General features: G+C 26.0%; 1 protein-coding gene across 2 annotated transcripts; it reads left to right on the forward strand.

Moving 5' to 3' along the window:
• Positions 1-32,121: 32,121 nt before the first annotated feature.
• LOC135922758 (proton channel OtopLc-like) lies at positions 32,122-56,504 on the forward strand. 2 transcript variants are annotated; one of them, XM_065457250.1, is made up of 10 exons: positions 32,122-32,260; positions 33,839-34,074; positions 37,937-38,688; positions 40,467-40,653; positions 40,845-40,959; positions 41,330-41,558; positions 48,309-48,469; positions 51,618-51,807; positions 54,921-55,074; positions 55,549-56,499. In XM_065457250.1, exons 2-10 carry the CDS (start codon positions 33,845-33,847, stop codon positions 56,318-56,320), a joined length of 2,790 nt encoding a protein of 929 aa, XP_065313322.1. In that variant the 5' UTR covers positions 32,122-32,260; positions 33,839-33,844; the 3' UTR covers positions 56,321-56,499. The 2 variants fall into 2 exon arrangements, with proteins under 2 accessions (XP_065313322.1, XP_065313392.1); XM_065457320.1 differs by lacking the exons at positions 40,467-40,653; positions 40,845-40,959; positions 41,330-41,558 and having other exon boundaries at positions 55,549-56,504.
• Positions 56,505-72,089: the final 15,585 nt, after the last annotated feature.

Consider the following 72,089-nt stretch of genomic DNA (forward strand, 5'->3'; position numbering starts at 1 on the left):
CTAAACCTAATTAGGCTAAGCCTAAAAATCGGCTAAACCTAATTAGGCTAAGCCTAAAAATCGGCTAAGCATAAAAATTGGCTAAGCCTAAAAATCGGCTAAGCCTAAAAATTGGCTAAGCCTAAAAATGGGCTAAGCCTAAAAATTGGCTAAAATATTCAAAATTCTGCATCGATGAGCATTAATTATTATTTATTTATTTTAGTATTTAATGTAAATATTTTATTATTATCAACAAATAAACATGATAGGATTTAATATTTTTTATTTATATTATTATATTTTGAAATGAAAATAAATTTATTTATTTGATGTTTTTTTAATAAAAAAAAATAATATGCTGCTATATTGTAAAAATGTAATATTCTTTAAATATAATTTATTAGTGATTTTCACAATCTTCTTTGTAAATACATCTTTTATTGAGGAATTATATTGTAAATTTTATTAGATAAATACACAATCTTTTAGGTGAAATCTTTTATCATTTTTTTAAAATTATCTATTTATTATTAAATGAGGTGGATTTTATGAAACTTTTTTGATGTTATTTTATATGATCTTTTTAAGGATAATATTTTAATGTGACAATTGTCATAATCGTTCTTTTATAAGTTTTTTGAATTTTTTTGAAGAAAGTATGTTAAAATAAGTATTAATAACATGTGTAAATACAAATTTAGTGAAGATGTACCAATGAAAAGTGACAATTGTCAAATGGTTAATTTTAAAGTTTTTTGAATTTTTTGACGAAAATTTGTTAAAATAATTATTAATAACATGTGTAAATATAAATTTAGTGAAGATGCACCATAGAAAAGTGACAATTGTCATAATCGTTATTTTTAAAGTTTTTCGAATTTTTTTGACGAAAATATGTTAAAATAAGAATTAATAACATGTGTAAATATAAATTTAGTGAAGATGTACCAATGAAAAGTGACAATTGTCATAATAGTTAATTTTAAAGTTTTTTGAATTTTTTTGACGAAAATTTGTTAAAATAAGTATTAATAACATGTGTAAATATAAATTTAGTGAAGATGTACCAATGAAAAGTGAAAATTGTCATAATCGCTATTTTTAAAGTTTTTTAAATATAAATTTAGTGAAGATAGTGACATTTGTCATAATCGTTAATTTTAAAGTTTTTTGATTTTTTTTGAAGAAAATATGTTAAAATAAGTATTAATAACATGTGTAAATATAAATTTAGTGAAGATGTACCAATGAAAAGTGACATTTGTCATAATTGTTATTTTTAAAGTTTTTTAAAGTTTTTTGAATTTTTTTGAAGAAAATATTTTAAAATAAATATTAAAAGCCTGTTTAAATAAAAATTTAGTGAAGATGTACTATAGAAAAGTGACAATTGTCATAATCGTTATCTTTAAAGTTTTTTGAATTTTTTTGACGAAAATATGTTAAAATAAGTATTAATAACATGTGTAAATATAAATTTAGTGAAGATGTACCAATGAAAAGTGACATTTGTCATAATTGTTATTTTTAAAGTTTTTTGAATTTTTTTGAAGAAAATATGTTAAAATAAATATTAAAAACATGTTTAAATAAAAATTTAGTGAAGATGTACTATAGAAAAGTGACAATTGTCATAATCGTTATCTTTAAAGTTTTTTGAATTTTTTTGACGAAAATATGTTAAAATAAGTATTAATAACATGTGTAAATATAAATTTAATGAAGATGTACCAATGAAAAGTGACATTTGTCATAATTGTTATTTTTAAAGTTTTTTGAATTTTATTGACAAAGATATTTTAAAATAAGTATTGATAACATGTTTAAATAAAAATTTAGTGAAGATGTACTCTAGATAAGCGACAATTGTCATAATCGTTATTTTTAAAGTTTTTTGATTTTTTTGACGAAAATAGTTAACTTGCATCGATATTGATTTTAAAATAGAAAAAAAAGTTTACCCAAATTTTAAACAAGATTGTCTGATGAAAATTGGTAAAAAAAATAATAATTTCTAAATTAGGTTTAGATATTATGATAAATTTTGCATATTAATTTCTGACCCGATAAACAAATGTAATAAAATGCCAATTTGCTCCTGTTATTGGGGAAGAATCTATTATTACCATTTGTGTTTCTATGGCATATACTCAGGCAATTTTAATTTTACAATCTATATTTTTACCCATTTACATCAAAGAAATTTTAAAAATAACGATTATGACAATTGTCACTTTTCTATAGTACATCTTCACTAATATTTTATTTACACATGTTATTATTTCGTCAACAAAAATCAAAAAATTTAAAAAATAATGATTATGAAAATTGTAGCTTATCTAGAGTACATCTTCACTAAATTTATATTTACACATGTTATTAATTTAATACTTATTTTAACATATTTTCGTCAAAAAAATTCAAAAAACTTTAAAAATAACGATTATGACAATTGTCACTTTTCATTGTCTTCACTAAATTTATATTTACACATGTTATTAATACTTATTTTAACATATTTTCGTCAAAAAACTTTAAAAATAACCATTATGACAATGTCAATTTTCTATGGTACATCTTCACTAAATTTTATTTAAACATGTTATCAATACTTATTTTAACATATTTTCTTCAAAAAAATTCAAAAAACTTATAAAATAACGATTATGACAATTGTCACTTTTCTATGGTACATCTTCACTAAATTTATATTTACACATGTTATTAATACTTATTTTAACCTATTTTCTTCAAAAAAATTCAAAAAACGTATAAAATAACGATTATGATAATTGTCACTTTTCTATGGTACATCTTCACTAAATTTTTATTTAAACATGTTTTTAATACTTATTTTAACCTATTTTCTTCAAAAAAATTCAAAAAACATATAAAATAACGATTATGACAATTGTCACTTTTCTATGGTACATCTTCACTAAATTTTTATTTAAACATGTTTTTAATACTTATTTTAACATATTTTCTTCAAAAAAATTCAAAAAACGTATAAAATAACGATTATGACAATTGTCACTTTTCTATGGTACATCTTCACTAAATTTATATTTACACATGTTATTAATACTTATTTTAACAAATTTTCTTCAAAAAAATTCCAAAAACTTATAAAATAACGATTATGACAATTGTCACTTTTCTATGGTACATCTTCACTAAATTTTTATTTAAACATGTTTTTAATACTTATTTTAACATATTTTCTTCAAAAAAATTCAAAAAACGTATAAAATAACGATTATGACAATTGTCACTTTTCTATGGTACATCTTCACTAAATTTTTATTTAAACATGTTTTTAATACTTATTTTAACATATTTTCTTCAAAAAAATTCAAAAAACTTTAAAAATAACTATTATGACAATTGTCAATTTTCTATGGTACATCTTCACTAAATTTTTATTTAAACATGTTATTAATACTTATTTTAACATATTGTCGTCATAAAAAATCAAAAAACTTTAAAAATAGCGATTATGACAATTGTCACTTTTCTTTGGTACATCTTCACTAAATTTATATTTACACATGTTATTAATACTTTTTTTAACCTATTTTCTTCAAAAAAATTCAAAAAACTTATAAAATAACGATTATGACAATTGTCACATTAAAATATTATCCTTAAAAAGATCATATAAAATCATCAAAAAAGTTTCATAAAATCCACCTCATTTAATAAAAAATAGATAATTTTAAGTGATAAAAAAATTATAAAAGATTTCACCTAAAAGATTGTTTATTTATCTAATAAAATTTACAATATAATTCCTCAATAAAAGATGTATTTATAAAGAAGATTGTAAAAATCACTAATAAATTATATTAAAAAGAATATTACAATTTTACAATATAGCAGCATATTATTTTTTTTATTAAAATAACATCAAATAAATAAATTTATTTTCATTTCAAAATATAATAATATAAATAAAAAATATTAAATCATATCAAGTTTATTTGTTGATAATAATAAAATATTTACATTAAATATAAATAAAATAAATTATTTTACTAAAATAAATAAATAATAATTAATACTAAGCATCGATGCAGAATTTTGACTAATTTAATTTTAGCAGATATATATAGGCTTAGCCAATTTTTAGGCTTAACCTAATTAGGCTTAGCCGATTTTTAGTTTTAGCCGATTTTTAGGCTTACCTAATTAGGCTTAGCCGATTATTAGGCTTAGCCTAATTAGGCTTAGCCGATTTTTAGGCTTAGCCTAATTAGGCTTAGCCGATTTTTAGGCTTAGCCTAATTAGGCTTAGCCGATTTTTAGGCTTAGCCTAATTAGGCTTAGCCGATTTTTAGGCTTAGCCTTATTAGGCTTAGGCGTAGTTTTTAGCCGATTACGCAACACTTATGACAATTGTCACTTTTCTATGGTATTTCTTCGCTAAAATCCTATTGACATGTATATAATATAAATTTTCACTTATTTGCCTCAAAAAAACTTAAATCTTCACTGAAATCTCAATTTAACATGTTTACAATTTAATTTTTACCCCGACTATACAATAATGCAAGTTCGGCTCTAAAATTCAATTTTCGACTATGAGTCAATCAGGTCGGCTAAATGGTTACTTTTAGTCGCTAAAGTTTTTAGTATTAGACATAAGAAGAACTTGACTAATTAACAAAACTAATCAATTTACGCGATATTGACTACGTGATATTAAATTCGTTATAATATCTTCACGATATAATTCACAAAATAGTTTTCGCTATATTCGCGATTTGGGTTTCGCGAACATGACTTCGCTATAAAATTTTCGGGATTATTAATTCGCGATAAATGATTCGCTGTAAAGTATTTGCTTTAAAGGTTTCGCGATGGTTTTCTTTAAAAAAAAATTTTGATAGAAGTTTTGTTATAAAGTTTATTCGCGAAACGACATTTGCAATGATTCGCTGAATTGACATGGAACCACCTCTATAGGTCTCTGTAAAAAAAATAAAAATAAATTTATAAAAAAAATAATTAATGTTAATAAACCCACATTTAAAATTTTTTATATATTATTCTGTAACTCACGAAACTCGGGGAAATTTTTAATAATATTTTTTTTATATTTATTTATCTTTTAATCGCCAGGGTGTCTAGTGGGTTATGAAGTATGCTTGGAAACAGAAGCTCCCAGGTTCAATCTTGTTAAGGAACGTAAAAATTTTCAGGTTATTCTTCGATGACTGATGTGTAAAGACATATGGTAAGATGAATATCGGAGCTTAGAGATGACACCCCGGTCATACCATAGGCCTTTACACATCAGTCATCGAAGAAAAACCTGAAAATTTTTACCTTAACAGGATTGAATCTGGGACCTTTTGTTTCCAAGCATACATCATAACCCACTAGACCACCCTGGCGATTAAAAGAAAAATAAATATAAAAAAATAATATAAAAAATTTCCCCGAGTTTCGGCCGGGTACTATAATACTTATCCAATAAACAAAAATAAAGGAAACAAACGAAAATATGAATATGAAAGCTAGGGCGTTCCGTAGACCTCCATCCTGTGAAAAGTAAAATAAAGGTCAAAGCAAAGAAGACAAGGTTAGCAAGTTTGAATATTGGGACACTTAAAGGTAAGACGAAAGAATTGGCATCAATATTGAACAAGGAAAAGTTGATATAGCGTGCATACAAGAGACGAAATGGAAAGGTCAGAAGACTTTAATAATTGGAGATGGGTATAAATTGTACTATAATGGAATTCTTAGCAATAGGAACGGTGTCAGCAACATCCTCAGTCAAGATCTAACCTCCTCAGTGGTAGAAGTCAACAGGATCTCTGATAGACTTATGAAAAAACTCTGCATTGGTCAATCAATACTACACATTCTTTCAGTATATGCTCCTCAAACGTTCAAAGAAGAAGAGAAAGATGACTTTAGAGCTATCCTTGATGAAGCTATAATGAAAATCCCTAAGGATGACCTAGTCTTAATAGGTGAAGACTTGAGTGCTTATGTTGGAAAAGCAAGAGACAGCTACAAAATAGTGGTTTTGGATATGGAAAAAGAAAAGATGAAGGAGAGCATGTACTGAAATTTGCGAATGCCTTCGACTTTGCCTTAACCAACACCTACTATAGGAAAAAAACAGTCATTTAATAAAATATGAAGGTTTTACAAGGAAAATCCAGATAGATACATGCTAATCTCTCGCAGAAGACCAAAAGATGTAATAGACTGCAAAGTCATCCCAGGAGAAGATATTGCCGCGCAACACAAGCTACTAGTCATGGATTTACACATCACAAATAAATCCACTCAAAACAAGATAAAACTTGAACCATGTATCAAATGGGGTAGATTAAAATCAATGACATATGCCTTTGTAATCAATGCAAACATTGAAACAATAGATTCCTCACAAGTCAGTGAAAAAATGTGGACAGACCTTTCATCCAGATTAATAGATACCAAATCTACATTAGGCTTGACAAGGGGAAGCAACAAATCATATAAAGAACTATGGTGGTAAAATGAAGAGGTACAAACTACTATACAGTAGAAAAAGCCTATATAAAATATGGTACAAATCCAAAAATCCAGATGACAAGACAAATTACAAAAAATCCAAAAGCATAGCTACAAAGGCGGTGGCTAGGGCCAAAGCTATGACATACGATGACATGTATGAAGAACTATACTAAAGAAGGGCAAAATAAAATATACGGATTAGCCAAACAGCGAGAAAAGAATTCTAGGGATTTAAACGGAGCTCCAAAAGTAATCAAAAATAAAGATGGGAAATTGTTAATAAAGGAAAAAGAAATAATGAATAGATGGAAATAATATTTTTAGGAGCGCTCCTCAACATCTAGATGAACACTCCCCGTGTCAAAACCTTATACAACCAATAACAGAACAAGAAATAATCACATGCCTCAAGCATATGAAAAACAACAAAGCTAGGGGTCTAGATGATATTCCAATAGAAAGCCTTAAAGCACTAGGAGATGATGGAATACATTTCCTCACAAATCTATACAATAAAATATAGTGAAAAGGAGAGATTCCTCAAAAATGGAAGCAGAGCTATCTAGTTCCTATCTTCAAAAATAAAGGGGATCCACACAATTGTCAAAATTGCAGGGGCATAAAACTAATATCACACTGTCTTAAACTCCACGAAAAATTAATAGAAAAAAGGTTAAGAGACATAATCGAAATAGGAGAGACTCAGTTTGGCCTTATGCCTGGAAGACCAAAGCTGATGCAATCCACTCAATTAGGCAAATGAGCGAAAAATACAGGAAAAAGAACAAAAAGCTACACCTGGTCTTTCTCGATCTAGAAAAGCCCTTTTATATTGTAATGTATTTTTAGTAGTAATAAAATATCGAAAACTTTTGTAATGTATTTTTAGTAGTCATAGAATTCTTTCATTTTTTTATTTAATATCCAGAATAATGATCATAATTTTTTATTCAAATTCATATCAAATTATATAATAATAAAAATAAACATTTTACAAAGAATAGCAAAAACAACAATTTAATACATATCAGATAGAATCCCAAAAAAACTTATCTGGTGGGCGCTACGCACAAAAAGGTTCCTGAAAATATATAAGAATAATACAGGTATATGCGCCATACAACAATGGTCCTTAGCACAACTAGTACTTCAACAGGCTTCACAATAGCAGAGGGAGTTCATCGTCGGCTCTCAGCCCACTTCTCTTCATAACAGTAATAGGTGTATTAGCACAGTCTTTGCCACAAACAGTCCCGTGAAATAATTTGAGTATGATATTGTAATACTTGCCGAATACAAGTATGAAAGAAAGGTTAATGAATTGGATAAATATCCAAGAAAAGCATTGACTAAAATTAGATAGAGAAAACACGGAGTATATGGTGATAGGAGGAAATGAAACAGAGAGCATTGATATAAATGATTGCAGATATCGGCAATTGAAAGCTGCAAATATTTGGGATCCACTATACACAAAAAGGCACAATAGAAAAAGAGATAAAGAGTAAAATTAATTAAGGGTGGTTAAAGTGCTTTATCTGGAGTGCTATTTGACAAAAGAATCCCACACAAATTGAAGGGAATAATTTACAGTTCCATAGTACAACCAACTATTCTAAATACGGAAACATGGCCAACCAAAGAATCAGACTAGAGAAGTCTACAAATTATGGAGATGAGAATGCTGAGGATGATTGCTGGGGTAATAAGAAAAGATAAGGTGCGAAGTACAAGAATACTAGGAAGTAAAGGTAGTGACCATTAAAACTAAGATAATTGTAAGCAGACCTAGGTGGTATTGGCACACAATGAGAAGGCCTATGAACTACATAGGAAATAAGGTTGACGTTTGCAAGTGATCTGCAAACGTAAAAGTGGAAGGACAAAACTTCAATAGTGCCATAAGGTTAGAGCCAATATGTGGAAGTATAAATTATATAAAAGAGATAGTATGAATAACATAAAGTGGAGAGAGATATTGAAGGAGCTTACCAGTAGAAAAGATGAAAGCTAAAGAGAAAAAAAAAATTTCTTTTAATATTTTTTTAAAATTTATTTTTGAAAAACAAATACACAAAATATTTTTTATTGTTTGGTCGGTAAGAAGAAGTCGTATTTTAATTTTAACAATTTAGCTATAAATTGTCTAATTAAGTATTTCAATAATTTGAGCGATCAGCGAGACAATTTTAATAAAATTATAACCACTATAAATTTATATCAAAAATCAGCCAACATGATAAAATAAATGCAATAATAGCCTCTTTTTTAAATAAAGGCAATTTTCCCTGTATTTTAGAGCCTACATCCTTTTTAGTTAAAAAACGTCCTGACGGCAAAACCGTCGTACCTTTTTTCATGGGAAAGCCTTTAATGTGGGATTTTATCTGCATTGATCCCATGGCTCCATCTAATAATTCCCATGATCCCCTTAACAGAGCCGAATCTTTAAAAAATATAAAATACTCACACCTAATGTGTGATAACCACTTTGTTCCTATAGCAGCTACATCAACCTGCTCTTTTGGACAAGCGGCTTTAGATCTATTCAAAACAATATCCAAATCAATAAAAAAATCATACCTTTCTCCATTTTACAAATTCAAGCAGAAAATCGCCGTATCTATAATTAGATCTAATTATCAAATATTTAAAACATCATGGCCCGACGTTGCCATTTGATTTTTTTTAAAAATGTTTTTCTTTTTAAATATACAATTGTATCAATCTTCTTCTTTTTTTTTAACTTAAACTGACATATGACATATTTTATTTTATTCTCTATATTATAATGTTAATTTTTAAATAATAACATTTTATCATATTTGTATATGAATTTTAATAAAAAATTGAATTTTATATATGAGTATCAAATAAATTACATTAAATTATATTTAATTTTATGCGTCTTTCAATTTCAACGATTTCAAACCCAACGATGCCCATTTATAAATCTAAAAATAACTATTTCTTATTTGAAATATCAACCTTTTTCACAAAAAAAAATTTATTCGAATAAATTGATTAATTATTTAGTATTTGATTTAATAGTCCTAACTTTAGCTTCATAGCACACGCCTTGTTCTTATTGTAAAATTTAAAGAATTATGAAAATTTTCTCAAGTTTTTTTAAATTTTTAAATATACTCGCTTTTTTTTGTGAAATTAATGAATTATGATAATTTTCATAAATTTTTTTTATTCAATTTGAAGTTTTTATTGTAAGATTATTGGTAACTTTCACAAAAAATCATTCCCACCATTATCCAGACGATCTTAAATTTATTATTTTTTTAAATATTTAAATAAATAAAAAATATTTTAAAAAAATATTTAAAAAAATAATTTTAAAAAAATATTAAAAATTTCCCCGAGTTTCAGTGAGTTACCAAAAAATCATATAAAAATGATTTAATTTATATCAAATTCTATGAAAAAATAAAGAAATAAAATGGCATAAAAAATAATAAATCTAAAATTAAAAAAAAATCTTTGAGCAATCTTCCCAAAAAAAAATCCAAAAAGATTTCTAACAATTAAAAGATTTTGGTGGGACTTAAAACAACTTCATGAAAACGGAAAAAATTTAGTAATGAAGAATTATTTATCAAAATATCTTTAGCTCAAAAGAAAAAAATGATTTATATTAATTTCTATAGCTAAAAAAATAAATTATGTTAAAAAAATTTAAAAACAAAAATAAATTTTTTTTAAAATAATATACATTATATGAGGGAACTTGGCATGGTACAATAATTATAGATTATTATTTTATTATATTCTTTTAAAATATTTCAAAATTATACTTGAGCCAACTCTTAAGCCAATTTTTACTACTCCGACTCGAGGTCAGAGCCTTAAAAACTCGACAACAACACTAATGACTTCCATCGTATAAGAGGGAAATTATTTACATTATAAATAGAAGACATTACGCTACATATCAAGATAATTTCGGTGAACTAGGCTGGAAGGATTAAGCGCCCGAATCTTACTTCATATCTCAATTTAAATAAAAAAATTTCTGAATTATTGGCTTAACCAACAATTAAATTTTTTCATAGATATTAACCCTAAAATATAAAAAGATTTGAAAGGAATTTCCTTAAACATCTTTATAAATTTAAAATATTCACGTACGTATACTAAATATAATATAACTCTTATTTGCAATTTATTAAAATGACTTCCTTATGAAATTTTAGAATATACAACAAAATAGAGGGTAAGGCAGTGTTGGGAAAAAAAGAAATCTAGAATCTTTGACTCGATTACTATCATAAAACTTTAGGAATCATTATGATGTAGGATTTCCAACCCCAAACTAATGATTAAATATGAGGTGGATGCTGGCAATAGAATATAACTCCTGTTAATTTATTTACTACTTCTTTGACGGGCTTTCCTTATAATACTTATATAAAATAGTACATATTTTTTAACAAATTACAATAATTCTTATGGAATATAATTATTCCAGATCAGTTATGGTTCAAAAATTAATGTCCGTCTTTCTAGCTCGCAGTGCCTATATCATATCTCCTTCATATTTTTATAAATATTTTTTTAAGATCATATTAAATGTATAATTCTTATTACAAATCTAATAATTAAGGTGACGATTTTTTTTACGAAGATAACAATTCAATTGGAAATCAAATAGAAACTAATCCTGCTCAACCAGAACAACAAATAACTGAAATAGTCACCACAGGTATTTTTCTAAAAATAAAAAGAAAGAAAGAAAGAAAGAAAGAAAGAAAGAAAGAAAGAAAGAAAGAAAGAAAGAAAGAAAGAAAGAAAGAAAGAAAGAAAGAAAGAAAGAAAGAAAGAAAGAAAGAAAGAAAGAAAGAAAGAAAGAAAGAAAGAAAGAAAGAAAGAAAGAAAGAAGGAAAGAAGAGAAAGAAAGAAAGAAAGAAAGAAAGAAAGAAAGAAAGAAAGAAAGAAAGAAAGAAAGAAAGAAAGAAAGAAAGAAAGAAAGAAAGAAAGAAAGAAAGAAAGAAGAGAAAGAAAGAAAGAAAGAAAGAAAGAAAGAAAGAAAGAAAGAAAGAAAGAAAGAAAGAAAGAAAGAAAGAAAGAAAGAAAGAAAGAAAGAAAGAAAGAAAGAAAGAAAGAAAGAAAGAAAGAAAGAAAGAAAGAAAGAAAGAAAGAAAGAAAGAAAGAAAGAAAGAAAGAAAGAAAGAAAGAAAGAAAGAAAGAAAGAAACAAACAAACTAACAAACAAAGAACAAAAGAAATAATAAATAAATTAATAAATAAAGATAAATTAATTATTTGTGGTATACATTTTTATCCTCATAGATGAACAACCATCACAATACGATATTTATTCAAATGAAGAATTATGTAGTTCTATTGATCAAACACAAATTCAGTATGATCAAGCCCAAAATCAAACTGATCAAACACAAATTCAGAATGATCAAGGCCAAATTCAAAATGATCAAACGCAAAATCAAGATAATATAAATGGGTATTATGATGAGTTTGGGTACTGGCATTTTTATACACCAAACAATCAATGATAATTTTATGTTTCGACATCAGAATTTATATATTTAAAATAAATGCTTTTTTTTAAAATATGTATTAATATTTGATTAGAATAAATTGTAAATTATTTTTGTTATATTTTCTCTTTTCCTTCTAATTTTATTGACAAAGTTTTTCTTATTTTACAAATAATATTTCCCTTTTAAAACATCTAATAAATAAAATAAATAATGTATTATTATGTACTACTTAATGATTTGGTATTTTCAAAATTTATTATTCCCGCTTAAAGTGTGACATCATAGTTCTCAATTAGTTCATCGGCTTTTTTTTTGTTATCATTAGTATTGATTAGTTCTAGACAGATACTACATATTAATTTATTTTGGCATGATTATACAATTTTTTACGCAAATTTTTTTTTTGCTAATAACTTTATTTAAATAATTTACAATTAGCATTAAGGCTGTGACATGCTTCAGTATACTTAAATGCTTTTTAGTTTAGGCTTAAAAGGTTTTCAAATAGGACCCCCTAATATGGTCTATTTTAAAATATTTTTTACAGTATATAATATAAACATCTTTGCAATAATTTAATATATATGCACAAATCAGGCATATAACCAAGGGCAAATTTGCCTGTTCTCTTAAGGACTATAAATTTCCCCCCTACACACCACTCACCCACTATCCCAAATCTTATTTTATTATAGGGAAGAATTTGAATAAAATATGTAAAAGTTAATAACTTTTTCAAATAAAGTCTATAATTCAAAATTTAAAAAAAGGATTTTATTAAAAAAAGTAAAAATTATTTTTATACAAATCTAATATAGCCAAAGGCCTGAATTCTAATAAAATGGAAAAAAATTATCTAATAGTGTTTTCTACTCGCCCTCCTCCCCCCTCCTCAAAATCCTGATTACGCCTATGGAACAAATATATATGTGTTTATTTTTATAGTATTTCATTACCCATCCTGATATAATAAGTAGATTAACAACTATCTAATTGGATTAACTTATAATATATGCAAATTAGAACCAGTTCATCTTAATAGCTCGCTTAATCCAGAACTATTGATGTCTACCTAGCAATATGAGGTCTAGGGTTCATAGCTTGTAAAGCGAAATTTTATCATGTTTTGTTTTAAAAAATGAAGTTGATTTAAAATATTAAAATAATATAGTAATATACTTTTATTATTTTCAATGTCAAATATTTAAAACGTTTAAAGAAAAAATTATATAAACTAAATATTTAAAATAAAACGATGGAGGGGGATAAAAATTATTTTGTCAGGCATAGAGCTGAGGATGGAAAAATTTGATCTACATATTTCAAGAGATATTCTTTGTATTATATGTAATTTTTCTTTAGGATCTACATTGATTGTTTTTTACTTACCTAAAGTTTTTAAAAAGAGAATTGCATCTTTCCCGAAGTAAATTTCCGAATTGCGAATATTTGTTACTCTTGGAAGATTCGGCCAGGAGTGGATGCGTATTGTGCTTTCGACCAAAGATTGCCCTTTCGACTAAAGCGTAAGAGTGACACAGTCTGGTCTTTTATTGTCAGAATATATTCCGACCGGTTCTAAGGTGGAAGGAATGCTGGCTGATAAAACGCCTATGGAATAAGTTATTAATTGTCCGGTGACTGGGGTTTCTGCCCTTAGAAAATTTACAGTGTAAGGAGTGATGTCCTTTACTGTCAACCTGAGTGTTGCAGAGGGTGCATGTGTGATAAGACGATATTGCTGTTAAGACGAAGTCTTAATGATATTCTGAGTTTTTCAGGAGAGAGGTATGTATCTAAATGATGACTGGAGATTACTTAAAGCTATTTGTATCCATTATGATTTTTGAAAAAATGAAAATTAATAAGTTTCTCTGACTGGGGGTTATAAAGAAGAAAATAAATGGAGCATGTAATTAGTGGAAGGTCCCAAATTTTTGGATGACGCTTGTTGGGCGAAGTGTGTTGGGTAATATATTTATGCCTCATATGGTTAAAGGTGTTTGGAGATTTGGTCTGGATGATTGTATATTGGTTTACTTACTCATTGGAAGAGAGGCGCAACAATATAAAATCTAGTGATAAAAAAATTAGAGATAGAAATTCTACCACCGGTTTTGGATAAAAGGGAAGCCATGATAAGGGGAATAATTTGATGTTTAAAACTTCTAAACGGTCCTTAATTATGAAGACTGCGGTATATCTAAGTGCATGAAGGACTTTTGGTATATAAGGAAATGAATAATGAGGTAGGGGCAATAAGAGTAAGGGCTTTAAGTCTTCTTTTATTGTTATAAAATTGTTTAAGAAGGAGCTAACTTCTTCAGTTTCTTTAATGGGGGCCCCTAAGTGTATGAGTTGAGATCTGTTATTATGTATGAAAGAAAATTCACCTTAAGGATTATATGGATTTAGAGCAAAGTTTGCACTTGTTGGCATTAGTGATTGTCCTGTTATTGTTCTAATTTTTTATTATAATCGGGACCTACATTATTTCAGAAAATGAACCTGCAAAGGTGCCATCATCTTATTACCAGATATTGTCTAGTTTACATGGAGTATTTATGTTAGTCACTATTTTTGTAACCCTCAGAATATGGAAGGTCCAAAGGGATCACCTTGTTGAATACCCAGTTTTGATTGTATAATATTCAAATTTGAGGGCTGATGGGGAGGAATAGCAGTATATTGCGGATAAACTTGAATAAAAGCTTGTATGATTAGATTTTTATGGATACTTTAAAGGCTTTATCAAAATCAAGTTTCAAAATGAAGTAGTTATCTGCATTTTCGAGATGCGAGTAGAGTGAGAGGCGGTAGTACAACTATTCTTTGCCCCATTACCTAGTTGGTGGGTTGTAATAAGGCACTAAGATGGGCTTTATTTCGGTTACTTATTATTTTTGCTACTACTACTGATGACTGAACCAGCAGCAATTAGAATTTTATTTAAGAGGCTGGTCAAGTTTGCTAATATGCATTTGCTTGATGGGATGGTGGGTTTAAAGGTGTTATAAGTAGATTGGTTCATTTTCTCCTGCTGAATCTTTTTTAAATGAATTGATGGCATATAATACCTCAGATTTATTGGAGATATAATTATAAAATCACTATTACTAGCATCTTTCGAATTTGATAAAATGGACATAGACACTTTAGTTGCATTTTTTTTAAATATAACCGAATTATCATTACTATTCAAGTTACTTATTAAATGTATATCCTAATTACATTTACATGATATCCCAATTTATAAACTACAATCAATTATATAAAAATTCTATTTGAATAAAAAAGGTCACATCTTTAAGTTTAGGTTTATTATAAGTTATTACTTACAATTAAATTAATATAATTTTTTATTTATGTATTTTTTCGGTACAAATATATGTTATACTTTAAATTAGATGTTGTATTGGTTGGGAAAGAGTCGCAAAGATGCGTTAGCAACGTGACATGTCCATGCTAAATATAACTATTATATCCCATTTTTTTTGTTAAAATTTTTTCATAATAATATGCTTATTTATATTTATAATCATTCAGATCTATTAGTTTTTTCTAATTATTTATTGAAAAGATAGATTTTAATTAAAAAGTGGAACAAATTTTATAATATTTATATATAGCAAAAATGATTAGTTAATTTGAATAAATTAATATAAAATTATTTACAAAATAAATTGATATAACAAAAACGAAAAATACTTTTATTTCGAAGTTTGTATTAGACGAATTTAAGTTTCGATTTTTTCTTTATTTAAAAATTTAATTTAAATTAAAATTCTTCACTCAAAAAAATATCGTAACCATATATAGCTATTTAAATTGCAATCCTCATTAATCTTAACATTATACGATGTTGTTAAATTTCTTGACCATGTTCTATGATCTCGTTAAATTTCTTGATCGATAAATATTCTGCTAAATAAATCATCTCATTTTATATTCAAATATTTATCCAAAAAAAAGTATTTTTATATAAGTATGCGTATAATTTTTAATTATGTAATATATGTTTTGTGTGTTGATGTTAATTATTGTGAATTTTATGTTTTTAAGATATAATCTTCATACCGTAAGGGTATTGTTCTCTTTCTAACTGGCCTCAATTAGTTAGGTAAAAAAAGAATTCAGATTGTATATTTTCCAATATTTCCCCTCTTGTAAAATGTGACCGTAGGTAAAGTGTTCTGTTCACACGTGATAATTTTATCGGTAGTAAATCTTTTTTTAAGTTGATCTAAATGTCCCCTATACCATTTTTGTGTTTATATGATATAGCATATTGCTTTCTTTGTTTATGATAATGCCTTCGTCCCATTTGTTTACTCCAAATATTTTGTATCAAATTTTGTCTCTGATATCCTTAGTTTTATTTTGCGTTAAAGTCATACACAAAATAATATTGTTTTTTTATATTTTAATAAATCCCACTTGGTTCTTATGTGTGATCAAACATTAGTTTTCTTGTAGGAATACCTGTCGAGTTGTTAAGTTTATTTCTGTAATTGAATTAAAAAAATTCTAGAGCGATATCAAATATATTATTTTGTTCCATGCACCTTTTCATGTGCGTTTTGAAAGTTCTGACCATTCTTTCGACTTGCCCATTGGACCGCTGATGGTGAGCTAAAGTCAGAAAGTGATGTTTATCGTGCTCTCCACAAAATTTTTTAAACAGTTGATTAGGAAAATTTGAGCCATTGTCCGTTACTATTTGTTTTGGAATGCCAAATAAGCTCATCGTTTTTAATAATTCTTTTATTGTGATCCCCGCAGTTATTGATTTAACAAGTGTGATTATAAGAAATTTATTATATGCGTCTAATATTAGTAACAAGTTTCTGTTACTAATTCATATATGAACTTTAAAATAATAAGAAAATAAGCACAACATTTTGTATACTTAAATATTAACGCAAAAATGAATGTTAATTTAATTAAAACAATCTCATATTTTTAGTGTTGTAAACGAACGCGTTCAAAATGAATGCGTTCGTGGACGAAGTTCGCTTTTTTGAAAAAAATGATGAACGGCGTTCCTTTTATTTTTGACGAACTTTGAACGTGAACGCGTTCCTTTTTTATGACGAACGCGTTCGAATTTAACGTTCGTTCAATTTAAAAAATACTTTTTATTTTTATTCATTTGAAAAATTTAATATTTCCGAATTTTTTTAAAAAATGTATTATTTATATTTTTTAATCGGCTGTGTATTTCCTTTTCACATTTCAATTTTTTTAACACATAGTTTATTAATTGAATATTATTGTTTATATTTTAATTTAATAGATTAGCATAAGCATGGATATTATTATTTAATCCTCATAATCTGATTCTGAAAATCCAAAATCAGATGAATTATCATTACTATGGCCAAATATGATAAATGTTTTACATTAACATCCTATATTGAAGGAGCTTTAACATCCTATATTGAAGGAGCTAATCAAATGCTAACCCATTGTAAAATGTGGCCAAAAGGTATTATATTGTCAAAATCTTCAGGTTCCAATTTAAAACGACATTTGATTTAATATTAATTATTTGATTTTATATGATATAACTAAGTTAAATCATTAAATTTGAAGAAATAATGCATTTGTATTTAACCCAAACAATAACGATAGTTATTTTAAAACTAAAAAAAATTAGTGGCCTCAAATATGGTCAACCATTGTTAGACGCCGTGCTAAATGGGATTAATAAAAGATATTAAACCTCTCACTCTCAATTAATTACATATATTTTATTTTTTTAAAGATTTGAACATATATATATGGATCAATATGTTCTTTCTGCAATTATACATCCAGCATCTAAACATCATTAGACAAAACTTCCACAGAACGAACCTATTAAAATAAACTTATAGCCTTATACAAAAAAATGCTTTGAAAACCCTAGAGAACTGTTAATTTCGAGATATCCTTTTTTTTTGTCGAGAGTAGAGAATGGATTGGAGGAGGATAACTTATCTCAATTTTTTGCAAATAACAAAACAATATGTTTTTATTTAATTCTGCACGTTAAAAGAGCTGTTTATTAAGTATAATACCGCAATCCCCTCATCTGCCCCTGTAGAGCGCGTTTTTAGGCTAATGCCGTATTAACTGCCAAGTGTTCTTGTCTATCAGATAAATATTTTAAAAACAATTGTTATTAAAATTTAATAAGAAAAATTTTTTATAAATAAAAATATCTTTTTATTCGCTATATTATATTTTATTTATAATTATATTATCAAAATAATTATTTTTTAACATAGCTAAAATATATTGTATTAAAAAATATGTTTATTTATATTAAATTTAATTTTAAAAAAATTTATCATAAAATTTTGAACGGTTTTATGAACGTGAACGCGTTCCTTTTTTTTGACATGAACTTGAACGTGAACGCGTTCTATTTTTGTCAATGAACGTTGAACGCGAACGCGTTCGATTTTTGTCAATAAACGTTGAACGCGAACGCGTTCGATTTTGTTAGAAATGTTTACAGCACTACATATTTTATGAAATAAATAATTTTTATTATTATCATTTATATTTTATTTAGCAAAGAAATATAAGTATCTTTTAGTTTCATTTTTTTGATTTTTAAATGTTATGCAAGCCTTAAAATTTTGGTCAGACTTGGCACAAATGTTTAGACATCAATTAGCAAAATCTTGCGACTTCGGAAACATTTTTCTGGCTAAAATATTGCGTTAGCCGTTTTTAAAATTGCTCAATCTAGTCGTTTAATAACACTAGTTGGGTTACCAAAAAAGAGCCATAGCTATACTTGAAAATATAAATTTACATTTATAAATGTTTTAAAGATTTCTATATTAGAAGAATGTTTCTATGTTGTTAATACGATTTAAGTGAATTTGATAATTTTTAAATATTTTTTTATTTTTTGTTTCGGCTAGAGGATTCGAATTTTTGTCTGATGTCAAAGAGGAAACACAAATGAAGTCCATCAAATAAAAGATATGCGTTACTCTAAAGGAATTGTAGGCAATCCCATTTTCAAATAACTTTATAGAATAAATATTGGAATTTTATATATTATGATAATATATTGGTATTACAGATTCTGTGTAAATAATAAATATTTCATTTCACAAACATACTTGAAAAAAATTATTAAATTTATATACTGATATTTTGGGGCATAAAACAAATAAAGATTAATATTAAATTTATTTATATATATTCCGGTGCAAAAATATAAATATTGCTACACTTATATTACTGAAAATAATAACCATATATAAATAAAAATTAATTGATAAAGTTATTAAATAACGAGCATAGGGAATAAAATAACTTCAGATAAAAAAAAATTCTATCATAAGCGATAAATGAGGCAGCGGGGCTCTAGCACCCATTGTCATATTTCTATGGGGGCTGTGCATAAAAAAAATAGATGAATTAATCAAAGTTATATTACTTAGTTATTATTATGATAAAACCTCTAACGGGTCTTTTTGAGTTTATATTGAAATTATAAACTGTCCACTAATTAATTCAAATAAAAATTACAACTATATATATTGTGCAGAGACCTTCACGCGCCTTAATTTTTTGACCAAACCTGAAATAAGCTTGCAGTAAAAAATTTTTATAGGCAGGGCCTGTATCTAATAATAAATTCCCAAGCTCAAAATAAGTTTCAAAAAAAATTTCCAAGCCAGACCCAAATTCATATTTAAAATTTTAATTTTTTATATTTAAAAAAAATTATTAAATATTGTTTTGAAGTTATTTACAGTTTTGCCCTCGGCGTTATTTTTTAGTATAAAATTCTTATTTTTATAGGGGGTTAGTTATATCCCTAAATTATATAAGATAAAACTAACACATTCCACTTTTCAAAAACATTCTTTATTTTCACTTAGAGCCAATTATATTTTAATTTATAATTGCGTTTTTATTTTCCCGATAAGTGACTAAATTTTGTGCTTACGAATCTTATACTTTTAGTTTGTAAATTTTTATAATTAATTAATTACGTTTTATAAATTACTATGTTTTTGGTTATTTGAGTTTTGAAATTTTTTTATGTAATTAATTGCTTTTTATAATAGAATATTAATTTTGTGATTTATTAAAATAACTAGCTCAAGGATTAGAGGATTCTCCAGCCAAAATTACTATATCTCAAGGATTAGAGGATCCCACAGCCACTGTACACGTGAATGATACGCAACTTCAATTTAACAATATTTAAATGTATTTATGCAATTATTTTATTTACAATACTGAGATTTATTATTAATTATTAGAAGAAAAAAATGACAATATTTCTTTAAGTCAGTTTTAAATAATCTAAATTTAAATTTAATAATTTTAGGCACAAGCTCATTAAAAAAATTTTAAGATATCAAAACCCGAAAAATGATATTAACGCAGGTTGACCCACAGCTCATGAAGGTCTCTAATATTGTGTTCTGTTTAAAATAATTTAAATATAAATCAATTATAGCGTCTATTTCGATGTTCATAATTAAAGCTGCAAACTTCAGATTTAATAGTGAATTACTCTGGTTATATATTTTGAATTAAAACAAATTAGGCACTCTTGGAAATTTTTTGCTATTTTTAGTAAAAATTTATAAATAAAAAATAATACTATATTATGAATTTACAAAATTATATTATAATATAATAAGTAGATTTTTGTTTTTAAATTTTAACATGAATTTAAAGCTAAATTCTGTGCTATTTTCTTCATAAGCCAAAAATATTATATTTCGTCCGATTTTTTATCGATTCTCTAATGCTAGATAGAACTCTTTAGTGTAGAGAATTAAGCCTCACAAGAAGCCGTTGATTCTGCTGAATATAATTTATACAATTCTTTAAATTCTGGATGATATCTTTTATACATAATATTCACTATATTTCATATTTTTTAACTTCTACATCTAATAATTTTTTTGCTATTTTTCCTAATGTAACATTTTCATATTTAATTTAATAATAATTCTAATTGAGCAATTTGTCTGATATAAAATGATCAAAAGGGAGGCAATGTATTAAAATATGATAGAAGATTATAATCCTTGTCAATAATTTCATAACTATCCTTTTTAAAAAACTTCAAATGGAATCCTGATGAGCTCCTAAAAATATTCTTTCCATTTATTCATTATTCAATATTTCTTTTTCATTTATTATCAATTTCCCATCTTTATTTTTGATTACTTTCGGAGCTCCGTTTATATCCCTAGAGTTCTTTTCTCGCTGTTTGGCTAATCTGTATATTTTGTTTTGCCCTTCTTTGGTATGTAGATCTTCGTACATGACATCTTATGTCATAGATTTAGCCCTAGCCACCGCCTTTGTAGCTATTCTCTTGGATTTTTTGTAATTTGTCTTGTCATCTGGGTTTTTGGATTTGTACCATATTTTATATAGGGCTTTTTTCTCCTTTACAGTGATTTGTACCTCTTCATTCCACCACCATAGTTCTTTGTATGATTCGTTGCCTCCCCTTGTCAAGCCTAGTGTCGATTTGGCAGTGTCTATTAATCTGGATGAAAGGTCTGTCCACATTTTTTCACTGACTGGAATCTATTGTTTCAATGTTGCATTGATTGCAAAGGCATCTGTCATTTTCTTTATTTTGCCCCATTTGATGCATCGTTCCAGTTTTATCTTGTTTTGAGTGGATTTATTTGAGATATGTAAATCCGTGACTAGAAGCTGTGTTGTGCGGCGATATCTTCTTCTGGAATGACTTTGCAGTCTATTACATCTTTTAATCTTCTGCGAGAGATTAGCATGTAATCTATCTGTGTTTTCCTTGTACCACTTTGGTATGTTATTAAATGACTGTCTTTCCTTGTACCACTTTCGTATGTTATTAAATGACTGTCTTTTTTCCTATAGTAGGTGTTGGTTAAGGCAAGGTCGAAGGCTTGCGCAAATTTTAGTACGTGCTCTCCTTCATCATTTCTTTCTCCATATACAAAACCACAATGATGCCTTTTGTAGCTATCTCTTGCTTTCCCCACATGCGCATTTAAGTCACCACCAATTATGAATAGGTCATCCTTAGGAATTTCCATTACAGCTTCATCAAGGATAGCTCTAAAGTCATCTTTCTCTTCTTCCTTGCAACCCGTTTGAGGAGCATATACTGAAAGGATGTGTAGTATTGATTGACCAATGCAAAGTTTTATCTTCATTAGTCTATCAGAGATCCTGTTGACTTCTACTACTGAGGAGGTTAGATCTTGACTGAGGATGATGCCGACACCGTTCCTATTGCTAACAATTCCATTATAGTACAATTTATATCCATCTCCAATCATCAAAGTTTTCTGTCCTTTCCATTTCGTCTCTTGTATCCATGCTATATCAACTTTTCTCTTGTTCAACATTGATGCCAATTCTCTCGTCTTACCTTTAAGCGTACCAATATTCAAACTTGCTAATCTTGTCTTCTTTGCTTTCTTTACTTTACTTTTCACAGGATGGAGGTCTACACCCTGCGCAATGCTTGAAGGAAACGCCTTAGCTTTCATATTCATATTTCCATTTGTTTCCTTCATTTTGTTTATTGTACAGGTATCCCTAGCACCCGGCTGTCCAGGCCTATCCGTGACCGGGGTGTCATCTCTAAGCTCCAAAATTTATCATACCATATGTCTTTACACATCAGTCATCGAAGAAAGACTTGAATTTTATGCTCATTATCAGGATTGAACCTGCATCCTTGTTCGTACTTCTGTTTCCAAGCATACATCTAACCCATTAGGCCACCCCGGCGATAGAGGTATTTTTTAATGCGTGCAGAAAAATGTGTGAATATTTTCTAAGACACTCAAGTCTTGTTTATATTGTTTTCAAAATTTGCCAATATGAGAATTTTATATTGCCTAAGCGAATACATGTTAAGCTTTTTTTTCGCAGACAATTAAAAAAGGTCGAATACGGGTTTGACCATGCCCGGCACGGGATTTAAATTTTCTGGCCCGGTCGGGATTTTTAAAAAGTATATATTTTAATTTTTATATGACGATTTAAAATATACGGCCTAACCCAGCCCGCGTATTACTTTTTAAAAATTTATGCCTGGCCCGGAGATAAATTAAATAAAAAAAAATTTTTGGTAGATAAAATTTTCTTCCATCCATCATTTTTTAAGATTTAAAAAATATAGGAAAATAACTTAAAATTTTTGTGAGATAAAATATTAATAGGAAAAATTCAAATTAATTTTATCTTTTTGCTAATATTTAGAACCGAATATAAAGTATTTAAAATAATATATTTTGCAATTTCCCTCCCCAGCTGGTTACACGTCTGCTCTTTAACATGTGGTCACCCATCCCCCATTTAGGGATATATTTAATATCGCATATAATAAAAATTATCTGCTAAATTAAATAAGATATACCTGACACACTCAGCTAAACTTTACTTTTGATCTAAAGCGTTATGTCATTGAGTCTCCCCCTTAATGAAATAGAGTAATAGAACGCTAACGAAGAGAACTATAATATTTTTAAAATACAAACAAGAAAAGAGCGGGGAAAAAAATTATTTTATTTTTAATCGGAGAAATAGGGAATAAATAAATTATGAAATTTATAGCTAAATGAAAAAATAGGTACGCTAGTATTTCGTTTAAAATGAATTTATAAAGTTTTACACATTAAAATTGATATCGTGACTAACGGTGAACCAGTGGCGTAGCTACCGGAGTAGATTATACGTACAAAAGACTTAAAAGTTACTTTATATCAAATAAATACCATGAATATTTATATTTTTCTATTTTTGATGTTCGTGGAAGGATAATAGATTACTATTGAAATTATTCTGGAAAGTATTATTATAAAATCATTGAGATAATCTACTAAATTATAATAATATATTATTGATGCATTAACTATATTTATTATATAATATCGAAGATATTGTTGATTTTTAAGATTAACCCGGCCGAAGGAAGGGCAAAAGGGCCGAAGGCCCGTTAAAGGGGGTTTGGGGGGGGGCGAAGCCCCCCAGTCTTATATATGTATGGACACCCTCTAAGGAAAATTCCTAGCTACGCCACTGCGGTGAACACTTATTGATAAATAATAATAAATTATTTCGGCATAGGCCAACATAAAATAGGATTTCATTGATTTTGAACAAGGATTTATATAATAATAATCCTATTTATTAAGATTCTTTCAAGGTAATGAATAATGATGTATGAGGTAATAGCAAATACCAAATTTTTTGATCATTCATTCATTTTTTAATTTTTTTCTTTAATATTATTCATTACAATGAGACATGGGTGGGTAAGTGTTTAGTTATAAAGATAGTTTTTCGGATTCAGAAATGTCTACCCTTGAATAAATTCCTATTCTCTATGTATAAAAGTTTAAAATTTTTGAAAATTAATTTTTTATTAATTTTTTTTAAAGCATTAATGATGGATTTTTATTAACCTTTCAATACACCATTGAGAAAATGGCTTAAAAGATACTAATCTAGTTAATATATTAAAATCATTTCAAATTACAGTATTAAATGTAAATTAATTTAGGAGTGGTTTCAATTTTTAAAATATTTACGAGGGTTTACCATATAGAGGATAATAATTTTTTTAAATGTTAAAATAATAACTCATTTCGGTGTATGCCAACTAGTTTATAATTTTTGTTAAATTACTATTAATCTTTATAAATAAGTAAAACAACTCTTAATGAGTATTATAATTATAAGAGTAAATCGAGATAGGGAAAATGAATCTTAATCTGAGGAAAGAAAAATGTAAAAAATATTTCAACTGAAATTATTTAATATGTGTATTTTACAAAACTTTACAAAAAACATTTCTAATCATATTAAGCGGTTTGGATAGGTGTTTGAAATAATTTTTGGTATATTAATTAATAATAATAACTGGCATTTTAAATGAATGAAACATCAGTGTGTAGGGGACTGAGGGGGAATTAAAAAAAATATAAAAGGCAATTTGCATAAAAAAATTTAGGGGCGTGTGGGACATTTATACATAAAATATCAGGCAGGACAATGCAAATCTCAGATTTTTCGTAAAACTTTAATAGGCAAGTTCGTGCATAAAATTTTGATATATTTAGTGGCATCTAAATTTTGATTATCGGTGAAATATAGTTTATTATAAAAAGGTGATGGGTAGACTATTTTTGATTTAAAAAAAAATATGCGTGGGTTGAGCAGGAATAGGAAATTTATGATCATTTTGTATTTGGGATATGTTTTGTCTGGAAAAACATTTTGGGTATGGTTTGGTAAAAAAATTTAATTTAAAAATGATTATTTTCTATCTATGAGATGCGTTGAGTTTTCCCTGCATTCACAGTTAGCGTGAATTCGCGATGAAATATACAAAATTAGAGTTAGTGGTAAAAAATATTTTAAAAAAATACAAAAAAAAAATTTCAGGGGTGGGAATAAGAAAATTATAGTTATTTTTTAACTATTAAAGCAGTAGACCACGGAAAATTTCTTGTCGGATTGGTTTGTAAATAATAATCTTTAATTTAAAAATTAGTCAGTGGTATAGAGTGGTGGAAGGTAAGTGGATAAAGTTTTCTAATGAAATAATATTGTCATTAGCTATAGGGATGGATATAGAAGTCCCAGCATGGTTTTAATAGACGTTTGCAATGAGCGGGTTCCATATCAAAATGAGGTACAAAAGAAATAAATATATGCAAAATAACTTTTAATATTTTTAAAGATGTTAAAAATCTGGTGGGTGGAAAATTAGAAATATTTGTCAAAAATATTATAAAAAAATCAAAAATATGATGTTATGTATAAAGTAGATATTTATTTTTAAATAAGAAAAATTTGGTATTCAGTATTGCCTAATATCTGTTCGGTTTTTAAAAATCAAGCCATTTAACAACACTAATATTGATAAAAAAAAAGTACAAAATAAAATATTTTCATATTATTAAACTGTGAAAATTTAATTTGAATTTTAAAATTTAAGTTTAAATCTTCCTTTGAAATAATTAAAAACTACAGCCAAAATTATAGAATATAACAAAATTTTAAAAAGTCTAAGCCGGGAATTTGTATTCGATTACGCATTAAAATGCATTATAAATGAATGAATCATCAGTGTATAGGGTGCATGACTGGGAATTAAGAAAAGTTATATCAGGAAATTTGTGCATAATTTTTTTTAGGGGTGGTCCGGACATTACATAAAATAACAGGCAAAGCCTTGCAAATTCTATTTTTCGAAAAATTATAATAGTCCAGCCCGTGCATTAAAACTTCGATATATTCTTTTGGCTTCCATAATTTGGGAATACAGAAAAAATAAAAATAAATAATTGTGTTTTTTTTAAACAAATTCAAAATTAAAACCAAAAAGAAAAATTGGTTTTTTTTCAAAAAAATTTTAAAAAAACTTTCGACAATAAGCTTAGGGAATAAGGGTTGGAGTTTAAAACGCTTTCCCCTTCTTCAGAAATTTGTTTGATTTTCTAAAATCATCCCTAAGCTAATAAAAATTATACCACTACATTCTCTTACCCCCTAATATTCATACACAAAAAAGTCATTACAAATAATAATTTAAGAGAAAAATAAGTTTTAAGGATATTTAAAATAAAGAAAGTGAAAGACTAAAACTATTTTAAAATAAGTAACACCCATCCCAATCCTTTCAATAAGTCGACCTACCAATAAATAAAATTTATAGGGGAAACAATATAAATTTAATAGTGCTTCCCTTCTTAATAAAATCCTGGTTATGTCGATGACTAGAAATCTAGTATTCAGAAAACAGGCAATACTTGAAATATATTATCAATCATTCAATCCAGTTTTAATAAATGATGATAGGACACCATAACTCAATAAAAGGGCAAGGGGAGAGGGTTTGCATAAAACCATTTCGGTAAAAGTCATTTTACAGTGGATTTTTTTATTAGTTTAAATAAAATGACCCCAATATAATTAAAGCAAGGTACATGACAAATAATTTTCAATTAAAACATACAAACTGTGGCATTTACACTCTTTATATTATTTATAAACTTTGTTTAAACCTAAAAGGTATTGTATTGAGCGGTCTTTTTTATTCACTAACTTTTAGCTTAACTTGAAAGGTAATGTATAATTTAAAATTAGTGCTTATAAGTAAAAAAAACATAGGATAGACATCTAAGGTTGCGCATCATATAATCAATGAAAAAGAATTATCCCTGCTGACTGACCTTTATCTATATTTCATAAAAAAAATATATTATGGCATTGTTTTATTTATCTTAAAATAAACTTAATAGAGAAGTAAAAATTTTAATCCGTCGACTAAATGATGTTTGGCCATGCACAAGAAGAATCTATTAAAGATTAGTTAGTTTCATAATAAAAGCTATTTAAGTTATATAATTATAAGAATAAATATTTACTTAAAATTCAGAGTGTTAAGGCAACTAAGTTTTTTTTGAAAATGATGATATCGATTTCATACTTTAAAAAAAATATAAATAAATTCAACAATTTTGTTATTTTTCAAAAATAAAAAATGTTTGAACTTGAATATCTGCATAAATTATATTATTATTTAATAATTTTATTTTTATTCAAGTGTTTATTTAATATATTACCTATATTTTTTATTTAAATGCAAAATTTATTGTTCGAAGGTAAAGCAACATAATAAATAAAAATTATAGATATAAATTATTTTTGGTAAATGAGAGATTAGACTTTCCTTGAATTCATAAAAGTTTCACACTTAAAATAAAATCAAATTTTTTAAGCGTAAAACTTTGATAAACATTATATTATGCTTACTATAGAAATTAAAAATTTTAAAAATGAAGTGAGTTCCCTGTCTTGATAAAGGGAGCCATGCATAGGAATGCAGTTGATTTTTGTGATGATATTTGCTTATTTCAGATTTGTTGCGATCTCAACTTATCTGTCTGTAATCAAACGCGTATGCAAAAATTTACTGTAGTGGGGGGGGGGGGGATAATTAAATTTTTTTAAGATAAAATTATTGTTATTTAAAAATATCAAGCATAAATTTATTAAGACTAATAACTATCTTTAATATACCATTTTAAATTAATGTGAATTATAAAAAATTAAATATATAAACCGGCATATAAAAAACTATAAGTGAATTAAGAAATATTAAATGGATATAACCGGCGGCATAAAAAAAAACTATAAAATAAATGTGAATTATAAAATATTAATTGGATGACCAAAAATAGAAATTTAAATTTTTTGAGCCTTTTTTATATATTAAGTATAAAAAATTTAAATGTTGGAAATATAAATTAATACGCAAGTTTCTTAGGAATAATTGTATTTTGTATTTAATAACTTATAAAGTATTCATGAAAAAATATATAACATTAAAAAATAAATGTGTACAAATAATATTATTAAGAAGCATATTATAATATATTTCGTATCACGTCAATACCGCGAAACTTTTTCCGCGAAGTGCATTATCGCGAATGCATTACCGCGAATGTTGATTATCACGAAAAGATATTAGAGCGAATGCATTACCGCGGATGCAATATCACGAATGTATCATAGCGAAAACAGTATCGCGAATGCGTTATAGCGAATGCATTACCGCGAAAACATTATCGCGTATGCATTACAGCGAATGTATTATCGCGAATGCAACATAGCGAATGTATTAGAGCGAAGACATTACTGCGAATGCATCATAGCGAATGTATTAATGCGAATGCATTAGAGCGAATGCATTACCACGAAATTATTATCGCGAATACATTACAGCAAAATTATTATTGCGAATGTATTACGGCGAAATTATTATCGCAAATGCATTACAGCAAAATTATTATTGCGAATGCATTACAGAAAATGTATTATCGCGAATGTAATATCGCGAATGCATTATCCCGAATGCATTATCGCAAATGCATTATCGCGAATGCAATATAGCAAATGCATTATAGCGAATGCATTATAGCGAATGCATTATAGCGAATGCATTATAGCGAATGCATTATAGCGAATGCATTATAGCGAATGCATTATAGCGAATGCATTACAGTGAAAGCATTATCACATATGCAATAGTGATTTATATTTGACAAATGGTTGATATAATTAATATATTTTGCTACTTATCCACTTACTTTCTAATAAAGTTCATCATTATCGGAAACCATAAATTTGTTACTTTTTGGAAATTCCTGACCGATAATATTTTTCCACCGGATTTCTTTTTCTTTAAGGAAATTCTTTAGACTCTTTAATTATATTGTAACTCATTTAGTAAGTTCAGACCTTTTCAAAAAACCAGCCAACCAGCCTAATTGACGTTTTTATATTTATTTAACGTCACATTTCAAAATTTTTTATAACTCTAAAACATGTCACTTGCTATTTATGAAATTACATATTTTATTAAAAAATATATGGAATTTAGTATCCTCAATTTTTGTTAATAATTAGGTTAAGTCGTATTTTAGAAAGTTTGAAATACTAATATTTGACAAAAATAACTTAAGACCCTCATTTACTTTTATTTATTCAAAATTGGGCTAGACGTGCGTGTTCCCATTATATTGATCTTGGAATTGGTTAAAATTAACCGATTATGCAACATTAAGAGTGTGTATTCTACACTTATTGCTGGCAAAATCAAATTTTTAAATTTAATAAAACGTACTTAATTAATGATTTTAAATGCAAATCAATACCCATCAAACTATCGCCTTACCAAAATTAAGTTTAGTTAAAAGATCTCTAGAATACCGTCTAATATTCACAGGATAGGCATCCAGGGCTTGTTGGATCAATTTCTCACAATCATCATAGTCCGAAAATAATTGTATGTGAATTTACAAAATACTAAATAATAGTTCAAACCCTACCTATAAATTATACAACGACAAAATTTAATATAGTATACTTTTTCCTCATAATTGTGGCCTTGTCTTTTTGATTAAACATTAAGAGAACTTTATACAAATTTATTATAAAAAAACGCTTATCAAATCAATAATAAATCCTTATTAAAGCATATTTTGTCAAAGAATAATATAAATGATTTCCGATAACTAATTATCTATTTGACTCAATGTTTTAAATAAGACTTTTCTTAGCGCGTTGCAAATTTAATTTATTTCAGCCAAAGCTCTATCCAAAATCTTTATTTATTTTTAGGCCTGAGCGTGTCCTGTCCCAATTTAATTAAAAAATATAACTAAACGCCTATTTAACAATCAATTTATAAATGTAATTCATTTAAAGTAATCCTAGAGAAATCTATTTTATTGAATCTTTTTTTATATACTTTGAGTCAAAAAAAAAATTAAGCCCGTTTTTTTCAAAAAAAAATGTTTTTAGACCCAAGCACAACTTTAACTTAATTTCCAGGTTCAACTAAGTCTGTCTAAAGACCGATAAATATAAAATTGTAATTATCATCAAACTCCATACTTGATATTACAACTGATGTAATTTATTTAAGATAATATATTTGCCATAATGCATTCGGGATTATGCATTTGCGATCATACATTTGCATTAATGCATTAGCATTAATTCATTAACTATAATAAATTCGCTTTGATATTTTCACGATAATACATACGCGATAATTCATTCGCTATAATGCATTTGCGGTAATACATTCGCTATAATACATTCGCGATAACACTTTCGCGGTATTACATTCGCTATAATATTTTCGCTGCATTATATTTGATATAATGCATTCACGATATTATATTAGCGATAATGCCTTTGCGGTAATGCATTCGATATAATATTATCGGTAATCGACATTCGCGGTAATGCTTTCGCGATAATACATTTCGCGCTAAAATTTTTACTGCATTGACATGTAACCATAAAATGATATATTTTATTTCAAAATTTTTAAAACCCTGAAAAAGATAAATTTACTGAAACTGACTCATAAAGATACTGGTATATTATATTTAAACTAATGATTAATAAAATATTATCAATTATGTTATGAAAAAATATTTTACAATATACTGGTAATTTCGAATAAAATACTAGAGAAATGAATAACAGTAAGAAAAAATCCTTGAGCAGGTAATTCATTTAAAATAAATTGAGTTTCTTGTTAATATTCTAGATATTATAAATATACCTAGTCAAGGTTTTATAAAATATGCCATTTTTTCGGAAAAAAACATTTTAAGAGATTATATTGTATCGATTTCGCAAAATAAGTTATTTAAATCTACTGTCGTATTTAATAAATTCTATTTTGAAAAATCAAAAACAAATAATAAAAAGTAAATTTTAGCACCTTAATAATAAAAACCAAAATTGTCTGGTATATATTTTGTTTAAGTTGTAAATCATTTCTACCTTTTAAATACTTATATATATATTTAAAAAAATTATAATATATAAATTTAAAAATAAATGAGGTTATATTTTCTCAAAATTAATCTTTGAATTTATTATTATTATCATGGGCATTAATTTTTTTTTTGTTTATTTTCTTATCTAACAAATATAAATAAATATAATATGTCATTTTTTAATCGACTGGTTTATCCTAGAAAGTAATCCATATGCGAATAATAAGTGTCAATATACTTATACCTCTCAAAATTTTAATTCCCAGAAGGTATATCTCGATCATCAATGACCATTATTTGTTTAATTGTCATCATTTTTTAGTGATAATTGTCCTTAAATTTATATATTAACAATTCAAGGTCCCTGTCATAAGCAATCGAGACTTCTATCATTTATATTTTAACAGAAACCATCACATTTAGAGAGTAAAAAGATTACAATTTATTTATTTTATTTCTCAAATAATTTTTACAAAGATGTTATAGGGAGGGATTTAAAGATTTCTCCCTCACATAATTATCCAAAATATTAACACTTTTTAAAAGAGAAGTTGTTAAATCTTTTACTAAAATTTTAATATTTGATGAATCTAAATGTAAGATAATAAATAGCTTCAGGGTATTTAAATAAAAGGTATAAAAAATAAAAAATTATTATTTTTTAAATAAATCTTTTTTTTAAAAAAAAATAAGTTGATACTTATATACCATATCCTAAATATTTTTCCAATTTTTATTTTGATAAAATAAAATAAAATTTCAATTTTAAATAATAATATTTTGAAGAGTGTTAATTTTAAAAAAAAATTCTTCAAAACCATAGGGGGAAAATAATTAAAAATTTTACAAAGAAAAATCTAAATGTATTCTTCCGAAATTCCTGACAAATAAGTGAATATTGTTTATAATTAATTATTTCAAAAAAATAAATAAACCATGGTGTTTTAAGAATTTAAGATGAAATTTTTGATGGAAATTAAATGCAGATCTCTGATATTAGGTTGGATTTATAGTCTATATTAAAAACGGCTCTAATTTTTTAATAATTAGAAATTATTATTTGCTAAATTTTAAATTAGATTTGCCAAGTCTATAAATGAAAAATTTATAAAATTTTATTCACAAAAAAAGGATTTTTTTTAACTTAAAAATATACCCTGAAGTCCTGTAAAAAAAATTTCAGCTTGGCTCCCGAGATCTGCATGGACGGAAAAATTTAATTAAAAATATAAATTATACTCAATTTTATAAATATAAACAAGTAAAATGAGTAATTGCTTTCTCCTTATCACGAATAAATTTTAATCACTATTTTATTTTTTTTAAGACAAGAGAAAACAAGTCCGAGCTCTGCAGGATTTTTAAAAATATAGGCCTTCGGTCAGCCCGGCCCTATAATATTTTCAAATTTAGGCTTCTACAGGGCTCTTACTATCTACCCCTTTTTATTTGTTTCCTTAACATCCTCCAAAGGTTTTTCAAAACTTAAAAGAATTCTCATTCTCGCGAAACTATACATAGTAAAAATAGTAATAACTTTGGCAAAAAAATAAAAATATCAAGTAAAAAAATTATTTTAAACTAGTGTTATTAAAATTTACATTTGAGAGGTAACTGTACAAATTAATCAAAAAATGACTAATTTGTAAAAAGTAACTGGTAACTAGTTTCATTTGAAAATGTTGCATAAACTATTTTCAAATTTCAAGTCCAAAATGTACGCTACTTTTTATCCCAAAATAAGCTTCCCCTATACTAAATTAACTTCCTACAGGAATGGTTGATATTAATGAGACATTATATTTTAAAAGCAGGAATTTTAAATTTGGGACAGCATCACTTATTCTTTCTTTACATTCCAAAAAATGCAGAACTAATTACTTCGCGCAAGAAAAACCTTTTTATAAATAGTTTTGATTATGATTATATTAAAACTCTTAATAAATAAAATAAAATAATAAATAATTATATATTTTGTTTTTGGTATTATCCAGAGATGACTTGTTAATAAATTAAATAACTTTTTTAATAAGTAAGTATACTAATTATTACCATTGGAAAAAAATATTATTTAAATTTATAGGAACACGTTTTAAATTATAAGAATAAAAATGCTATGAGAATGTTTTCCAATAAATTAAAATATATTGTTTTAAATTAAGTGTATATTTTTTATCAAATTTATAGTAAAAGACGTATAAGGATTCGTGATCTAATCGGGCCTAATTTTTAAAGTTCGACCTGAATTTTTTTTTAAAAAAATTCCGAGTAGATCCCAAACAAAATATTTTTTATTTATCCCGAAATATTTAAAAAAATATTAGACTCGACCATACTAAAATTATTATTTTAAAACGGGACGGGTCATTTCAAATCTAGAGGGGTTGGGGTTAGAATAATGATGTTAATAATATGTTTGTTCTCTAACTGCCCTTATCTTATTACAAAAATATAAATTAACTTTTAAAGTTATGAATGACTAGTAAACAATATAATGATGAAAAGGAGGAGAATGAGGCTCTATTTAATTTAGCATCAAGCACTTATGGTAATAATTCTGCCAATGCTCATCAAACATTGACTGCATCCCATAGTGGAATATTGAAGCAATCCAAAAATGCCCTTTATAACAATAATAATTATGATTACAATGGATCTAGGCTTTTCGATGATTCTAACAGAAACGAATTAATTCCTAACTCTAGGTAAATTTATATATGTAATATATTAAAGCAAAACAATTATTTTCTCATTATTGATTAATATTAAGACATATATTTTTAAATATAAGGTTGTTTGCAAATTAGCTAGATAATTGTCGAATATTCAATGATTATTTTTTAAATCTTTATTTTTGCTTACTTTTCAATTTTTTTCTAAAATATCTTACTATATTCTAGAATAGAAATTTTTATTTATGTATCTGCGTATCTGAAGCATTGGGGTAAAGTTATTTTAAGTAAAATATTTGTTAGCATGCAAATAATAATTATAAATATATTTAAAATTTTTTTTAAATAACATCTGGCGGTAAGAAGCTTAAAAGTATGAGCGTTGCTAAGGACTAGAGAAATTGCCAGCACGGATACGTTGGTACAGTTAATATCTATTATAAAGGGGTATAATAAAAAAGAGTCATTATTTAGTAGATTTAAATTTTAATGTAAACATATTGAAACCTAGATTTGTGCATATTACAAATTTATTACTTCAAATATTGGATTTTTTTACTAGAATAAAATACTTTCTGAAAAAAATCCCCTTTTCCCTTGAATATAAGGAATTTAGAAATTCCCAGTAGCAACATTTCAATAAAAATGGAGATTTGCTCTTATGACAACACGTTTTACAACCTATTAAAAAAAAATTTTAATTGATTTTGAATAAATAATCTTTAAAAAGGTAGGGAAGATGTAATATGAGTACTAACTATATTCTAATGTATAGTTAACATTAAAAAAATGTGCTGCAACATATTTATATATTTTATGATATACCCCATTAATTATTTGCTAGATTGTCTTATAATCTTATAATTTCCTCTGAGTTTTCATGAATATTTATTATTTGAAGTCCATCCCATATGAGAATATTACCTAAGTTTTTGTATTTTTTCAATGCTCTTCTTAAAGTGTCTTCGTAATATTAAATTTAATCTATTGAAAATAAACATATAATAAAAGGGGCTACAAACGCTTCTAATTCCACATCTTGGTTAAAATCTTTGTAAAAGTATCTAAGCTTTGGCATAACCATTTAAGTGGAAGAGAGATAACTTAACAAATTCACTAGTTTCCGTAAATATTATTTAAAGCAAATAAAATTATTCCTCTAAAATAAAGAAAGAAAAAATGATTAGATAAATAAAATTAAAAATAATAGATATATAAAAAAATAAATAAATAAGTAAAAAAATAAGAAAGAAATAAATATGCCAATATTAAATTACTCCCTGGACAAATATTGCAGATAGAAATCCTGAAAGCCCTATTTCCCAACCTCATAGGAATTTCCATCTTATGCTTATCATTCTTTTCATATTGTACATACATATTTATTTATGTTTAAGGTTATCATAATTTTTCAAACAAAAACTATAAAACAGAGATTTACACTTTAAAAATATAATATCCTTAATTTTACTTTAACCACATAACTATTTCCAAAATTTTATCTAATGTGTACCAATTTATTAGTATATCCAAACATTTAAAACAAAAATATTACTTGAATAACATATGATTTTAAAATTTAGTTCACAAAAGTTAGTTACTAATTTTAGTTATGAAACTTGGACATTTACGATTAATAATATTAATTAGAAATCCATATACTAAATTAATAACTAATTTAGTCGTGCTAGGACGAGAATAACTATTATAACAATTGTTTTTCAAAACCTTTTTTACCCCATAAACAGGCAATTTAGCATTTAACATAGCTTTTGCTGTGTAAAAGACACGTTGAACTGGTGCCAATGATTGAAAGGTGGTAGTGTTATATTTAATTAAAGAGCATTTTAATTGTTGTAATTTGTTAAAATACTTAAATTTCATCTTATGATTATTATATATTTATTTAATTATTATACAAGACAGCTAAAAATTTTATCTTATTAAGACCATATCATATTAATAATTCGATAGTGTCCAAAAAATTTATATCTTTCCTAATCATTAAATTTCCAACACTTCTTCGAAATAATATGTTAATATTGAAAGAGTCTATATTTCAAAACGGCCTGCCTATGCTTCATTTTATATTCTATGAGTCTTACAAATTTTTTACATCAAGCTATTAGTGGTGACAGCTACTGATTAATATCATCCCTTGTTTATTATATTCGAGTCATGCAAAAATCATCAAAATGGCTTGTTTTCGTTGTTAATGATAGCGGCAAGGCCATTTAATTGTGGATATATAAAAATATGAATTTTGGTTACTGTAGGATTTTGTAACTTAACTGCTTATAATTAATGTGGTGATATTTTGATATAGTATGATTATTTAATTAACCACACAAAAAGTTAATATGATGTGTGTTAGCTTTGTGATATAAATTTTTATTTCTACTGTTCTGTGGTTGTATACGATTTACATAATTATTTCCCTTTTTGTATAAGAAAACGTTAAATTATATATGGTGATAATTATATATTATTATTCACTTTATTTGCATTTAAACATATAAAGTACTACTGATATTCTTAATTCTAAGTTAAAATTCCTTGGAGAGTAAGGTACCACGCGAGCGCAGGAATATACAGCAATTGTTTTCATGTCATGACTAATCATCAATTTTTCTTTTAATAAGAGGCTCTTAGTCTTCAGTAACATACCTTGCGACGTCTTAAATACCTAATATACGAGTGCAGACATAATACAGGGTTCCTTCCATACCAGCTTGCAATTAGCCGGTGCCCCTATCCTTCAGAATTATAATTATCAATATTATTTTATTTGGTTAAAGTATGTATAAGTAGAGTGAATAATAATAATATATAATTATCTACAAATATAATTTACGTTTGCTTGTATAAACAATAAAAATAATTATGTATATCGTATATAACCGCAGAACAATAACAATAAACATTTATATAACAAAGCGAATATATATTTTTTTAAATTGGTATATATTAACTTTCTTGTTGTTAATTAAATATACGTACTATATTAAAATATATACAACAAATGGGTTACTCGACTATTTCTTCTATCATATTTGATGTAGGATATTATACTTTTCAAATAAAGAAAGCCACCTACCATGTTGTAAAAATTTGGGTATTTAAAAAAAATGGAATGACATTCTTACAATTAAAATTTAAAATTAATTTTGTGTAATATTATAATATAAATAATTTGAAAGGGGGTTATTTTTTTAATTTGGCTACGAAAATATTTCTCCACTATTATTGTTGGAGAAGTTTATCTGATTTATACAACATTGCAATTAGTTATATAAAATTGGTAATATTATAATTTTTAATATAAAAATAATTTATAAGGATATAATTTATATTTTGATTTGATCTAAAAAATTTTATATAAATCCGAGCCTAAAAACCTTCAATATAAATATTAGTTGAAATATATTTCATTTAACTAACCTTCCCCTTAAGAAAATCCTATATATGCCTAAAGATCTAAGCGCTTTATAGGCATTTAAACAAATGAGATAAATTTTATTTAAACTGATAATTATTATTTATAGAAAACTATTAAAATTATAATAAAAATATATTAAAATTATAATAAAAATATATTAAAATAAAATAGTTTTAAAATATGCATTAAATTTAAATATTCAACAATAACTTTGATATATTAAATTCAAGAATGTTTATATTCTATTTACTAAATTATAAGAAAAAGAATAAATTTTTTTAAAATTATTTTTTGGAGCAGGGTCTGAGTCTATATTTATCACAATCATAGCTTATAGGTCGTGGGTTTGACCGACAGGTCTGCAATCTAATCCCATCAATGCCATTTATTTAAAGCAATGATTTAAATTTAAATTATATAATAAAATTATACAAAATATATTTCATTAAAAAAAAGGTATTATGCATCATCCTATCTTTTCGCTAATTCTCCCCCTTACACGTCAATTACCTTGCCTCCACCGCCTAGTCATGGAATTTTAACAAATCGAAACCGTGTGACGTCATCGCAACTCCAACCTATATCACCTTTAATAACATCACAAAAAACACGAGCTCTGAATAGGCCACCCAGGAAGCATGAATCAAGCGAAGATGATTCTTATGATGAAGAAACAGAAAACGAGTACCCTCCATCATCTGTTTATTTTAAATTGGACGACCACAAACCTTACCAAAGTTTTGTATCGAATCAACAGAATAGAAAAGATAATGAAAGGGACACGGAATATGATCCTATCAAAATTAAGGATAAAAAAGATAGAAAGAGAAAAAAAATCAGTTGGTTTGATAACCTTTTCAAAAGCAAAAAAAAAGGATATTATTTGAAAGGTAAAAGTAACAGTATCGACTCTGATTATTATTATGATAAAGAATCAAACAACGCAAATATACTTTCCAAAAATGCGACCCTAATTAATAAAATTAATTATGAAAATGATATTTCAACTAATTATGACAGTGTAATTAACCAACTAAACACAGATGGATTGTTTCTAACTAATTCCACCAATGAAAGTCCTGACAATAAGGAATTGGGTGAATATAAAGGCAACATGGGGAATAACAATTCGCAACAAAATATAAAACCTGTTAATTTATCCCTTAGTTATACTTCCAGCACAGTTCAATCTGAACCATATTTGAGAGGTTTGACACGTGTTACATTATTTATATTTATTCCTTCATTATCTCTTTAGAGGTAAATGGGTTTTTAAGCACCACAATTTTTTTTAATAATTACTTAAAATCCTTTGAGTTATCATCTCTTTAATTTTTGGTATTTAATACAAACATATCTATATCATAAATTATGATTAATATTATCAAATTTAGTCATTTAGTTTTTTATATTTTTCTATGATTTATTTATTTTTCTGGTTCTAATGTATCTTTATTTGAGTAAATATATAAAAAAGAAAAGGGATTAGCTATTTTTTTCTAAGACAAAACTAATAAAGATGATAAATTTAGGAAAACAAAAAGATTAGGATAAAGATAAAAAAATAGTAAACAAAAACTAGGAAGGAGAAGGAAATATTACATGTTTTTACATAACTCATATTCAAATCTTCTTAATCACCATAAAAAAAATAATCGAAATACACAATTTCCGGTTGAATAATATCGTTATATAAGATATCTTTTTATAAATATATTTTTTTAAATATATTATAATGGTTTTTTATTTATTTTTAACATCAATTGATTTTTAAAATTTTGATCAGACAAACAAGAGTGCTTAGTGCACACAGCTTTGCTGTGCTAAACACACATTCAACCAGCACAGAGGATGGGAGGGTTGTATAATTAATACTGGATAAATAAACATTTTAATTCAGGGAATTTATTAAAAATTTAAGAATAATCTTATTTTGAAAAGCTTAATTCATCGTCAAAAGAATATTCATTGGATCTTCATCCAATTTTTTTATTAGAAATAAACAAGTCATTTTTTAAAATATTTTGATAGTTATCATGGGAGTGAGATTTATTAAATGTATTCTTATTCTTTCTCTAAAATCGAATTAGCCAGAGGAACTGGCTACATAACCTAAAAAATTATATCCATCGTCATATATTATTCATCTATGAACGAGTTGTCATTATTTGAAAACCTCTGTAAATTTATTAAAAGGTTTGTCAAAATTTGTGGCCATTCTTCTTAATAAGACTATAATAATTTCACGCAGTTATAGAAGTTACATATCAGATATTCCATTTTTTCCTTAAAAATTACTGCACAGTATCGAGGATTGTTTATTCCACAATTGAGATTAAAATATTTGAGGATACAATTTACACTTACAAAGTGTAAATTTCTACCTTTAGTTTTTTCATAGGTGTAAAAAAATGCTTCAAATTAAAGCCAAGGCAGGCTTTACTCATTTTCATCTGAAAAAAATTTACAATTTACATAATATTCTTTAAAAAATAAAATATAATATTAATAAAAATATAAATTTATTTACAATGATTGATTCAATATTAATTAGATTAACAATCGACTAAAATTTAACAACAAAAATTTATAATAAAAATGAAAGAAGGTGGTTGATTTGAATTAAAAACTCGGCTTAAATTATTTTTAAAATTTAATAATAAATAAAAGTAATTTTATAATACAAAAAAATTGTTTCTTCCATATTTTTTAAGAAAATTTTGAAGTAACGAGTGATGTTTTGTGTTACCATTACTCAAAAAAATTCCGTTACTCGTTACCTCTAGAAAATGATTACGAATGGCGTTCCTTTTCTTCATAAAAGGTAACGCCGTTTAACAGTTATATACTCATTTTACTTTAGAAAATAAATAAGTTCATTTTTCACCAAAAAGTAACGATGTCAACAATGTTTTTTTATTAACCTTAAACCCTGCCTAAGAATGAATGCAAGAAAGTAAAAAAAAAAATTTTCAAATTATAACAGAACTTTTAAACAAAATGGAGGAAAATGTTGATGATCATAAAAATTATAGGGATACAAGAAATCCTCCCACCAAGAGAGTACAAATGAGTTCAGATCTTGATATTATACCTCCGTTGACATCCTTTAATTATCCTACTCCGCATCACAAAAAATTTGACGAAAAAGCACACTCTAAGGAGGCCTTTAGGTAAATAAAAATCTAATGATTTTGCGCACATCGGAATAATTTTTATACATTTTGAAGAAGCTACTTGATTAGGTTTTATCTTAAAAGTATCTTGATTAAATAAGAATATAAATAAATATTAGAATATAAATAGGATAAATATAAATGTAAATAAGGATTTAAAAAAAATTATTTTTAATTGAATTTCTCAGGAAAAACTTTTTCTCTAAGCTAAGTTACCTGTATGCATTGGTGTTAATAGCGATTGGTTTTAGCCTACCCGTTTCTGAAGCAATCGCTGAAAATTTTCCGATTAACTACCATGAGGTTTATATAATCATTTATTATTATTTTATAAGATGTCTTTTAATAGTAAAAAAGTTATAAAAATTAATATACTTAAAAATTACATGAATCTCACCCTTCTAAATATGATTTTTTTAAATTTTTTATTCATCCGATATTTACCTGTACATAGAGATATAAGTTTGATATTACTAAGATTAATATATATATTTCAATAACATTTTTTTATAACTCCTGTAACTTAATTATTATTGGGGATCGAATTTTGAAATAGTTAGATTTGATTCATTATTAGGGTTCATTCAAAATTTACCAATAGTGATAACAAAATATGGTATTCAAAAAAATTTTATAATTTTTTAAAAACGTTATAAATTTAATCATTATCAAGGTATATTACGTTTACTTGTACGGGGTGAGCATATGTTTTTTTCTGTACACTTACTTTTTCTTGATCCGATTCTATACTAAGACCGATACTAAACGGAAAGCCAGCGTTGTTTTAATGCAAAATAGAAGAAATATTGACAATGATGCCGCAAAATTATTAATTAAAAAACAACGGGTAACAGAATTTGAAAGTAGCACGGGGAGCTTCTACCTAAGAATGGGTGCTTTAGGTTTACTTACTATTTTTTCACATTTAATTATTATTTTTGCATGCATGAGGCTTGCAGGAAATTTATTTCTTAAATAACTATAATTATTGTATTAAATATAATTTTTTTAAATTAAAATATATAGTTTACAAAAATTTATTTCGAAAACCTATTTTCTATGTGATTTTAAAGCATATTTTTTTATTCAATCATTAGAATTAGCCTTTATGAGTTTAAGAATTCCAAAAGTATAAAATGTTTTTGCTTTAAATTTAAACCAATGATTACCTACATAGAGTAAGACTAATAAAATGAAACATTATTTAAAATAAATATTTATTTTAGAATTTATGCTAGTTTTTTTATATTTGAAGTTTATGCTAACAAATCACCTAATTTGCCCACTTCATAACTAAACCACTATTAATTAAATATTGGCTTTACTGTTACTGATTAAAGAGTGATTTACACTAAAGAGGGTTTTCTTTTTTATAACTTATTTTATTTTTTAAAAATTGAGCACGAAAATTCGGCGTTGATAATTCACGCAGAGTCTTTAGTACCTATCAAACGGAGTTGTGATTTATTATTAATTTATTAGTATAAAATAAAAGGATCATTAAATATAAGTCATCTTGAGGCTGCGTTCTAATGACCATCTAAGTGAGCGAGTGGGCCAGCAGGTTTAATTTTTTTAAAGAACAGATGGTTTAAAAAATTTACTTTGTTATTTAAAATAATTTAAATAAACATTTTAAAAAAATATGATCTTTGAAATTTCAATATTTTTATTACCAAAGCACCGATGACTGATGATATGGGTTTGGAAGCAATTAATTAAGTAGAAAATATATCAAAAACATGTTAGATTTGATTTGCATGGAAGAATATAACATCGTGGATAAAAATCTGATTTTACCTATTTCCCCAAAATCAAAGAGAATTCAATTAAAGATGATTAAATTATAAATGTAATGTTTGAAATAAGATAGCATCCACGTCAAAATTAAACAACAACAGATGGTAAGATGTGGCTGTTACATATGAGAGCATTACCTAATGACATAAAATATTTAAATCTTATAAAAACGAATTTTGGTATAATTAAGTTTACAATTTATAAACAATTATTTAAATTACTTTTTTTATTTATTATTATAATGGTTTCACTCTTTATTTAAATATCTCATTTGAGTAGAGGATATACTTCAAACGGATATCCTACTTTGATATGGAAACGACAAGAAAAAGATTTATCAAAGCTATCAAAATTAGCTAGAAAAATATTGGCAATTCCAGCACGAACTAGGAATTAGTTGCTGGAAGATTTTTAGTATCAATAAATATGAATTTTATATTATTACATAAATATTTTATTAGATCAAATAAATTCAATATCCATAATTTAAATTGAATATTTTTTTTTATAATATAGCAATTTCCTAAATTATAAAACTGTTTTGTAGGGATGTAGCGATGAAAATACTTCATTTTTTTATTAGATGCTTAAAAATAGAGAAAGAATGAGCTTATTTAAATTTTTTATGTGCGGCGCGGGTTAAAATTTTTTCATAAATAATGGACGGGCGGGCAAAAAAATTTTGATAAATCGGCAGGCGAGTGCGTAGAATATCTTAGAGTAAAGGCCGGGAGGGCGGATATATTTTTTTAAAACTATGGTCGGAAGGGGGGAGGGATTTTTATTTTTACAAAGATCTCAATAATATTTATATATTTTTAGTAATAAAAAAAATTGATTCAATAAATAAACAAATATTTATACCCTGATTTCTTTGGTGGACCAATTTAATTAGATAAGTTGATCCAAAAAATCAAACAGGATTTTGACAGTTAAGCAAATAGTTCGGTTTGTTTCAGTTTTTAGTTTAAAATTTTATATAGGTTTTGTTCAATTTCGGTTTTTTGAAGAAATTCATATCTGTTAGGTTTGGTTGGGTTTCAAATTTATAATAATTCTTTTCGGTTATTTCCGGTTTTTATTAATTTGATTTTTTAAATAAAATTAATCATAGAAAATTTTTTTAAATTTTTATTTTCATATTTCCTTATTTAAATTAACCATGAAGATTATTTCTTATCTAATTAACTAATCATTTGCTTAATCTCTATATTAATTTGCGTATATAGAGTAAAAACAATAAACTTGGAATTTATGGATATGAAGATAATAGCGAATTTAAGTATAAAAAATTTTAATTTGAGAAGAAATCACGAATATTAATTGCCACCAAGAAAAATTAAAATTTTAAATTTAGATTAATAATTTGAAATTAATTATTTTTAATATCGTTATGAACTGGATCGGTTCAAAAATATTTATCAGTTCGGTTCACTCTTTTTTTATTTTCTTTCTAACGGTTTAGTTACTGTTCAGAAAATTATAACGGTTTCATAGCAGTTTCGCGGTTCGGTTTGAAACCCTGATTTAAAGATAATTTTTATTTTTTAGATTAATAGAAATATTTTAAGAATTTTTAATAAATCTATAAAATGAGTCAGTTTAAAAAAAAATACTTTTAAGTTAATAGCTATTTTCTAAATTGATACTATCATTAGATATGATTGGAAAATGCCAATCTCTAGGATGAGACTTCCCTTTTAATTTAATTTTTTTTGATATTATTAATTTTTTTTATTGATATTACACAATTAGTAAATAAAATTGTTATGAAAAAAATGAAGAAATAATTAATTGACCAACCTTCAAAATGACTTTAATTTAATCTTTATTTACTAATAAATTTATAATAAATTGCAACTGCCGAATTAGCTCTGAATTATTGTGCGCCAAATTTTTTGTCCCGAATAGACGTGATACAATATGAATATCAAAATATTTAAATAAACACTGCATGGTAACAATTCATATTTAGTAATGGCATAATCAGGATTTATCAAAGAAGGGGCGGGGGTTATAAAAGCCCCCAAAAATCCTATTTTCCGGGACATTACTGATTTAACCGTTATTCTTATTTTGCTTTTTTTTAAAAATAAAAATGTCTTGTCTTTATTATTATTAAAATAAAAATAATAAGGTTTTTTAATATATATGTATATAAGCGGTTTTCCAATAAATATCTTTATAATTTTGGTTATTTATCTACATTATAATATAATTATAATATTGAAGTAAATACTTAGTAAACGATTATGAATTAGAAAAAAAAATAATAATATCAAGAAGACAATAGTGAACATAAATAATAAAATAATGTAAAATACATAATAAATAAAAGCTAAACCAGCACAATTATTCTCCTCTAATCATCAGGAGAGATCAAATTGATAAAACAAACATATTAGCCTTAAAAATAGGTATTGCGATCCTCTGCTTTAAGTAAAAGCCTTCGCAAGGTTCTGCATAATTTTTCCTGATTAGGAAGCCAACGTCTTTAAAAATCTTTTTAGACAAATCACCATATATTGTTAAACTGGAGGGGATGATTGGTATGAATATATAATTAGAAGAATCAGAGCTGGTGATCTTAAAATTTTGAGCTCTGTTCAGAGCGTCCTTGTTAAAATTGGAAGGGGAGTTCGTGTCCAAACAAGAAAAATCAAATATTAAAAACTTTCTTTGTGACCATAAAATTCGTGTAACTCCATCAGGACGCTTACCATAGAGAAGAGACAAGAAGGCTCTAATGAAGTAGGAAAACCAGCTGTGCAATATGATTTGATTGCACCTCGAGTGCCGAGTCGACCGATTACAGTTGCAATGTAAAGGAGGAAGCGCTATATTGTCATCATCAGTATGACATTTGCTGCATTTCTATGATAATGAAAAAGGAATGTTGAGCCTGTTACATAGAGCATAGCTGAGCTAGTGATTGTCCAATTCAGGTTTAGGATTGCTAGATGGAATAACATCTAAAAATTCATATCCCAGATCCTTGATAAGTTCAATGAATGTGGACCTAGTCAAAGGTGAAAGACTCGATAAGGTAATCAACGGAGTTTTTCACAAGTGGTAGATCCAAATCCTCTGTTTTACAGAAATCGAAAATATTGTTGTAGTTGTTTCGGATTTTTCCCACTCCGTCCTAGCTGTATTCAAAAAGGGATCGTGGATTGACAGATGTTGGTCAATTAATCTATGTGCCTGAAGGTGGCTAGCAATGAACGCACTTATTGAGATCGACAGTGGGGATCTTATACCAAGTCCGTTGAAGAAAATTCTAATTAAAAAAAGCCTTGTGAGCCGAGAGACAGGGAAAAATGCTTTTTAAATTTTTAAATAATCGTTCATATCGCTTAAAAAAAAAGAATTTGCTGACTCCTCACTAATGGGAGAACCCAAATGAGATAAATTTTTAAAGGGGACATGCTTAAAGCCAAAAACGTTTAGTGGAATTGTATTGATTTCACAATATTCCGTTTTGGTTTGGTTAATTACAAGTCCGAGACTGTCAGTGGAGACCTTAATATTAACAGCCTTTTCCACCTCCGCTATATCGCTCCCATTATAAATGTATCATAAATGTAGGGGTAGGGAGCAGTTATTTTTTATACAAAATAATATGGAGCCTAGGGGATTACCCTGTTGTATACCATCAGAAGAAGTTAAGATATAATGCCCAAATACCAAATGAGATGGTTTTTATAGGATGAAAAAATATAGTTTGTAAAAGTTGGGAAATGTTTTATTAATTGTGAAATTATTAATTTTCTGTGAATGCTATTGTAAGCATTTCTAAAGTCGATTTTAGCAAGGTGTTGAGCTATTGTAACATTCTGAATATAAATACGAGTTATAGGCACAGCCGCTTCATATCCTGAGCTCGTTCCAACAACTAATTGAAGAGGAAAAAGTATACTAGAAATTTATGCAGAAATCCTGCTAGCTATAAGCTTGGAACATAATTTCCTATTTACAGCACCAACGGCTATTGGCCTGATATCACCATTCTTTTTCTCAGGCATCAAAAAAGAGGGCCCTTACGAAATCTGGGACGTCTCCATTGATGACCTTGTTGCATAATTGAGTTATTTTATTAAATAAAAAGGTTAGACTGTTAAGGATGGGAGTAGTTAAATCTTGAAAGAATAAAGGTTTGTTGCCTTTAAATCCAGGGGCCGCGTTCTTCTGAAAAGATCTCACTGATTTAAGTATTCCTTCCGAGGTGAAAATTGGAGAAGGGTTCTTGATTTCACAAATCATTATAGCTTCCGGTGTTTGGGGATGCTTATCTAGTGTCCACTGGAACAAGTGTGTCAAAGGAGGTACATAGTCTAAGTGCACTATTTATGTCCAGATTGTTTATTTTGTTAACGATTAGCTTCATCTTGAATTTTAAATCGTCCTGTTTATGGTTGCAGGTGTGAGTTAATCATGTGGTACATAATTGATATTAAAGATGCTAGTTTAATATTCATAGTGAAAGAATTACCATTCAGTATATAATATTTGTATTTTATCTTCGTTAAAATGACTGAATAATTGGAAGCACTAATTCTAAAATCTATGTCAATGTTTTATCCTTTATTAGTATATATATAACCAGTTTCAGTTTAGTAGACTTTATAAGCAAAATAAAAATTACCTCATGTTTTAGGTATGAAGTGAAAAAATCTCTTGAAAACATTAATTCTGAAACTTATACCAAACTGTTAAGTAGTGATTTGTTAGTATTTTTTTGCTTTATTTATTTTTGTAGATAGATTAAACAAGAAAAAAGTTTAAATTGGTAGACGATAGTTCAAAGTAAACATATTATTCAAAATAAATACTACAAAGATTGGCACCATGCTAAAATAAAAATTATGGAAGTAAGACGCGCCAATATGTAATATCTGATATTAATCCTTACTAATTCATCAATCAGTTTTTCCAGTTATTAAATAAAAAGTAGTTATAAGCTCAATAAAAAATGGCAGGTCTTAGACTATCTTAAATGTAGGATTTTAAATTAATCAACCTAAAGGTTTTTCGCCGATTCAAAATATTTTTGAATCTCATGATTCTGTGATCTCCATAAATAGTATTGGTTCTTTTCGGTGTATTTAATTGGTATAGAAATAAAATTGTTTAAACTAATTATATTTTAAATCGAGTTATATTTACAAAAAATATTTATGAATCTGTTTCATAATAAGACGCAGACCTAAATATGAAGTTTGCCAATCTTATAAAATCTAATTTTAAGCTTAGGCCAATATGAATGCTTAAAGAGTCTATTTTTTAGGTTAATCTTCAATCCGTTTTAAACTATATAAATAAAAGTTATAGATATCAAGATTTAAGATAAATTATATAACATATATGTGAAATGTGATACCAAGATGAAAATGAAATCTATTTTACTAGTTAATTTTTTACACTAGAATTAAGGTGGGACGATTGGGTAAAGAAAGATTGCTATACCATACAAAATATGGCGTCTTTGGAAGTGTCCACTTTTTAAATTATTTTAAATATATTTGTAACAAGTTTTTTATGTTAAAATTTTATTATAAAATTAAAGGTGTCTATATTTATAATTCGCAGATTTTAAGATTTCTTCACTCAATTTTTTAAATACAAAAAGAAAGAGAATATTTTATAGAATTAAAATAAGGCGGTGGTTATCAAATTAAAAGAAATAGAAGCAAATTTTTGACATCAATGATAAAGTAAAATGAACCCCTCCCCTCCCCCTTTTTTATACTATTGATAATTTATGTTTAATATCACAAATTTTTTTCATTATTTAGTTTAATGCCCTAATCAAAATGTGGTATTTAAAAAATAAAATCATCAATTTAAAAAAGCATTTGGGGGTGGAAGCATGATATATAGTGGATTGCAATTCAGCGAATTTTTCGATAGCAACTTTTCGGCCAAATGCTTAGATATTTTAGGAGGCCTAGTACCGGCAATGAATTTGTTATTCACCTTCATTCAAACCTATTTCATATTTTCGCATTCCAAAGTGGGTAATCCCTTTCTTAATTTATAAGTATCTTATTATAGTGTCAAATTTAAATTTCAATTTGTCTATTCTATATGGTTATTATCGATTGTTTATATTTAAAAATAATATAAACAATGTTCCCCGTATATAATAATACAGTTAGCTCGCGTTCAATACTCGATTTGCACGCCGAAATTTCAATCGTCAGAGGCGGTTTTTTTTAAAAAAATTTATCGCCACTAAATGGAACGCAAAATTAGCCTCCGCCTAGTAAATTGGCGATGACGTCAGCTTCACTACATTGAATTTAATTTATAATTCAATGTAGGGAACTTGGATTATATTGTTCATAAAGAATTACTGCTATAAAAAAGATGAAGCAATTATTACAAAATATTTAAAGGTAGTTTTATATCTGTAAAAAATAAAACTACATTTAAACATTTAGAAAACTTTATATATTTTTTATAGTAATGAAATTTTATATTAACAATATATCCCCAGTATTCTCTATTTTATCATTTAGAATTATTTAGGCTGAGTAACTTTATAAAAAAAATTTAGAAAGAAAGAAAAAAGTACCCTAAAGATATTAAATCCAGACTAATTTTTACCAAATTCAAATTCGCCTCCTCTAACAGATTTATTTTTAATTTAACTTGGCACTCTTAGTTCCAATATTCTTAATATTGTTTAATTCTTAAACCATTTACTGTCCTTCCCCTATATATATTGATATTCTTCTCATTCTCTGAAATAGACTTAAAAATTTCTTTATACTCAGGTCAGAGACGTATATCAGTAATAATTTGTAGATTTTTATTAAAATAAATTTATATTTAAATTTGAAATGCTAACAAAATATAAAGTAACAAAATATAAATAAATTAATCACATTTATTTGGATTATAATTGTCGCGAATAAACAGAATTTTGTCGAGATTAATGTGGCATAAGTATTAATCCAGCAATGTAAAAAAGTGACTGAAGCTTCCTAGCCTCTTCTTGGAGGAGAATTTTACAAACTATTTTAGCAAAATATGAATTGAATATTTACCTATTCTTCAACTTGAATCTCTCTCTGAATTTCTATCATGTTCTCTATGTTCTTTAATTTAAACGTCTAATTAAAAAATTGCAACGATCTCTCTTAGAATTCAAATTTCTAAGATTTTGAAATATTAGATTAAGTAGTGTCAATTATAATGTTCAAAATATTAACTTTTAAATATTTTATATTAAAAATTATTATTTAAAATAATTTTTTGCAGTTCGATAAATAGAAACTTATGGATTTTTCTTTTCAGATTAATTGATTTGAATATTTGCTTCTATTTGACTAGAAATAATAATCATAAATTAATTGTTCATCCTATATGGGATGAAACTAAAACTCTCTGAATTTATTTAGTAATGTAAATAGTCCGTCAAGTAAATCTCATTCGTTATTGAAAAGGTTTAAAGATTGCTTCCTTATTTAGCATTAGCACATTATTTATAGGAATCTTGACACCACGGATATATCATCATCCGGTAAGGACATTTAATTATGGTATTTAAATTGGATCTGTTAATACTTCCACATATATTTATTATTAAAGAGAGAGTGTTATTTAATAATTGTATATAGGGAAAAAGATAGGTCCATTAATATAAAGATAAGGTTAGGGTTAGGGCATGAAATTGATATTTAAATATAATGTACGAATGAATTCTTGTAAATTTAAATATAATATATTAATGAATTAATGTATATGATATGTATCTATTATATACCAATACCATACAATTCATATTTTTTTTTGGATATAAGATTTTATTAAAATAAAATATTTTACAAAAATACAAAATTTTTACAGACAAATTAAATCTGACAAAATGATAGTATAAAAATAAAATCATGTCCAAAATATAATTCTAGAAAATTCAAGAAATTTAACAATCAACAACTTCATAATACAAAGTATAATAATAGATATAATGGAAATATAAAATGCAAATGATTATATGAGGAAGAAGGGGGGGGGGATTTCAAATAATTTAGGGAAGAAGAAGAAAATCTAGATTAATCGGGCTCCTCAGGGAATGAACAAGCATGTGAAATTAGATTTTATAATCTAAATTCCTATGCGTTGACATAAGTAGACGCCTTCATTTGGGTCTCCGATTTAGTTCTTAAGGCTCTGCCAATCTTTTTAATTAGGCTAAGAGCCTGACTTCCAAAGTATGTTAAGGTTGTCGTGACAACTGGTACGAATTTATACTCATCTGGAATATTCACATATTTATTTGTTTTAAAATCTTCGGTGTATTTTAAAATGTCCTTATTGATGTTAGTGGGTGTAGAGGGGGTCAACGCAGAAGAAATCCCACGCTAGAAATCGGCCATTCTCCCAAGGAATTTGTGTAATTCCATCGGGTCGTCTCTTATCCATAAAGAGACCTGGGGGTTCTAAAGTGGCATAATTATATTTTATTAATTTTAATATTCAAATTTAAAAAAACATATTAATTTAATCAAATATCTTTTTAAAAAGTTTACATGCTGCACCTCCGCCTTAGAAAAAATTCGCCGTGAGTCAGGCGATGTGGGTTATCTGGGGGCTTTTCCGGGTTGGGGAAAACTGCCGTTAGCCGTCAATTGAACTGACGGCGCACAAGTTTAGTCACTACTAAATGTGTGATATCTTACAAAAGTCGCATATGATAGTTTTCTTCCTGAAATCCTTTTTTAATTTAGAACGCTTTGTTGAGGGCTTTTTATAAAGAAATATTATTTCGCCGAAGATGTATTCCAGCATTTCCTAAATTTCAAATAATTTTATGATCCTGTCATTTTAAATTTATATATCGTCAATACACGGATTGAATATGATATTAATCAGATAAGCAAATTAATTGTACACCCTGAAATCCAACTTTTCAGGCCTTTTCCACAAAACACAATTTATTATAATCCCACCCACAAGAATTATTAAAGGAAATCCTAACACTAAAAACTTAAAAAATCATAATAACAACAATATTATTATTTTTAAAACTTACTATGTTCCATTTAATTTTTTTATATTAAATTCATCATATCGTTTAGTAATTCCTTATGTCTAATTCAATAGAAGGTTGTTGTTATGCTATGTATTAAACAATAATTTATTATATTATTTAGATCTGCATACACAAATACAAAACGTTGGCAAGATTCGGACTTATGCATGTTGTAGCCACCAATCTATGTGTATGGATTATTACGCTCGTTAGGCAAACTATTGAAGAGATCGAATGGTATCATCATGAAATAGAAAGCAAACCTAAAAGTCACGCTAATACCACAGAGTTTGTAGCTCGAAAATTTTTAGGTAGATCTCTCTCTTTATATATTAAATTCATATTTCTTAAAGTCGTATATGACTTTATACTTTTTCTGAAAAATATTAAATGTGTTTCTGTAAACTGGCAAATTTATAAATACCTACTATGATACATTTTATCTTATCGTCATCCATATTATACCTATCACTCGGGAGAACTTGCTGTCATTTAAAATTGTCATACAATTTGCATAAAATAAGTCACCGTTTTCAAATTATCATTTGTGACCCAGTTAATTTTTTTTATTAAATGTAAATCCCTGCTAAAAATGGTTCGCACCCCGTCAAAACCTGTCCCACATCTTCAAATTTATTTATAATTCAATTTCAAGATATTAAATTACCAGTGGTGTAGCCTAGATTAATCCATGGGGGGGGGGGGGGGGGGGTTAAAAATTGGGAAGGGGGGGGGCTTCGCCCTCAAACCGTATTTTAAAAATTTGCCACTTTTGTGCTTTATTGGTGTCTAACCACATAGTAGCCAGCATAAATGAAAAAAATATTAGTAACAAAATTTTAGCCAAATTTATGATTAATACGCAATTGAAAGCATTATTCTGAAAATTTTATCAATGTTTAGTCAATTGTAAATTAATTCAATCCATTCGATGTAGAAAGAAGAATAAAATCGTCCCCCAAACCTCCCATTTTTTATGATCACTCAATATATCTTATTCTATGTTAAAAATAATTATTTAAATTAAATTTTTGCATATAACAAAATTTTGCAGAGAATTTCATTATAGATTTTATTTATTATTTATACAATAAAATAAATTTCAAAATGTATAAATTTTATAAAGATTATAAATTTATTCTAAATAACTATATTTAAAAAAAATAGAATTACAATAAAGTATGAGTAATTCTTGTGCGGTATTTAAAAAAATCTACAATTATAATATAATTAATACAAATGAATTTATAATAAAACATAAATAATTCTTATTAGAGATCCGCAAAAGTAGGAAAATAGGAATCGGGCTAATATTTTTAAAATAAATTTGAGCCGGGTTGGGTCGGGCCTTGGAAGTTTTTTAAAATATATCTAAATATATCAATTTTATGTTAAATTTTTATTTAAAATAAAAATATTTGATTTTATTTATAAAAACTAGACGCCATATAACATATATCTTTTATTTTAAGTAATTATAAAAATGAATTTCTATATTTAAATAAATTCGGGCCAGGCCGACAAAACTTTTTAAAAAAAATTTGGGATTCGGGCCGGCAAATTTTTTTAAAATAATTTCGGGCAGGGCCGGGCTTGATAAATTAGGCCCGATGTAGATCACTAATTCTTAGTGCAAATGCAATATTTTTATTAAAAATAGTATAATATATAAATATTATGACTAAGAATTCATTATAATTACGTTTTGAATATAAAAATTTTATGACTAAGATCATTAGCAATTTTATAATTTGAATTTATAAAGAGAGGTCTACTTTTCTCTGAGATTTGACTAATTCATCTAGAATCAAATTTTTATCTAGAATAATCTCCTTATATATATTTGATATTACGAATCCATTTAAATGGCTTTCATCGGTGCTATTTCTTAAATAGGTTTTTAACCTTTTCAAAGTTAAAAGACCATTCATTAGTGCAGGTGCTAATTGGTAAGGTAGCTAAGATAAAAGGCAATGTTTTGATATTGGGCAGGGAATCTAAAGTGCAATTATACATGGAAAGGGCCTGTAAAGCATATTTTGGTCTTAAAGAGTACTCTATTCTGTCAAAATTTTTATACCAAAATTCGACATCACAAAGTAATTTATCATATGATCCTGATAATTCATCAGAATAAAATTGAGATTTTCCTAATATCCTCTCGCGTTTCATGTGTATTTAGACTCAACCGGCAAAAGAAAATAAAAGTTGTTTAAAATAAAATTGTGACTAAATAATCTTTCCTTTAATTGAAATAAAAATGTATCAATAAGGGGAGTAAATCCTCAATCGTAGATGCATCAATATTTAAGCGATTGGACTATTACGTTTAAATTTTTTAATTTCAAACATATTAGCGATCACCTTTACTTTTTCATTATATTTACCAAATTAAATAATTTTTCTGTTATTTAAAAATTATAAAAAATCAATTAAAATTTTTAAAACTATCTAATTAGTTTAACAATATAAATTTTATTATTAAATTTATAAATATCTAATTTAACTATGCGAAAAAAAGTTTACAATATATTTTTATTTTTATATAATATTTTACATATAATTTTAATATATATTTTTAAACCATGTTATCATTAAAAATTAAAAAATCTTATTTGTTTTTTTAAATATATTTCATTTACAATCGTATATAATTTTATTTATAAATTTAAACCATGTTTTAAATAAAATTATACAAAATTGAGATTACTTTATCATAGAATTGATATTTAGCCTGAGTATATAATTTATAAAAAAATTTATTAGTAAAAATGTAAAATAAAATAAGTTACTTTTGAGGTGTTAAAATATAATTTGCCTATATAAAACTTTTCTGAACATATTTCTGTGAAACATTTTAAAAGCATCGTATTATAATACATTTGTGTTTTAAATTTCAAATATCAAATTTTATTAAGTAAATAATTTTAAGATATTTCCGGTTTCCCCTATTAATAACTGGAAAAATAGAATTTTACATTATTGTTTATAATTATCTAAATAGATAATAATTAATTTGGCTTGTTTGTATAGTAAGAAATAAATACTCAAATGTTGATAGAACTTCAAAGGAGTTGAAGAAGTGATGAACTAACAAATCTAAAATCAATCATATAAATATAACGTTTTACTGGCCAGTGTTAGCCAAATATTGATATTTAAAGGCTAGTTTATTATTTGAAAAGAATTGTAAAATGAACTATAATACTATTTAATTATTCCAGATAGTGTTCCTGATTTTAGTAACCTTGGAAAGGGTTATATGAGAATTACATTAATCTTTAGAAGATAAGAGAGTGCGGAAACATTTTTGCTGAGAAATCCTAAAATATTTATCTGAAATGCTCTCTTAAGTAAATGATTCTCTTCTTTAATTGAGATTCCCAAATAAATCCAAATTTATATTTTGTTTTATTAATTATAGATTGTCAAAAATCAAAAAAGGATATTATCATGAGTAAAATTGTAGAAGATGCTGGACCATTTTTATACCCTTGTACAATAGAGTACAGTTTAATATGTGCTGCAATTTCTTACGTTATGTGGAAAAATATTGGAATAGTTCCTAGATTTAGAAAGTAAACTTTATTTGTAATTTCTTTTAGGCATAAATTGTAATAAATAGTTCTTATCGTAAACAATTAATTTAACTAAAGGTTTCAAGTCCATTTTAAAAAAAATGAATTTCCCTTTATTTTTATTAAATTTATTGTAAAAAAAAATCAACATCTTACATTCATAAAATCTCACTGAAAAAATTAACTAATATATTATTGTATCACAAAGAAAACATAAAATTCATGAAGAGATTTCAATACTCTATTTCGGTTTTCATAATCCAAATAATTTTCACCATATTGATATTTGACATGTATATAATATAATATTGTCATAATATATTTTATTAAACTAAATATATAATCTGCGATTCTACATTCATACATTGGCTAATTGGCATTTGATATTATCCAAAATTATATAATATATATCATATAAAAATACGAAATTAAAACACATCTTTTAACAATTTATTTATAAAAATGTAAACTTAGGTCTCGACGTGCCCGAAATTCGTACACCGTCAACTGCGAGGGAGCTAGTCGTGGTCTATTTATGGGCCTCAGCGTCTTGGTATTCTCAATCATAACCCTCATTCTTTTTTTTGTGCTTATAGATAAACGTGAGTATTTTATATTCGCCGTCTATCTTAACCAGGTAACCGAAATATCGGTTTACCTCGTGTCACTCGTGAGCATATTTGCTGCCTTTCATAAAATGCGCCCTCTAAAATATGTAGACGTCCGCGATCGTGAAAAACTGGACAGCTTACTTTTGTCAATCGCCGTGGCTGGTGAGTATTTTTTTGCGACGTTTAGCATAGTGAGTGCTGCCGCTTCTGCACCTATTAAAAACTCTCATGATACCCTTAAAAATGACGAAGTCAACGGAGCGCTCAGCCCCAAAAGAACTTTACTCTTAATATCTTCCCTGATTAACGTTATCCAGTCAACAGCTCAAACGGTGTTCATCGTCGATGCTCTAAATCGTTTTTGCATTACTGAGAAGGATGAAGCGGAAAAGCCTGGGCGACAATATGTGACTTTTCTAATAGTTTGCAATTTCGCTATGTGGGCTTTCAATACTTTTGCCAACGAACGCACAAGAACCAACCCCATACAGGTAGAGTTTTATGGGTACATAACATGGAACATTATAACCCACATTTGCACTCCACTGTCTATTTTCTATCGATACCATTCTACCGCATGCTTGGCTGAGATCTGGAAACAAGCTTACAAAACCCACATAGAAGATTTTGTTTAGTACTATAGTATAAAACAATGACATAAAAGGATCCAATATAAATTTTAAACTACTCTTGTTTATATAATTTAAATAAAATACAAACTTATATATACTATGCAACAGAATATATTTTTATGGTTTTTGACAATTGATATCCGGAACTTTACATAATTAATATTTTTGTTCCATAAATATTTGTTATATTTTTAATACAAAAAAATGTTGTTTGAAATAGGAACACTAAAACGTGTTGCTATAATTTTTGTTATTTAATTTATAATTTATAGTTGTAGGAATAATATGATCTAGTTTATATATATTCATAAATAAATATATGTTACCATAAGGGATCATTAAAATCAATAATTTCTATACCTATTATTTATTTCTAATCATTTTATATTTTAGTTTATTTGATAATATATTTACAAAGGTTATCGCTTAAGAAGAATAGGCTGTTTCAGTCTGAGAGCAGCTAAATCGAATGTAAAAATGTTATGTTTGACTCATATGATATACATATCGTTTCTTTATTTTTAATAGCTTTATTTTTACCTTCCTGTCCAACTGATAGATATGTCTTCCTTACAAAGATTTTAGAATACGAAAAAAGCTGTTAGAGAAAAATGAGAATTCAGTTGTTTATTTTAGGATGTGCATAGGACTTATAAATATATTTTACAAAAACATAAAATTCAGAGTTGAAGTCACTAAATTCAGGAGTGATCAAATTATATAAATCGTCTATAAGCTATAAATAAATATATTAATAATAGAAGGAACAAATATTTTAATTAGAAATACCATTAGGGAGCCACGGTGGGTCGACCCCCTCCCCAAATAAGTTTATTTACACCCCATGCCTGGCCTCCAAATTATTTCTTTGGCCCAATAAATTGACTCCAAAAATATTGAGGGTTATTAAATCTTATAAAATTTTAAATTTAATTTAATCTAAATGAAAAACATCAAAATGCTTAGAAATATATGGCTGTTAGAACATGAAATTATAAAAATTGTAATATAAATAAGGATACAGAAATATCGACAATTTTGGTGAACCATCAAGTTGAGCTTAAAGGATATTATTTGAAATTAATTATTTGATGCAATTTATCAACATACAAGAATTCTCGTTTCGTGGGCCTGCTGCTTCCACTATAAATGATGCTGTGGTAAAAATATTATCTATTCTCCTTTTTATTAATTCATATACCTGCCAAAACGATTTAAAAAAATTTTTTATTAAATATCAAAAAATGATTAATACACATCAAATCAAATTCAAATTGTTTTTTATAGCAGAAATGATGTTGGAATCTATCTCAACAAATTATATCAAAAGTGATATGCAGTTTTTTTGTCTTAAGATTAGTGAGATAAAAGATGCAGCAAGTGGTGAAAATTTCAGTATAATTATTCGATATATTTTTTATGGAATAATCAAAGAGAATTTAATAGAAATGACAATTTAAAAAGTCTATTAGCTGAAAGCATTACAAATTGGATTTTAAAACAAGTTAATGATTTAATTAAAGATTAATTTTTAATACAATAAGTCAGGCGTATGATGGTGCAATGTCTGGTCGAAATGGAGGAGAATACATTTTCGCAAAAAAAATTAAATAAAAAGGTGTCTTATATTTTTTTTATACAATGTTTCAATCATAAGTTGTATCTTGTTAACAATTTATATTATTCCTATAATTTTCAATTTTTTTGTAATTAGAACGTATTATACAATTTATTTGACATTTTATCGTATCCTGAAACATAATATCATGAAATAAAAATCGTAAAGGGATTATTAGCGACTAAAGTAGAAAAAGACATATTTTTTAAAATAAGATTGATACTCAACTAATGATGAGTATATTCGGTCATTTTATTTTCGTAAATCTGAATATAAACAGATGCGAGTTTTTTGCTTCTTGCATTTTTTACGCGCAATATCATTGGTATATAAACAGCTTCTGGTGAAACCTCATTATCTACACTCACGAGGTTTTATAAATCCAGAGAATCGATTAAAGATAAACGAAAATAATTAGTGCTAATACTTAGGGAAAAAAAATAACCCAAAATTTAGGAAAATTTATTTAATATCCTCTTTTCCTTACGATATAAATTAGATTTGTTAGAATGAAAAATGTTGTTAGAATAAATATTTTTTTTATTTTAATTTCTTTTTTTTTTTAAATTAAAAAAGTATTAGATTTTAAAATATTCTTACTTTATTAAATTTCTTACTTTAATATTAAAAATTTATATTTTATTTTAGCTAGCCTTAATATTTTTTATTATTGTGACAAATTTTTAGTTGTGTTATTTTAAAAAACTAATTTTCTCTCAGAGACATTAATTAGGTATAGTCAACTATTTTTATTTGTTACTATATCTTAATTATCATTCCATATTTACAAGAATCAAAAGGAGAAAAATAATAATTTAAGACAAAAATGTATAAATATTATAAATAAATATGAAAAAAATATAAATTTTACAATAACGGGAATAGCAAGAATCCATGGATTAATAATAAGTTGAATTCGCAAATTTCTATCCTTGTTTTGAGGTTAGAAATAAGGATGCTGGGCAGGTTGGCTTATTTAAATGACGACAATTATATTGTTTGTTCTATGTAGCTTGGGGAGCTGCCGGTGGAAAATTTTAGGTAAGGATTTACCAGAGTGCATCAGTGAAAATATAGAATCACTCTACTAAGAAGTCAAACTCTAAATTCTGATTGGAGTAATTAAAGTGAGATTAAAAGAGAACCGCATTATTTTTCAGAGGCTATGATGCGACGAATAATTTATTATAGTCATCTCAAATAAAACTTTGATCGAGAAGTTATCTGTAAGTCGGAAGCAAATTTGAAACCTTTCAGATTTTAAGGAAAGGGTTTTTAGAACTATAATTTGATTCAAACTTCAGGTTAATGATCTTTACAAGGGAGATCGTTGATAAAATTGGAGAATTTAGTGCACTCGTTATTTTTTTTAGATATAAAAGAATTTTAGCTAAAAAAACATGATTAGTCAAAATATTAGTCTCTAGCAATTTGCTATTAAAAAATAAGAAAAATGAATAAGTATAGAGCTGCAACTATTTCAGGAACATTTAATTTCATTTTCTATTTAAAAAATGTCAGCTTTAAAATAAGTTGAATGTATATTTAATTTTTTTTTGACGTTATTACTTAAGAGAATTTACATATTCACTTATCGTGCTTGCAATCAGGTTTCAGGGAAGGCAGTCAAAGTTTAATACTTCTAAATATCGGTATAAAAAAATATGTAATGAATTAATAGAAAGGCTATTTAAAATATAAAATAAAACAATATTTACTCGATTTATTATTTAGGCCATTCCAGATGGAATGATCTGGTTCATAAAATATTTATTATAATAAGTCTTATAGAGACTGTGAAAATATCTAATAATATTTTGAAGATTATATTTTTTTTCTGAAATTTTTGTAATATATTTTTGAACTTCGAGAATATATTCTTACTATATAGTTCTACTAACTTATTATTAGTATAATATCTTTGTAGAAATGTATGACTTTATTTAAATAATGATAATTTGTCTTAGTGTAAAAAATATTTAATTATTTAAAATCTCTGTTATAGAAGAAATAAAATCAAAATAAGCCAGAAAAGATAATATATTTCATAAGAAATATTGAAGAAAAAATAAATATACAAATTATATAATATTTCTAGAACCTAAATTTATGAAATAAATTTTAATATTAAATTGACAAGAAAAATAAGACATTAACATTAAAAAAAATGTGTACAAATATAAATTTAAAGATTTTGATTAATTTAAATTAATTTATGTAATTTACTTCAATACTTTTCTGTAATCGAAGAACCTTATTTAATATTTTATTATATTTGAAAAAAATGTTTTCGTAATTCATTTGATTTATTTTTATTATAAAAATCATGAAAATCCTATTCCTGTTTCTCTGGATCTATTGGAATGATGATTCCTACGTAATCATTTAAAAATTTATATTCGAAATTTAAACATAAAAACAATTATATTAGGGATGAATTCATAGTGGTTATAATGAAGGCCATATAACAGCTGATCGAGTTTGTTAAAATCTTTTAAGGGGATCATTTTTTCCCCTTTATTTTTATTAATTTTATTTATAATCGGTTTATTTAAAATATTTTGACATCGACAATTTATCTTTATTTAATAATCCTTAAATCGTCATCATCTGCTAGATTGCATTTCATATCCTCCGTGATATTCAGCCTTAGGATTCGTATAATAAGCGCAAAATACTGTTGCTTAATTTACAAAATACATAATTATAAATTATACAGTTATGTTATCGTTTTTCGATAAATTACACACCGCTTGAGTATATCTCCATATTTAGCGACGAGTCCTAACCTAATTAAATTAAATTCAAAGTGATCAAAAATAAATAAACCATTTTTTTGAGCTAAAATTTTTGAAATATTTATGAGTGGAGAGAGATATTAAAATAGCTTACGACCAGAAAAAGTGAAAGCTAAAAAGGAAAAAAAAGTCATGAATTAAAATAAGAAGTTCCATTTTTACCGATCCTTTATTTGACAATTCTTTAATAGACAAAATAAATATTGAATATAATATTATTCGCTCAAATCTTATTTTTACAAAATAACACATTATATAATTTAATTTATTTTCTCGATTTCTAATATTTTTTATATTTCACAGAAATATGGTATCTATTGATTTTAAAATTTCGCATCGAATGATGATTTTTATTTTCATTTTTATTTGTATAATAATATTTATTTATTTGAAAACTTTTTTATAAATCTTAAATAAATACCCAGATATTCATTTCTACTAATTTTATTGCATTAGTTAGAGAATTTTCTAACTTCCGTATTTTACCATCTATAATACTTAATAATTGGCCTAAATAATGTATCTTTTTTATTCGAATGGAATCACATATAACTACACCTGTATTTTTTACTAGCACCTTTTAGGTCCTCATATCTAGAATCTCAAGTCCATGCCTCTTATTCCATATCTTAGACCCATAACTGGGCTGATTATCTTTTAAGTAGAGTAATAAATGAATAGCAAATTCCACTCCATCCAAAACTTATTTCACTCATACAACAAAGTTGCTTTTATTTTCTTATCAAAACCGTTGATATTATTATAATATTATCATACATATATTAACTCATTTTACAATTTACATGCTGGAATAACCAAGAGGTGATAATGATATTAATCCTTATAAATAAACAACTGTTTTTATAGGGAAACCATAATATGTTCCATATTATAAGACATTTTTTTTCTAAAGTTTTTGCACCAGAGTTTACAAATTTTTCTGAATGATTAAGTGCATTCTTTTTTTTCTTTCAAATTTTTTTAAGTATTTTTATAAAGAGATTGTTTTATAAAATCATATTAAATTTTTTTATATCCCAATTAAGTTCAAAAAATTTTTTAATTACTTTTACCATGATTTAAAGCCATAGTTAATAAAATTAGTCCTGACAATATCAGAGTTTAAAAAAAAAGGTGAATTTGAATTATTTTCTATTTAAGCAACATGAACTGATTTTCCTATTTTAAAGATAGAAAGAATATGAACTGAACCTATTTAGACGATCTATATATTTAATATTCATTCTGTATATTTTTATTAGGTTATTTTCCTTTAAAAATAATGACATGAAATTAGCCTTCTTCGGAGGTAATAAGGTCTTGAATTGCTATCTATTATTATTAAGTACATCGATTATAACTTTTGACTGCATTAATCATATGCCCCTTTCTAATATGCTAGCCCTTGATACATAGACTTTAACTATGTAATGTTAATTTTTAGAGCGTATATTTGAAATATTGATCTCTTACTAATTTATAAAATAATTAATAGAACTAAAAAAATACATTTTCGTTTGGGGAAACTCAGGTTACAGCCCTAGAAAATAAATAGAATACTAAATTTGACTCACGCCCTCCTTGCCTAAATTATTATCTATTTTATTTCTGTGTGGCACCTTAATCAAAATATTTAACTTAAATATACAAACAATTTTATAAAGTTAAATAAAACAAAAATCCATAATTGTTTTCTCCTAGTGTTGTTAAATGACTCGATTTGAGCCGATTTTTAAAAACGGCTACCTCAATATTTTAGCCAGAAAAATATTAAAACCTCGAGATTTCGCTAATTGATGTCCAAACCTTTATGTCATCTATAAGCAAAATCTTCAGGCTTATATTTTTTTGGCTTTTAATAAATCGGCTTAAATCGAGTCGTTTTACAATACTATTTTCGTTAAACCCCAGTAAACTATGAATATTATTTTATTTCAATAAAAGCTATTGAGCCCTAGCCCAGCCCAATGTTTATTTTAAATGAGCAAATAGCCTGGCTTTAATTTATTTTAAAAAAATCAAGTCAAAATTTACTTCAAGCAGGGAATTTGGTTGGGCTTTGAGCTGGTTTGCAATGATTTTGCTTAGATATCTTAGGCTACAACATGATTTTTAGCTAATTAATTGTATTTTGACAAAAAGAACAAATACAAAAGCCTCAGCAATTTTATATTCTCACAAATTGTAATGTCTATCAATAAACAGTTTGCTCCTATCACTTTTAGTTTTTTAAAAAATTTCGCTCTCTAAAGTAAATTACAAACATTTGAACCAAGGGAATTTCTATCTAGACAGAACATACAATTAAACATTTTTAAATTTATCTATTGTTTCTTATTAAGAACCAAATTATGCTTTTCTAAAAAAAAAAATTTAATTTTTAATAATTTTTTTTACATTTAGATGCAATTTTAAAAAATTCATATAAATAACAAAAAAAATAATGTTATGGCTTATTCTAACAGTAATTATTCTAAGCACCTAATATGCAATAATTTATTTTTTAAATTCCCCACTATCATATATAACATCATTTTCTATAAATTTATGAATTGATGCAAGAACTGTCAGTTAACAATTTCCTTATTTCCATAATGGGATGTGTAGTTTTCATCCCACTTTCCTATACTCTCTGCTTTCTTTTATTATTTAAACTATTAAATTCTCCAAAAATATCAGAATTAAGAATTGGACAGTTTTTTAGACATCGCGATCAATAATTTTCTGAAGGACGACTCCCCTCCTCATAAATATGCCATTCTCATATTTCCTCGTCTTTATTTCAAATCCATTCCAATCCCCAGATGCATGATAAGTACTAAGTGCCTCTCATGCACAAAATTGGCAGGAACGGCAACTCACGCTAATTGGTTCCTTACTCACGATAATAAATTTAAAATGGTTATTCATATGAATCATACTTTTAAAAATAATTTCTATAGTTATTGCATAGCTTACACCATCACAGTTTAGATAAAAATAAGGTAAGCCACAATATTCTTCATAATAATATGAATCCAATATTATCCAAATCTCTTTTCTCTGCCGGATTCCTGAATTGTCTGACACCCTCCAACCTATTTTTTTAACAGTAAGAAGCCTGACGTTACTCTTACCAGTGAAGAAAGTGGCAGTATCTTAATATGAGATTCTTTTTCCTATCCCGATCGGAGGTCAATACAATTAATAAATAATTCTCCAATAACTTTTTAATTCCGGTAATAGCTACCATATAGATAGACCAAAAGGCCCATTATCATTCCATATGAAGCGAAATAAGGCCTATCAGAAAAGTAAATTGGAATAATCTCCAATAATAATAAATTGTTACATCTTCTAAGGTTTGATTTGGTAAGATTAGAATTAATGTTAATCTGACTCTCTGGGATATTTTGGATAATGTTGGGAGGAAGTTTTACTAGTAAAAACTTAGCCCATGATCATTAGAAAATTTTATTTATTTGCTATTGATCATATTGGATATTAATATTACCGTATAAATTGGTAAAATTATTATGAAAGTCATTTGATAAAATTAAATTACTTTATAAAAATTTAGTTTCAGTATTATAAAATTTAAGATGGAAGGGGGCTGAGTTGAAAAGAACGTTTGCGGTAAGTCTGGGATCGAAAAAAAAATTTAAAAAAAAATTCTTTTTCTTAAAAAACAATTTAACATTAGAGGTATTTAGTCTCCTTCGATTTATTAACATTAAGATGATAGGAAAGTTGATAGAAAAAATAAAATTAACATTAAGATGATAGGAAAGTTGATAGAAAATATAAAAATAACATTAAGATTATACGAAAACCTTCCTTTATTGATTACGGAGATAATATATATATAAGAAATTTTAAATGAAATAAACAAAATAAAATTAACCCAAAATAAACGAAAATAATTTGAAATAAATAATTTAATTACAACATAATTATTACATGATGACAACTTAGACCTTTAGGTTATTTTTCAAATGATATTAATTCAAATATTATGGCACCGACTATAAAAAATAATATTGGATAAATTAAGAATTTACTCTTAAAAGAATATTTTCATATTGCCTTAAATCAGAGACCTTTACGAGCCGAGCCGGCCCGATGCCCATACTCATCCCATGGGAAGAGTATCATGGGAAGAGTATGGATCTAATATTATATTTTCTAACGCGCCTGAGTCGGACCTGGATTCTGAAATTGTTTAATGGGCTTAAACCGGGCTTGGACCTAAATTTTTTTTATTAAAATTTAGCTTATTTAAAACAGTTGCTAACTTAAAAAAATATTGTTTATTTCTTCTAATAAATTTTATCATAAATAAAATGATTGCCTAAATACAATGAAATATATTGTTTCTTATCAATGAATATATTAATTAAATTTTGCATATATGGACATCGATCTGGCTAGAGCAAAATTTTGAAACTTATTATAGGCTTGGACAGGACTTGGTAATTTTTTTAATATTAAATATGGGTCGGATCGGACCTAGGTCTGTAAAGTATCTTTATTGCTAGCATAGGCCACGTCTGATCAAAAAATTTAGACCCATGAAGGTCTCTGGTAAAAATAAAGAAAAAAATGATTCAAACTACAGGCTCCATCTATTAGTGGTATACAACCTTCCACTAGAGATCTGCAAATCACAGGCCTGTCCGTACCCGGTTCAAGTCTAGTCCGGTTCTATTTCTAAAAAAAATTTGATTCGGGCTATGTTGGGCCTAATATTTTTTGAAAAATATCGGGCCGGGCTGTCGGGCTTAAATTTTTAAACATGATTGTCAAATTAATTGATATATTTTTTTCAAATTTTTGCAAGAAGAGGTAATGCGCGAATATTTTTTATTTGTATAATATATTTTTTACAATCAAAAAAATATTAAATTTTTCTATATTTTAATAAATTTGAGCTGAGCCGGTGTAGGATTGTGAAATCAATACCCATTGTAGCTTCAATATTGATATTATCATTGTAGATTCAATACTGTAGTTATATTTTGGTATTGTAGAATCATTACCCTTATGATTTTTAAGAGATGTTTTCATTGCTTCAAATATATTGGTGGCAATTAAAATTGTAAAATATTTATTTTTATGTATTTATTCATCGCTTCAAATATATTGACGGCCATTAACATTGTAAAATATTTATTATATTATATTTTTCAACTCTTCAAAAATATTGGCGGCCATTTTCGATTTGTTAAATATTTATTTAAAATAGATTTAATGGTTTTAATAAATGATTATAAAAATGATTTTCTATTCTTTTATATAATTTTTTCAGGGAATTTATTTATTATACAATTCTTGATATCCTATATAATTTTTATTTGTTTACTCATTATTTGTACTAATTTTCTTCTTATGGTTAAAATTATATTGTTTATTCAACTCCATCCTGCAGAAAATTTTAAATAAATACAATAGATACAAGTTTTCTTCATTTACCATTGTATTATTGGGATCTCAAGCCTTAAAATTTTAATAGACAAAAGCTTAAGCTAATCACAGATAAATGAGGGTTGTTGATTCAAAATTTTATAGATGATATTATTAATTCAAACAAATTAAATGTACCTTATTGATTGTGAGAAACTATAAAATTTTGTGATGTGATCTATAAATGTCGATTTAAAGATTTGTAAATAATATTAGATTTTATTCGAGTTGAGATTTGGTCATAAATTATCAATAAGGTATTGATTTCACAATACTATACAGGGCCGGATTTTATATTTGTTTCGGGTCGGGTTTTAAGGAACAAATAAATAAAATTAGTTCGGGATCGGGCCGGGAAGGGCAAATTAAAAAATAAATTGGGACAGGCTAGGCTTGAAAAATTAAGCTCGATGCAGACCACTACCTTCCGCATTACAAATAACCACTAACATTATACAAGAAAATCTATTTATTTTTTTTTATTGGAACCAGGCTTGGGAAAAAAAATTTCAAAATTAACATCGGTTGGCCAGGTTTGAGAAATTTTTTTTTAATTATAATGGGTCGGGCTTGACTTGGAAAATATTTTTATAAATTATATTGGGCTAGGTTTAGGGAAAATATTTCATATTATTATCAGCTTGGACGCTTGGGAATTTTTTTTAAATTAACTATGGATCAGATATTGACCTAAAACAATTTTTTTTGCAAGCCTAGGTTAGGCCTGATCAAAAAACCAAAGCACGATTTCAGTTCTCAACTACCAAAATTATTATGATCTTTGGGTTGGGGTTGGTGTTATAGAAATTTTTTTAAAATTATTATGGCCTAGGACCTTGCTTGGGAATTGTTTCAATATTAAATATTAGGCATAGGTGAACATTAATATTTTAACAAATAATAAAACCTATCGTAGTTTTTGGGGGATAAAAATAATATTATTATTTTATTTTTTTTTCGTATCTGTCATAGAATAAGAGAAATATACGAGTATTTTTGTTTGAAAAATGATATAAAAATAGTTTTTATGATAATAATCTTTATTAATATTATGACTAAAATAAAAAAAAATTTGAGACATTGTAGTAAGATAATAAAATCGGCAACACTTTCTTAGATCCATAAAAATTTAATGTCTATCGACATTATGAATTTAATAACCTGTGACTCAACACTAAAATACACGGTAGAAATAAATAAAATTTTTAGAAAAAATAAAGGTAAGAAATTTATTGAAATAATAATTAATGTGTTATCGTAATTTAATATTTTTTAAGGTTTTTGATATAATATATTTTATGACATTATTAATACTATAATATTTCTGATTAAGGTTTTAATAAATTTTTTGTATAATATTTGAAATTAGAACTGCGGATGAAAAGAGAAATATCATCAATGAAAAATAAATGGGTTACATAAGTTATGTTAAACGAGGTTGTGATTGTCACAGAGAAAATTATAGGATTTATAATGAGAATAATTTAATTAGAAGAGAACGTACGAATAATAGAGAGTATAATGATCAGTGGCGTAGCCAGGATTGATCCATAGGGGGGGGTTAAAAAAATTTTGGGGGGCTTTGCCCCCAAACCACATTTTAAAAATTTGCCAATTTTGTGCTTTATTGGTGTCTAACCACTATAGTAGCCAGCATAAATGAAAAAAATATTAGTAACAAAATTTTGGCCAAATTTATGATTAATACGCGACTGAAAGCATTATTCTGAAAATTTTATCAATGTTTAGTCAATTGTAAATTAATTCAATCGGTGTAGAAAGAAGAATAAAATTGCCCCCCAAACCTCCCATTTTTTATGATCACTCAATATATCTTATTCCTGTTAAAATAATTATTTAAATTAAATTTTTGCATAAAATAAAATTTTGCAGAGAATTTCATTATAGATTTTATTTATTATTTATACAATAAAATAAATTTCAAAATGTATAAATTTTATAAAGATTATAAATTTATTCTAAATAACTATATTTAAAAAAAATAGAATTACAATAAAGTATGAGTAATTCCTGTGCGGTATTTAAAAAAATCTACAATTATAATATAATTAATACAAATGAGTTTATAATAAAACATAAATAATTCTTATTAGAGATCCGCAAAAGTAGGAAAATAGGAATCGGGCTAAGTCGGACCTAATATTTTTTAAAAAAATTTGAGGGTCGGGCCTTGGAACTTTTTTAAAATATATCTAAATATATCAATTTTATGTTAAATTTTTATGTAAAATAAAAATATTTGATTTTATTTATAAAAACTAGACACCATATAAGATATATCTTTTATTTTAAGTAAAAGTGGAACTTTAAAGTTTTTAAAAAATATAGGGGATAAGATAAGAGCCCTTACATCAGAACCTAAAGAATCTTATTTCTTAAAACAAAACCTCCAAATCTTAATTTTAAAATATAACTACACATGTTTTTTGGGAACTTGTAGTCCCACCTCGGTTTTTATATAATATTTTATTTATTTTATTTTATATTATTTTAATTTAGTATTTTAACGCTATGTATTATTTTACACAAATTATATAATAAATTATTTTTTAAATAAATCTACTGGTTTAATAAAAAAAAAAAAAAAAAAAAAATGAATTTCTATATTTAAATAAATTCGGGCCAGGCCGACAAAACTTTTTTAAAAAAATTTGGGGTTCGGGCCGGTAAATTTTTTAAAAATAATTTAAGGCAGGGCCGGTGCAACGTACTATTTTTACTCTGTATTAAAATTACTCATTTATTTAGTGTTATTGACATTTACGATTGACGTGCATAAATTTAATATTAAATTTTTAGTGATATTGACATTTTTGACTGACTTGTAAAAATTAAATATAATAAATTTGTATTGATATTTTTGACTGACATGTTTTACTCCTTATAAAAATTACTCATTTAGTTAAAGAAATTGACATTTTTGACTGACATATTTTACTCCTTATAACAACTACTCACTTATTTAATGATATTGACATTTTGAATTGACTTGTTTTACTCCTTTTAAAAATTACTCATTTAGTTAAGGAAATTGACATTTTTGACTACTTGTAAAGATTAAATATAATAAATATAGTGATATTAACATCATTATAAAAATTACACACTTATTTGACATTTATGACAATTTTTTATTCTCCTTTCAAAATTTATTTATAACTTGAAAAAGGTCAAAACTTATTAAAAAAATATGATATAAATAAGATACGCGATATAATTAAGATACGCAATGTGCAATATAAATAAGATACGCGATGTAATTAAGATATGCGATATAAATAAGATATGCGATATAATTAAGATATGCGATATAAATAAGATACGCGATATAATTAAGATACGCGATATAAATAAGATACGCGATATAAATAAGATACGCGATATAATTAATACACGCGATATAAATAAAATATGCGATATAATTAAGATATATGATGTAAATAAGATACGCGATATAGTTAAGATATATGCTGTAAATAAAATACGCGATATGTATACCTATATACAGTGGCGTCGCTAAGGGAGGAGGGGGAGAGTGCGGGGGCTCGAGTCTCCTAAAAAATTTGAATAGCCCCCTGAAAAAAAATTTTTTTTGATGGCTCCTTAATATCCCCTTGAACTAAAAATAATTTTTTTTGATTGCCCACTGAATGATTTCTTTTATAATTTTATTGAGTAATATATAGATTTAATTTTATAATTTAAAAATTAATAAATCTATCTAAATTATTCTTAAATGAATACAATTTTAATTATTAGATTAGATTAATACTTATAAAAAATATTTTCAGTATGTCAGCTTGCAATCAAATTTTGTGTTAAATATAGAATATTAATATCACTCACTAAATATTAATTTAGCATTAACAGTTGAAGCTTTATTGACTTTTATTATTTAAATTATTATATACCTTATTAAATAAATATTAATTGAAAATTAACAAATTTAATATTCTAATTAGCCGAGTTCAAAATCACTAATCAACTATATTATTTATATTTAAATTTAATTACCGCCTCTTCTTAAAATTATTTTCAGAGTCCAAATCCAAATAAGTATAAGAGATTTATTAGATATAATTGATTACAAAAAATTAGGTTAAAAACCACTTTTACAGACGTATTTGACAGTTATATAATATATTACAGTTAATATTTTAATAAATTACACTAATAAATGCTTTTGATAATAAATATAAGGAATAATTGCTTTCATATTTTTAACGCCATCATAGGCGTAGCCAGGATTTTCATAAGGGGGGGGGGGATTAACAAATTATTGGGGTTTTCGCCCCCAGACCCCCTTTTGGGCGGGCCTTCGGCCGGGTTACTTTAGTCCATAGTTGTACATTTGCTCAAAATAAAAAGATCTTCAAAGATCTAGTTGTAGATCGTTGCTCAAATTTTTTTATAAATAAAAGATCTTCAAATTTTACGATCTTCAAAGATCTTGCTCAAAAATCTTCAAAGAAGATCTTTTGTACAACTCTGCATTAGTCTATATATAGTCATAAAATATTTTTACAAATTTTAATAAAAAAAATAAGCCTGGAATAAATATAAAATATATTTTTATTAGTTTATATAAAATAAAAATATAATAAATTACTTGTATTGTATATACCTTAATATAAAAGCATGGTAATAATTTATTCCAAACAATTATAAGAAATTTATTTATAAAAAGTAAGTAGACATATAGTTGATTTTACTCTATTATATAGAATTAGTTATAAAATACTAGATAAAATTCCACTTTTACAGACATATTTGACAGTTAGAGAATATATTACAGTTAATAATTTAACAAATTTTACTAATCAATGCTCTTGATATTAAATATAGCAGCAATTAGCATTCAATTATTTAACGCCATCTATTTATTTTAAGTAAAAATGATATTCAAATTTAATCTTCATATTATTCATCCCACAATGTCTTTAAAAGATATTTTCTGATGTCCTTATCAATATTTTATTGTAAAATATATAATTCGCTATATTGGTAAAAATTACTTGATTGTCATTTGATAATTATATATACTATAAATCTACGACATATAATATTCCACTGATTGTATTGTGTTTTAATATTTTTTTAATTTATGACTTAATTTTATCAATAGTTTTATAATTATATTTTACTTTTATTAAGATAAATAAATTAAAATTACTCACTTTATAAAAAATTATATTTGATATATTATATTATTAAGTAATTTTATGGATCTATTATAATTATAATACATTTCACTTCTGTCTTAAGACTTATTTTTGGCTTATATTCCATTTATTAAAAAACATTTTTGATTCATTTTACATATTTATAAATTTATTTTCCCAAAAATCTATAAATTATGATGAATAGTTTTATAAAAAAATATCAACTTTTACATTCTTTCTTTTCAATTATTAGTTAAGATGTATGCATACATATTTGAGGGTCAGGGAGTAGGGAGAGGACTAAGGGGGATATTTTTTTATTAGCTAAAAATGATATTTACAAAAAGTGATAAATTTCTGAAGAGGGGGGGGGGAATTTCCCCTTGTTCCCCCCCCTGGCTACGCCTATGAACGCCATCTATTTATTTATATATATTTTTAAAAATTTAATATCTTATTATTTATCCCAGAATGTATGTAATAAATTAGATAACCTTTTCTTCTCTTTTTTATGTGTTTTTGGGAAAGCTATTTTTTTCTTATTTGAAAAACAGTTTTGAATTAAATTTCTAATACTAGTATATTTTTGATAATAATACAAACTACTACTATTTTAAGATATAATAAACCAACTAGAAGTGGTGCGATAATAATATAAAATCTTCATTACATTCATCATATCACTCTGGTTCTTATTTTATAGTAACAAAATGTTTCATTTCTAATATGGC

The sequence above is a fragment of the Gordionus sp. m RMFG-2023 genome, chromosome 1 (assembly GCF_954871325.1).
Source record: "Gordionus sp. m RMFG-2023 chromosome 1, tfGorSpeb1-WG-v2, whole genome shotgun sequence".
Classification (NCBI taxonomy): domain Eukaryota; kingdom Metazoa; phylum Nematomorpha; class Gordioida; order Chordodea; family Parachordodidae; genus Gordionus; species Gordionus sp. m RMFG-2023.

What these genes read in the sequence shown, in the direction of transcription:
- LOC135922758 (XM_065457250.1), top strand. Translation starts at nt 33,845, where the DNA reads ATGACTAGTAAACAATATAATGATGAAAAGGAGGAGAATGAGGCTCTA. An exon ending in ATCTGAACCATATTTGAGAG is followed by an intron (nt 38,689 to 40,466) that starts GTTTGACACGTG and finishes AAATTATAACAG; the next exon opens with AACTTTTAAACAAAATGGAG. An exon ending in CCTAAGAATGGGTGCTTTAG is followed by an intron (nt 41,559 to 48,308) that starts GTTTACTTACTA and finishes AATTTAAAAAAG; the next exon opens with CATTTGGGGGTGGAAGCATG.